This window comes from Zingiber officinale, chromosome 2A, assembly GCF_018446385.1.
Source record: "Zingiber officinale cultivar Zhangliang chromosome 2A, Zo_v1.1, whole genome shotgun sequence".
Classification (NCBI taxonomy): Eukaryota; Viridiplantae; Streptophyta; class Magnoliopsida; order Zingiberales; family Zingiberaceae; genus Zingiber; species Zingiber officinale.
The window spans coordinates 41,463,866-41,535,954 of NC_055988.1; the positions used below are offsets into that span (position 1 = coordinate 41,463,866).

The window sequence follows — 72,089 nt, forward strand, 5'->3', positions numbered from 1 at the left end:
AGCCAACTCAAGCTTAGTCAACCAGGTTAACCTTGACTTAGGGATATTCCACCAACAATCTCTCCCTTTTTGATATTTGACAATACCTTTAAGTTAGGATAATCCCATAGTCTCAACTTTTTCTTCATATCAATGCATGAATGAGGGTTTCCTTCATTCTCTCACTTTCCTAGAGAGCATTCTCCTCTAAACTTTCCTAGAGGGGCAATGAAGGCCTAACTTAAACCCTATATTTTCCCCCTATTGGCACACATAAAAAATTCTCCCCCTGAAGAGTTACTCAATGTTGTTCACAACCTACCATGTTGGTCACAACACCACAATGAAAGTTTCATACCCTTCATTGTATCCAATGCTCACCCTTGAGCATTAAACCTCTTCACAATGCTCATCCTAGAGCATTTATCATTTCAACAATCAAGGTCTCATACCCTTCATTATAGCCAATGCTCACCTTTGAATATTAATCTACTTCATAATGCTCATCCTTGAGCATTCACAACTTAACAACAAAGATATCCACTCTCCATTGTTTTCTCATGCTCAACCTTGAGCATTTTTCAAAACGAAGGTTTTACCACCTTCTATGATTTCGGAAAAAATGCTTTTCATGTCCTTAAAGAGTAACTCCCCCTAAAGACATGCTCCAAACTTCTGTCATTGCACCAACAATGACTTGGAATCCCTAAATCTTTAGGAAATCTAAAAACTAAAGTTTTGAGGTACAAGTATCAAAATTTGAATGCAAACCTCAATTTAAACTCCAATTTAGTGATCCTTAACCATTTCTCCTTGTTTTCATCATGAAAACTATCCTTAAATATATATAAATATATTCCAAGGGTTTAAGAGTGGTTAATGAGGTTAAAAGTGGCTTAAAGCACTGAAATCAGACTTTCCTAGCCAAAATTAGTCTTTTCAATCGATTGGGTTGGGACTTAACTGCTTGAACTTGTTTCAATCGATCACCGATCGATTCCACGAGCTTCTGTTCATGGAAAAACTACGTGAATCAATCCATTGATCAATCCAGGCTTGAGTGAATCGATCGGCTGATCGATTCAGTGAGCTTCTGCTCGTGTGAATACTCTTCTTAATCGATTAACTGATCGATTGAGCCTAACCAATCGATTACCCGATCGATTGGGTTTCTGAATTTCTGAAATCAAATTTCATCCAAAATTCAGAAATGCCCTAAAAATTCTAAAAATATGAAACTTCTTATAGATATTATTTAGGATATATACTATCATGGAAAAATAGTTTTATAAGAAAATACACCTTATTTTTAAAGACTGGCACAAACTTGAAAACTTATAAAAACTTCAATGTTTCTTCCAAGTTTGTGTCTTTTCAATAATGATTACTATAAAAAAAATAGCCTTCACCAAGGTTTTCCAAAGTATATTTGAAATGATTTTCAAAACCAATTTCCAGCTATGTTCTTTGGGCTCAATGCACATGACTTGTACATTAGCTTTCCCAATAATTGAAGTGCACATAACTATGTGTTTAGATGAAATCAAAACTCAAATAGATGCACTAAATCAACATCTTGAGTCTTGTTCATCATCCTAGTATCTCACTTGTATCTAATGTGTGCTAAAACACATACAAGTCACCTTATAGTCTTTGTGAGATGTAGACTTTGGTTTTGCCTTAAACTAGGGATCATGCATATCTATCTAGACATTTTAGGAATTATGAACATCCATCTAGGATGTCACTTGTTAGTAAATGCCATTGTTCTTAATTACAAGGATACTAAAATGATGCATGATGACTTATGACATACATCAAAAAGAAATAATTTTCAAAAGAAAATATACTAATGCTACATGATGTATGTATGACATGACATGATATTTTTATTTATTTTTCATAATAACCATGAATGCAACATATGATGTCATAGCATATGATAGGCAAACAAAGCATGACAATTAACATAAATAAAATATACCTAGATAATCTATCTAAGTATCCTTAATTCCTTAGCTAAATTAAAATCGGTCCTAGATTTTCCCTCATTTTCTCAAGAAAATGTCAAAACCCAACTTGACATTTCTTTTGATTTTCCTCATTTATGCCACTTAAAATTAAGTCCAATTCCTCAAATTTTGACACGTTTTACTCTTCCAAAGAGTAACCATTTATCCTCTTCATTTTTAAAGGTTAACAAAAACCTTGAAAATGCCTCCAAGTGTCAACTTCATCAAGGTTGGGTTAACTACCCTAACTAATTTAGAGTTGACACTCTCTAAATCCATCTAGGGCATAGAGAATATACTCCTCAGAACCTAAAACCTATTGGTGCTTCTTAGATATTCTAGATATTCACTAGGGATAAGATTTCTAGATACCTTCCTAATGACCTTTCTAGGTTTCTTAGAAGCTTTGGTCACTTCCTCTAGGTCAACACTAGAGATTGCTTCCCTTGTGACCTTCTTAGTGACTTTCTTGGACTTCTTAGAAGTTTTAGTCACATTAGTCTTGGCAAAAATACTTTTAGGGATAACTTTCCTTGTATCTTTGATTTGACCCCTAGACTTAGGGTTGGTTTCGTAACTATATAGTACCTTGTGGTATGAAGCCACATCCTTCTTAGCCTTAGGTTTGTATCCCAAACCTCTATGACCATAGGATGACTCTTGTTTATCTAAACCTATGTTTTGATTCTTGGACTCTTGTGTTTCATTTGTGATTTTTCTAAGGGTCCTTTCCAATTTATCAAGTCTTGACCTCAAGACTTGATTTTCTTTTTATAACTTCTCAACCTTAAATTTTTCACCAAAGCCTTGATTTTTCTTTTTCTTAGGCATATATTTTAAACCCTTAGAATTGTTGCCTAATTTGTTATCTACCTCTCTAACTTTAGGTTGAGTGATTTTAGCATGATAAGCTACATAATTTTCCTTAATTCTATCATGCTTCCCATTTCCATGATAAATAGCATTAAAATGATATAAATTAGAACTAGCATATTTTTTATCATGATTTAAAGGAATGGGCTCAATAAATGATACCTTGGGTTTGCTTTTGAGAGCTCTCCCTTGATTTGAGCTTCCTCCTTTTACTTTGGCCAGTTTCTTCCCCTTAGGACATTGACTCCAGTAATATCCTCTTTGATCGCACAAGAAGCACACTATGTGCTCTTTGCTATTCTTTGTCACGGGGGTGGTCTCTTTGGGCTTCTCCTTGCCCTTAGGTGCCACTTGGCCCTTCTTATTGGTCAATTTTGGACACTTACTCTTATAGTGTCCTCTTTCCCTATACTCAAAACAAATAATATGATTTTTATTATTAATTGAACTACTTATATCTTCACGTGTAGGGATGCCACTTGATCCTCCATTTGATGTCTTTTGATTTTTGGAGGATGTCTCATCTTCTTCTTCTTCTTCTTCACTTGACCTGGAAGTAGAAACTTCTCCTTCTTCTTAGTCCAGAGTCATCGAATGTCGCTCCCCCTCAATTCTAGAGGTGGAGACTTCTTCATCTTGTACATGGAACAAAGAGTATGCTCCTCCCTCTTTACCCTTTTTATTGCATTCCGTTGAGGATGAAGCTTCTTGTTCTTCTTCTTCCGATGTTGAGTATTTCTCAACCTCGGGCTCCTCTCCTTCTTGATCTAATGAGTTGCCCTCTTTGGATTTTTCTTGAATTGGTACAGTGGAGGATTCCTCATGAACTTTAGCCAATTTTCTCCATAGCTCTTTGGCGTCTTCAAATTCTCCAATTTGCTTTAAAATATTGTTCGGCAATAAATTAACCAATAGCTTGGTCACTTTATCGTTGGCCTCACATCTTTGGATTTGCTCTTGGCTCTACTTGCTCTTCTTGAGAATTTTACCTTTGTTATTTGTTGAAGCTTGGAAATCTTCCATTAGAGCAAACCATTGCTGTATGTCCATCATAAGAAAATTTTCGATCATTGATTTCCAAGAAACGAAGCTCATTGATATGAATGGTGGAGACACCCTTGTGTCGAATCTGAGCCCATCTCGGAATTCCATCTTGAAGTTGAGCCTTTGATGAAGTCTTTGAATTGTGAACTTGCTTCAACTTCTTCTCTCTCTAGCTTATTGCCCTTTCCGACAATGATTTCGGTGAAGAGCGACTTCGCTCTGATACCATTTGTTAGGGTCAATTTGTAGCTAGAGGGGGAGGGGTGTGTTGGAGCAATCTAGGCGCTCTAGGTTTTGATGTTTGAGCAAAGGTTTAAGTTAAGTTTATTGTTATATTTGATATGCATTGTGAGTGTGCATGATACAAGTACAACAAGGAAAGTCCAAGTGCGATCTTGGCAAATGAGGAAAGTCCAAGAATGAGTCTTGGCGGTGTAAGTCTAAGCATGTAGTCTTGGCAACGTAAGCTCAAGTGTGACTTGGCAATTGGATGAAGTCCCGGAGGTGAGGAGCCTCTTGGCAAAGGAAGACCCGACAATATGGACAAGGTCGAAGGAAGCTCCAGAAGGAAAGACGTGAAGGATGGGGAGACATCCGAGGGATGCGAGGCTGATGGAGGAGGCTAGAAGGCTAGGTCTAGGTTGGTCGGGCGAGGACGAGTGCTGAGTGATTGTACTCGGGGCAAAATTCTATGTGCTTTTAGGATTACTGCAGCAATACTATTGTGACACTGTAGCAGTACTGTAGCAGTCGACTGGTACATTGTAGTAGTCGATTGGTACACTGTAGCAGTCAACTGGTAGCCGAACGTTGGGTAACGGTCGGCTTCATTTAAAGGACCAGTCGACTGGTGCATACACCAGTCGACTGGTAGCGGGAAAATAGCTTAGTGTTTTCCTCTCGAGCTCTATTTAATAAAGCTCGAGGTGCTTGGGCATGGCTGACGAAATAGACTTGGTTAAAGCCTATTAGAGTCTCCCAAGCCTTCGTGTGATCGGTGTGCTTGTATTCAAGTGTTTGTGGCGAGGTTTCTCCACCGACAAGGAGCTTGAGATAGTCGAAGGTTTTCTGGGGAGTCATCCACCGACAGATCAGGATCGTCCACCTTACGGACAGCCGTGGAGTAGGAGCTTTATCTCCGAACCACGTTAAATCAACGTGTTAGGTTTGCTTTCTCTTGTTAGTATTTTTTTTTGTATTTCCGCTATGAACTAACATTATAGGAAGTGATCGATTTGGGTGAGACGCTATTCACCCCCCCTCTAGCGGACGTCAAGGTCCCAACAAGTGGTATCAGAGCGAGGTCGCTCTTCTACAGACTAACCGCCAAGAGAGCAAGAAGCTAGAGGAAGAAGAAGATGGAGTCCGAAGGACCGCTCGGATGGGATATCCGAATTCCACCTCCGTATGACAAAGAAGACTTCAATTATTGGAGGAAGCGGTTGGAGACATGGTTCCAAATGGATTGGAACCAATGGGTTGTCTTGAGTGACCCATTTGAAGCTCCTACGGACAAGAAGGGTAAACGCCTCCGACCTCGGCATTGGACCGAAGAGAAACGAGAGCAATCGGAGGCGGACAAGGAGGTAACGAGAATTTTGCATAATTTACTACCTTCTAATATTTTGTTAAGTGTAGGTGAAACCACAAATGCAAGTGATCTTTGGAAAAAGATCATTGCCTATCATGAAAACCCTATAAAAATCTAAGGAGTGGAAGAGCCCAAGGAGAATGACTCATTGGTCCAAGAAGAGAAGGATCAATCCGATGTTGACAAGAGGTCAACATTCGAGGAGGAAAAGGAAGAGGAGGAAGAGAAAGAGAAGGAAGAGGAGAGATCTTCCACATCCTCAAGAGATGAAGAAGTGGAAGAGTCCACATCTTCAAGTGAAGAGGAAGAAGAGAAATCCGAGGAAGAGGAGATCTTGGAAGCTCAACCCTCTACCTCAACTACCAAGAAGAGCACAAAGGACCACATCAAATGTTTTGAGTGTGGTAAGATGGGGCACTACAAGAGTAGGTGTCCTTCGCTCAAGAAGGTAAAGAAGGTAAACCCTAAACTCACTAAAGTTAATTTAGAAACTAATGTGAGTTGTAGGAAGAAGAAGAATGAGAAGAAGCACATTAGGTGCTTTACATGTGGTGAGTGGGGTCACTACCACACACAGTGCCCAAGGAGAGGAGAGTTCAAGAAATTGGCGCACTTGAAGAAGTGGGAGAAGAAGGGAGCTTCCAAGGTAAAAACCAAGGTATCATTTAATGAATCCATTCCGTTGACACATGATAAAAAGCATGCTAGAAATAACTCTTATCATCTTAATGTTATTTATCATGAGAATAGGAGGCATGATAACCTTAAGGATAAATATATTCCTTCTCATGCTAGATTTACCATACCTAAGGTTAGGAAGGTAAATAACAACTTAGGCAATAACATCAAGGATTTTAGATATAAGCCTAAAAATAAAAATGCTCAAAGATTAAATGAAAAACCAAAATCTAGGGATTTATGGAGTGAAAATCAAGTCTTGAGGACAAGACTTGATAATTTAGGAAGGACCTTAGCAAGAATGGAAAATATGCTTAGGGGTCAAAATGAGCATAACCTAGGAAAAGCTAGACAAGAGCCATCCAATGGCGATAGGGGTTTGGGATACAAACCTAAAGCCAAGGAGGATGTGACTTCTTTTCATAGGGTTCCATATAACTATGGGGCCAACCCTAGGTGTAGAGATCAAGTCAAAGATACTAGGGAAGGAATCCCTAAGAATACTTTTGACAAGACAAATGTGACTAAGACTTCTAAGAAGTCTAACAAAGTCACAAAGAAGGTCGCAAGGGAGGCCATCCCTAAAGTTGATCTAGTAAAGGTGACTAAGGCTCCAAAAAGGCCTAATAAAGTCACAAAGAATGTTACAAGGGAAGTTATTCCTAAAAGTGACCTAGTAGAGGTGACCAAGGCTTCTAAAAAGCCTAGAAAGGTCCTTAGGAAGGTATCTAGGGAAGTCATCCCTAGTGAGTACCTAGAGCATCCAAGGAGCACCAATAGGTTGTGGGTTCCTAGGAGCATATTCTCTACACCCTAGATAGGTTTAGAGAGTGTCAACTCCAATTGGAAGGGTATTTAACCCAAACTTGTTAAAGTTGATACTTGAGAGCATTTTCAAGGTTATTGTTAACCTTTAAAAATGAAAAGGATTGTAGGGTTACTCTTTGAAAGAGTAATATATGTGTCAAAATTTGAAGAGTTAAATATAATTTAAATTGACACACTAGAGAGAAGCAAAAGTAATGCCAAATTTAGAATTCGGCATTTTCTTATGGAATTAAGGAAAATGTAAACCTTAATCCAAATTGTCACTCTTGGAAAGAGTAACATGTGCCAAATCTTAAGGAATTATGTTTGAATTAAATTGACACAATGTGGAAAAACATAAGAAATACCAAATTGGGGTTTTGGTATCTTCTTAGGGTAATTAAAGGAAAATCTAGGTCCAAATGTAAGATGTTTACTCTTTGGAAGAGTAAAATGTGTCAAACTTTGAGGTTTTGAACTTAATTTAAATTGACACATTTAGAAAAGGATAAGAAATGCCAAGTTGGAGTTTTGACATTTTCTTAGAAGGTTAAAGGCAAATCTAAGTCTTAATTTGATTTCATTTACTCTTGGAAAGAGTAAAATGTGGCATATTTTGAGGAATTTGTTTAATTTAAAATGACACAAATTTAGAAAGAAATTAAAGAAATGTCAAGTTGGGGTTTGGCATTTTCTTGATGAAATTAGGCAATCTAGGGTTAAATTTTGAGTTAGCTAGGGTTAAGAATGTTGGGTTTTTCGGGCCGCGAAAACCACGTTTTCACGTTGCGAAAACCCTGAAAGCCCCAGCCATCGGATCCGTGAAAAGAAAATAAAATAAAATACGAGTACGAGTTTACAAACTCTAGATCTACACTAGATAAGAGTATTACCCTCGATGCGATGCCCTTCGCTATCCCGCTAGTCCAACGGCTTGCCGGATCTCAAGATTGTCAACGTAGACAATCATCTACACGTATTCACACGAACACACTAGATGGAGAAGGACCAAACAAAGGTGTGCTAGCACCTAAGGTGTTTGGCCAAGATAGGAGAGGGAGAGCAAGAAGAGAGAGTTCAAGGAGGAAGAAGAGTTGATTAGTCTTGAATAAGAAAAATGAATTCCCATTCACTATGTGTGGTCGGCCACAATTGTAACTCCTTTACAATTAATGTGGCCGACCACATTAAATGGAAAGGAGGCTTGTAACCTCCATGATGTGGCACACACATGTGCTAGACATGATGATGTGGCATATCATCATTGGCCACTCAATGCCAAGTCACAAATGATGTGGCATAAAGTCAAGTCAAACTTGACTCTTCATCTTCCTCTCAAGTCAAGTCAAACTTGACTTAATCTCTCTCATGGTTGATCTAATTCAACCATTTAATTCAAGACAATTTAATATAATGAATCTAATTCATTTAATTAAATTAATTCAATGAGTCATAATCTAAATTATACTCATTGAACACATGAATCAACTTGAGTCCAACTCAATTAGCCCAATTAGAATTACTTTTAATCCAATTTGATTCATCAAATGAATCTAATCATCTTGGTTCATCATATGAACCTAATCTCCATCTAATTATCCTTAGTGTGTGACCCTATAGGTTCTTATAGCATTGGCAATGCCCCTAAACCTATTTAGGAGCATAAGTAATGAGTGGTATCTAGCAACACATAATTACTACCCAAGTTACAAGAATGTCGAGATCCAACATCACCTTGTGACTACTAATTATGACTCCTCACAATATATGACAAGTGTCCTTCTATCCTAGACATCTAGATTGATCAATGTGAGGCATAGACCGTGTCATCCTCTGATCAAACTAAATCTTGAACTCCAAGTAGACTCACTAAATCAAATGAGCTCAATATCTCATATTGACTCTTTTGGGCATGGCCATGCACTTCGTGGTCTCACTCTATCAAGAATATCGATGTCTCTCCCGTCATATAAGAGGGATAGATCTCATCTACATCACTCACATCCCTCTGCATAATTCGTTACATATCCAGTAATCGCCTTTATAGTCCACCCAGATATGGGTGACGTTTGACGAAACCAAAGTATATAACTCCTTATGTAGGGAACCATGGTGACTTCAGGTCTAAGGACTAGTAATCATACTAATAGCCATATGAGAAAGTATATGACACTCATATAACGATCCATGATACTTTCTCATGGCGGGTCATTCAGTATGCATTCTCCAATGCATACCCATGTGTCAACTTGATATCTCTATATCCATGACTTGTGAGATCAAGTCATCGAGTTGACCTACATTCTAGTCTTATTGCATTAACATTGTCCCTGAATGTTAATACTCGACTAGGAATGATTAAGAGTAGTGTTCCCTATATCATCTCACTATCGGTTCAACTAACCGATTGATATAGGTGAGAACCTTCTACTCAAGGACGCTATTATACTTAGTTTATTTGGCACCAATACAAGTAAGTATAATAACCAAAACAATAAATGCCTTTATTTATATATAAGAATATGATACAACAAGTCCATAATATAATCATTAAATGATTGGCTCTAGGGCTCTAACTAACAATCTCCCACTAGCACTAGTGCCAATCAGTGTAGGCTCTAAGCCCCAATGACCTAGTGTGACCATCATGCTTCCTCTGTGCCAAAGCCTTGGTCAAGGGATCTGTGATGTTAGCCTCTATAGGTACTCTGTATATCTTCACATCTCTTCTCTCGATAATCTCTTGAATGAGATGGAAGCGTCGTAGTATGTGTTTGGTCCGCTGGTGTGAGTGAGGTTCCTTCGCTTGTGCTATAGCTCCATTATTGTCATAATAGAGCTCAATAGGGTCAGCGATACTGGGAACCACCCCAAGTTCAGTGATGAACTTGCGGATCAAAACTACCTCATTTGCTGCCTCTGATGCAGCAATGTACTCGGCTTCTGTCGTAGAATTAGCGACTGTGTCCTGCTTCGAACTCTTCCAGCTCACAGCACCACCATTAATGCGAAATACGAACCCTGACTGCAATCGATAATCATCCTGGTCGATCTGGAAGCTAGCATCACTGTAACCCTTTACAGCTAGCTCGTCATTGCCTCCATGTATCAAGAAATATTCTTTAGTCCTTCTTAAGTACTTAAGAATATTCTTGACTGCTATCTAGTGACTGTCACCTGGATTTGACTGGTATTTGCTCGTCATGCTCAAAGCATACGAAACATCAGGTCGAGTACATAGCATGGCGTACATGATTGATCCTATAGCTGAGCCATAAGGGATCTGATCCATGCGGTCTCTCTCCTCTTTAGAAGAGGCACCTTGAGTCTTTGAAAGACTCACGCCATGTGACATCGGCAGAAATCCCTTCTTGGAGTTCTGCATGGCAAACCGAAGGAGTACCTAGTCAATATATGTACTCTGACTTAGGCCAATCAATCTCTTAAATCTATCTCTTTAGATCTGTATCCCTAGAATGCGGGATGCCTCACCTAAGTCCTTCATTGAGAAGCAACTCCCTAGCCAGGTCTTGACAGACTGAAGCATAGGGATGTCCTTCCCAATGAGTAGTATGTCATCCACATACAATATGAGGAAGATAACTATATCCCCTACAACCTTTTTGTAGACACAAGGCTCATCTTCATTCTTGATGAAACCAAACTATTTAATTGCATCATCGAATCGAAGATTCCAACTCCGAGAAGCTTACTTTAGTCCATAAATGGACCTATGCAGCTTGCATACTCTGCTAGTATGCTGTGGATCTACAAAACCCTCAGGTTGTGTCATGTACACATCCTCGAGCAAGTTTCCATTCAGAAACGCGATTTTTAAATCCATCTGCCATATCTCATAGTCATGGTATGCTGCAATAGCAAGCATGATCCGAATGGACTTAAACATCGCTACTGGAGAAAAGGTTTCATCATAGTCAATACCATGAATCTGCTTGAAACCTTTAGCTACCAAGCGACCTATAGATAAGTCCTTCCATGTCAGTCTTTCTCTTAAAGACCCACTTACACCCAATGGGTTTTACCCCTTCAGGTGGATCAACCAAAGTCCATACATGGTTGGTGTACATGGATTCCATTTCGGATCTCATGGCCTCTAGCCATTTCTCAGAATCTGGTCTCATCATAGCTTCCTGATAGGTGGTAGGCTCATCCTCTATGAGCACAACGTCATCATGGTTAGACAAGAGAAATGAGTATCTCTCAGGCTGACGGCGTACCCTATCAGACCTGCGAAGAGGTATGTCTACTTGAACTGGTTGTTGTTCCTCAACTCCTTGTGGAACAACATCATCCACAACACTTTGTGGTTCTAGTTCAACTTCCATCGAGGCTTCAGTGCTATTGTTCGCATCTTGAACTTCTTCAAGATCGAACGTGCTCCCACTAGTCTTTCTAGAAACAAAGTCTCTTTCTAGAAAGACCCCAGTCTTTGCCACAACTACCTTGGCTGACTGGGAATGTAGAAGTAATATCCCTTAGTTTCCTTGGGATATCCAATAAAATAGCACTTGTCGAATTTGGGTCCTAACTTGTTTGAGACTTGACGTCGAACGTAAGCCTCACAACCCCAAATCCTCATGAAAGACACCTGGGCATCTCTCCCAGTCCATATCCTATATAGTGTCTTTATCACTTGAGTATAAAAGCTGTCGTGTCTAGGTCATAGCCCCAAAGGTATGTCGGAAGATCTGTGTGACTCATTATAGATCGTATCATATCTAATAGGGTATGATTCCTCCTTTCAGATACACCATTCCACTGTGGTGTTCCAGGAGGAGTGAGTTGGGATAGAATCCCACACTCAGCTTGGTAGTCACAAAACTCATGGCTAAGGTATTCTCCAGCTCGATCTGATCAAAGTATCTTAATACTCTTGCCAAGCTAGTTCTGTACTTCATTCTTGAATTCTTTGAACTTTTCAAAGGATTCTGACTTATGTGTCATCAAGTACACATAACCATATCTACTGAAGTCATCAGTAAATGTGATGAAGTACCTATAACTGCCTCTAGCAGCGACATTAAAAGGGTCACATACATCACTATGTATGAGTCCTAACAAATCAATCGCTCTTTCGCTGTGCCCACTAAAGGAAGTCTTGGTCATCTTGCCTAGTAGGCATGACTCGCACGTCTCATAAGATTCAAAATCAAATGAGTCCAGCAAACCATCCTTATGGAACTGGGATAAGCGTTTGTCATTTATATGACCTAAGCGACATTGCTAGAGATAGGTTTGGTTCAGGTCATTTGACTTGAACCTCTTGGTATTTATGTTATAGATAGGGCTTTCAAGATCTAGAATGTAGAGTCCGTTCTGTTGGTACAGGAAGCATCCGACGATCGAACCCAAGTTTTGATAATGGCAAAGGATTCAAAGTTAAGGTATGTTGTGATCTAACATGCTGAATGAGTATTTCAGGAAAAGTCCTAACTGCGGTTAGGCAGGTGAAAAACCCTAGGGGGTGGTAACCCTAGGTCCTAGGGGGTGGTAACCCTAGGTGGAGAAAAGTCCTAGCTGCGGTTAGGCAAAGGGAAAAACCCTAGGGGGTGGTAACCCTAGGTCATAGGGGGTGGTAACCCTATGCGGAAAGTCTTGGCAGGTTGATGACTTCAGGCAAAAGTCCTAGGGGGTGGTAACCCTAGGTGGAAAGTCCTGGTGTCCCGAACCAGGTGAAAAGACTGGACTAGCCGGGAAGCGGATGTCCAGCAGAAAGTCCGGAAGTATCGAGTGCTGAGCAAAAGTCCAGTCGATCTGGAGGATCGCACTGGCAGCAGGTAAATCTCCTGAGTGGAGTAGGTGAGGACGTGTTCTCCGTAGAGGGAACAGTAGGCGTCGGGTCGACCTAGGGTTTCCGGTCGGAAATTCGAAGTCAGACCCGGACAGTCTGGAGACTGTCATAATTTCATATTCACACTATTATTTTGTGTTAACTTTGTGTTGTAGGTATTTTTGGATTAACATAGTTGCAGGTACCAAAAACACAAAGAAGAACTCGGATGAACAGTGTCCGAGGCGCCTCCATGAGGCTTGGAGGCGCCTCGGGTTCAAAATCCTGAGCTAGCGCGAGGAGGAGGCTTAAGGCGCCTTGGAGGGGTTTAAGGCGCCTTAGACAGCCTGGAGGTGCCTTGAATGGGTTTAAGGTGCCTTCAGGTCGCGGCAGTCAAAGAATTATCCCAGCAAGCAGAACGGGATAAGATTCAGGCTTAAGGCGCCTTGAAAGGGTTTAAGGCGCCTTGAACACTGTTTATAAAGGGGGTTCGACCAGCAGCTCATAACAACAAGTTCCAAGCCTTCTTTACTCAACGTGCTGCTCCGAAAGACTCCCGGAAGTGCTGCTACACGTCTACGACGACCCAGAGCTCCAAGATTCCTCTTTTTCGTCGTCGGTATAGATTTCTTTTATCGCATCTCTTGTAATACTTAGTCTGTAATAATCGAGCTTATAGTTGTTGCCCACCGGAAGCGATCAAGGATCGCGGGCCTTCGAGTAGGAGTCGCCTTAGGCTCCGAACGAAGTAAATTCCTCTGTGTTTGTGTGTTTGCCTTTTTATTCCGCTGCGTCTTAATTACTCGAGTATTTTACAAATCGAACGATTTAGCCACGAGTGCTATTCACTCCCCCCCTCCCCCCCTCTAGCACGTCTCGATCCAACAATTGGTATCAGAGCGGGGTCGTCTTGAATCAGTGCAACCACTATTCAAGACAATTTTCTTTTCGTGGTTTTGTTCGGAGTCAATTAGAATTTAGCCTCATAGCTATATTCTAATTTCTTTTTACGAATCGATTTTTTGCCCGAAGTTGGTGCAACACCACTCGAGCTCGTAAGTATTACTATTCTCTTCCCACACTACTAATCCAAGACTCAGTCTTGGAATAGATCTTGTTGTTTTTTTTTCTGTTAGATCTAAATGGCCCAACAAGAAGGATATAGCACCGTTCGCCCCCCACTATTTTCCGGAGAAGACTTCGGATATTGGAAAGGGCGAATGGAAATATATCTGAAGATCCAGTTCGACACCTGGATGATCGTCAGAACAAGACTACAACTACCAACTGGTACCGATGGTAAGCCTACATCCTGTGAAAACTGGGAGCCCGCATTTATCAAGAAGGTGGAAGCCGACGCCAAAGCCACCTGCACCATCCAATGCAGTCTGACCAAAGAAGAACTCAACAGAGTCGGTCCATTCTCCTCCGCAAAGGAACTATGGGAGAAACTGATCGAACTACACGAGGGCACCTCGGAAACCAAGGTAAGTAAGCGTGATTTTTTATTAAATAAACTATACAATTTGAAAATGCAGGAAGGCGAGACGGCAAGCTCTTTGCACGCCCGAATTCAAGATATCCTGAATTCTCTACATGGAATCGAAGGTAGAAAACAGAGATATAATAAGGTATGCCCTTAACTCATTCCCTAGGAGTACACTATGGGCATCAATGGTAGATGCCTATAAAGTCTCTAAGGATTTGTCTTCCTTAAAATTAGATGAATTGTTTAGTGAATTCGAACTCCATGAACAGACTAATGCACTGCCATCCGAGAAAGGGATTGCTTTGGTTGCAGGAACGAGTCGAACACGGGAATCAAGAGGACGGCGAAAAGTTGAATCGGAATCAGAAGACGAATCCGGTTCAGAAGATTCAGAAGATGAACTGGCCGGCGAATTTGTAAATCTTGTAAAGAAACTCTACAAGAAGAAGAAGGGATTCAACAAGAAAGATCTGAAGAAGGCAGTTCAATCCAAGGAGGCCCAATCAAAGATAAAATTTGAAGTCACATGTTACGGGTGCAACCAAAAGGACCACATCAAGGCAAACTGCCCCAATTAAAAGGAAGCCAAGAAGCAAAGAAGAAAGAAGGCTCTAAAGGCAACCTGGGACGAATCTTCTTCGGAGGACGAAGACGACGAACTCAACCAAACAAGTTTACTCGCATTGATGGCCCGGGACCAGATCAGCGAATCCGAGAGCGAGTCAGAAGCCGACTCTGAGCAAAGCCACGGATCCGCATCCGTTTCCGAAGGACCAGACTCCGCTGTAAGTATTCCTAGACTCAATAATTTAGTCAATTATTTACTTCACAAATTAGCTAAGTCAAATTTGAAAATTAAGTCACTTTTAAGAGAAATAACCACTCTTAAAGGAGTAACTAACTCAAAATCTTTAACTGAAGATTCAACTCAAGTACAACGACTTGAGAAAGAAAATTCAAATCTGAAAAATCAGTTAAACAAGTTAGAAATTACTCTAGAAAAGTTCTCTCTGGGTTCCAAGAATTTGGATCTAATTCTTGGGACACAAAGAGCTGTCTACAACAGAACTGGGCTAGGATACAAAAGTAAAAAGAAATATAAATCCTATTTATCCTTAATAAACAAACAAAGTAGTAAATCAGTCCAAGCATGGGTCCCCAAGTCCAAATTGATCAATCAAGTTGGATCTGGTCAATACTGGGTCCCGAAGGATCAAATATACTACCTCGATAGACCATATCGAGGCCATGATCCAGGGGGAGCAAAAAGAAAAACGATATTAATCAAACCAAATTAAAATTCAAATTATAAATTCAAAATTCGAAATTAAAATAAAATTCAAAAATCAAATTACAAATTCTAAATTCGAAATTAAATTAAACTTCAAAATTCAAAATTCAAATCACAAATTCGAAATTAAAATAAAACTCAAAAATCAAATTACAAATTCTAAATTCGAAATTAAATTAAACTTCAAAATTCAAAATTCAAATTACAAATTCGAAATTAAATTAAACTTCAAAATTCAAAATTCAAATCACAAATTCGAAATTAAAATAAAACTCAAAAATCAAATTACAAATTCTAAATTCGAAATTAAATTAAACTTCAAAAATTCAAAATTCAAAATTCAAATTACAAATTCAAAATTTAAAATTAAATTAAAATTCAAAAATTCAAAAGTCAATAGAAGAAGGATCCAGAATAGCTGGCACCCCCAACTAAACTACCCGGAATGGGTAAACAATAATAGACTACCCGGCAGGGTAATTAAGGTTAGATAAAAGGGCGAGGTTTAACTTGACCCACGGTACTGGTGAAGTTTTTGGATGATAGTACGTTAGGGAAGCTTGGGCATCGCATGTCTAGGAAGATATGGCTTCGACCTGGTGCATTTAGCCAAGTGGAACTGACCGAATCTACCCTTAAATGGATCCTAACTAGTTAGACCAAGGTTCAGTATTAAGTTCAGTGGGTAGGACTATTTGGAAAACCTCGAAGGCATGATTACTTTAATGAGTTCCTTGTGACTCACCATAGCCCAGAAGTTTATCCAAAGAATGCTTACTTGTTGAACCCAAAGCTAAACCTGAATCTAACACAAAGTCAAACCTTACCCTAAAATTCAACCATAATTCATCTCACAACAATTATAGGGTTCCCTGATTGAAAATTTAGATCGGGTGAGATGACTAAGAATTAAAAGTAAAATTGAATTGAATTTAAATTAATCAACTTAATTATCTTAAATTATCATCAAAGTAATTAACTCAAAATTTATTTCAAAAGTATTTAAAAAATCTTATAAAAAAAAAATTTATTTCAAAATCATTTTAAACTTAATTTCAAAATCTTTGAAAAATCATTTCAAAATCATTTTTCATTTTAAAAATTATTTCAAAATCATTTTAAAACTTAATTTCAAAATCCTTGAAAAATATTTCAAAATCATTTTAAAAATCTTTTAAAAATTCTATTATTTGAAAAATCTTTCAAAATCATTTCAAAACGTATTTTAAAAAATTTATTTTAAAACTTAATTTCAAAATCATTTTAAAAATTATTTCAAAATCATTTCAAAATCTTATAAAAAAATTTTCTTAATTTCAAAATCTTTGAAAAATCATTGCAAAATCATTGTTCATTTTAAAAATTATTTCAAAATCATTTTAAAACTTAATTTCAAAATCTTTAAAAAATCATTTCAAAATCATTTTAAAATTCTTTTAAAAATTATTTAAAAATCTTTTCAAAATTAATTTCAAAATTATTTTAAAAAAAAAAAAAAGGCGCCTTTTGGAGGCGCCTCCCACACTGAAAGGCGCCTCATAAAGCGGCGGGAAAATTCCCACCGCATTACCTTAAGGCGCCTCGGATTTATCCGAGGCGCCTCCTAAACCAACTCAAGGCGCCTTAAACAATTTTAAGGCGCCTTCAACACCGAGCTTTAGAAAACGAACAGATTCTTTCTGTTCGTTTTTCTGCCGACGCCGAAAACCTCTTCCGCGTCCAATTTCAAGCATCCAAGGCGCCTTTAACCTGTTTAATCTTCCCTCATCACGTGGCAATGCCTCCTAGGTATAATCCCAATCCTTTCCGATCAAGTTTTACTTAGAAGTTTTGCTTATTTCTGTCAATTTTTGCTAAAATCGTCAAAAATAGGAAGCGCCGACACATTGATCCTAATCCAGCTAGAATTCCATCAACAGATATCAGATTCCCAACTATACATCTTAGGGATACCTTTGCTAGTTACATCTTTGAACCTATCAAACCTAGATATGTAAATAAGACGTTTTATACCCAGTATTGTCAACCAACTATTCAAATGATAGAGCATTATCAACTAGACCAATTAGTTTACTGCACTGATACAGTAAACCAGGAATTATGTGCACAGTTTTATCACAACCTTAAGAGGGTTGATGATAATAGGTACAGCACCAGAGTTGCTGGCGTTGACATTGAGCTTACTCCCACTTTACTACGCATGACCCTAGGACTTAGGGATTCAGAGTCTGCCTTTTTATGCTACCCCAGTAGGGATCTGCCATTTGGCGATCCTTACTCCCACATTACGTTAGATACTATCTATACGTATTTCTTTGGGGGAGTGAGACCTGCTGGCTTGACTGAGTTCAGGTCAGTTACTCTTCGGGTTCAGGACTACGTGATGTATAGGGTTCTGACAGCATGTATTCTGCCGATCTCATCTCGGGATGTTCCGAAGATGAGATCTTCCCACTCATTTTTCTTGTACGCCCTGTGTCATCGATTAGATATCGATATAGCCCTGCATATGTTCTAGAACATTATCTGTGCATCTGGGACAGTCACCTCCAAGATAGTCCACATGCCCTATTGTCATATTCTGACACGCTTCTTTTCGACCATAGAGGGTATAGATGTGACCAGAGGAACAGTCATTCCTCTTACTATATATGATGAGCTAGGATCCTGCAGTTGTAGACTAGCCAGTGCCGATATCACAGTTGATGGAGTTCTAGCATGGATAGGACGACCACAGCAGGCAGCTGCCCCTATCGCTCCAACAGCCGAGGATATACCAGGCGAGGGAGAGGAGTGGGCTGATTTCTTAGCTGAGGATCTTTTCGCGGATCCCTCCCCGTCTGCCCGACCATCCACCTCAGCTGGACCTTCGACCTCTTCCTCACTCTCCGTCGAGGACAGACTTGCTCGACTCGAGGTTGAGTCCATCCAGACACGACGGATAGTTCTCTCTATTCAATCCGAGATGGCTGCCGGATTTACATCTCTTCGTGACGAGATACGACGTCTAGGTCAGCCAGCACCTGAGCAGCCCCATGATCCTCCAGCTGATTCTCCTCGAGCAGATGATCCTGCTATTTGATATGATTCTGTTATGCATTGTACTATGGATTGTTATTTCACCTCACCACCTATTTTTGTTTAGACTTCCTTGAAGTACTATAGACTTCTGTGCATGTTTAGTCAGTTTACTTATCACTTATTCAAATTCTAGGAAAACATTTTATCAAAATTCCTACTTTTTTTGACTTTCAAAAATTGGACTTAGCCTAGGATTTTCCCCTAGAAATCATGTTCCCTTAGGACTCAGCCAGAGCATCTCACAAACACCTAGGTTTACCTTGATTGTGTTTGTAAAATATAGAACGTCGTGAGATGCATAGGGTACAGCCTGGACTCAAGAATGCTTATATCTGTGCATCGATATGAGTCTGGGCGTTAAATATGCAATAAACATTAATCAAGTTAAGTTCTCCAGCTCTAGTCAAGTCTATCTGGACCAAATAACTTAACTTGACTAACCAAGTGAAAGCTATTGTCCTGTGGACATTAAGCAAGTAACTCAAGGTTAGACAGTTGGCAAAGGATACTCAATCTGTTAGGTAAAAATGCCTATACTTTAGGGCTCTGATACCTGATCAACAACAATTACATTGCTATTCAACTTGACTCATGCTTAGACTTAAGGACCAACTAAATAGATAACCTAAATCAAATTTTTAGCTACTCTCTCTCTTCAACTTAAAAATTAACAAGTTTTTTAAGCTAAGACACTTTTCACTTAAGCTAAATTTTTAAAGTTCAATGTTTACAAAAGGCTTAGCTAAGTGGTTCATAAAGCAACTTTCAAATTTTTTCAAACTTATCCAACCTTGAAACCTAACGTTATATATTATTGCTAAGATATTTTCTAGGTTACCTTTCAGATAGTTTTACAAAATTTTAACTCAGTACTTTCAAAATTTTAGGTGAAAGTGGCTTTTCAACTTAGCCTGTTTTTTAAGTCTAATTTATTTTTCAAAAAAGAAAAATTGAAACTGGATTATTTTTTGATAAAGGCAAAGGGGGAGAATAAGAAAATTCAAAAGTAAACTTTAACTAAGTTAAAAGTAAAAATTTAAAAGAGGAAACCCTGTATTAAGGGGGAGCTTCACAAGAGTTTAAGTGTTAGCTTAAGTTAGGCGTTGATTTGATTTTATATACTTAAGCTTGCTCACTTAAAACCTTTTTATGCAGTTATTTTTACTTAACTTTGAATTTGGGTTGCCATAATAAAAAGGGGGAGATTGTTGGTGCGGGAAGCATCCGACGATCGAACCCAAGTTTTGATAATGGCAAAGGATTCAAAGTTAAGGTATGTTGTGATCTAACATGCTGAATGAGTATTTCAGGAAAAGTCCTAACTGCGGTTAGGCAGGTGAAAAACCCTAGGGGGTGGTAACCCTAGGTCTTAGGGGGTGGTAACCCTAGGTGGAGAAAAGTCCTAGCTGCGGTTAGGCAAAGGGAAAAACCCTAGGGGGTGGTAACCCTAGGTCATAGGGGGTGGTAACCCTATGCGGAAAGTCTTGGCAGGTTGATGACTTCAGGCAAAAGTCCTAGGGGGTGGTAACCCTAGGTGGAAAGTCCTGGTGTCGCGAACCAGGTGAAAAGACTGGACTAGCCGGGAAGCGGATGTCCAGCAGAAAGTCCGGAAGTATCGAGTGCTGAGCAAAAGTCCAGTCGATCTGGAGGATCGCACTGGCAGCAGGTAAATCTCCTGAGTGGAGTAGGTGAGGACGTGTTCTCTGTAGAGGGAACAGTAGGCGTCGGGTCGACCTAGGGTTTCCGGTCGAAAATTCGAAGTCAGACCCGGACAGTCCGGAGACTGTCATAATTTCATATTCACACTATTATTTTGTGTTAACTTTGTGTTGTAGGTATTTTTGGATTAACATAGTTGCAGGTACCAAAAACACAAAGAAGAACTCGGATGAACAGTGTCCGAGGCGCCTCCATGAGGCTTGGAGGCGCCTCCATGAGGCTTGGAGGCGCCTCCATGAGGCTTGGAGGCGCCTCGGGAAAATCCTGAGCTGGCGCGAGGAGGAGGCTTAAGGTGCCTTGGAGGGGTTTAAGGCGCCTTAGACAGCCTGGAGGCGCCTTGAATGGGTTTAAGGCGCCTTCAGGTCGCGGCAGTCAAAGAATTATCCCAGCGAGCAGAACGGGATAAGATTCAGGCTTAAGGCGCCTTGAAAGGGTTTAAGGCGCCTTGAACACTGTTTATAAAGGGGGTTCGACCAGCAGCTCATAACAACAAGTTCCAAGCCTTCTTTACTCAACGTGCTGCTCCGAAAGACTCCTGGAAGTGCTGCTACACGTCTACGACGACCCAGAGCTTCAAGATTCCTCTTTTTCGTCGTCGGTATAGATTTCTTTTATCGCATCTCTTGTAATACTTAGTTTGTAATAATCGAGCTTATAGTTGTTGCCCACCGGAAGCGATCAAGGACCGCGGGCCTTCGAGTAGGAGTCGCCTTAGGCTCCGAACGAAGTAAATTCCTCTGTGTTTGTGTGTTTGCCTTTTTATTCCGCTGCGTCTTAATTACTCGAGTATTTTACAAATCGAACGATTTAGCCACGAGTGCTATTCACCCCCCCCTCTAGCACGTCTCGATCCAACACGTTCATCAGAGGTGCACTACAATAGAACATATCTTTTAAATAAACAGAACAACATTTGTCCTTTATAATAAAAGAGAAACCTTTCTTGTCCAAACAAGAAACTGAAATTATGTTCTTAGTTAATGCAGGCACATAACAACAATTATCCAACTCTAATATAAGCCCAGAGGGCAGAGATAGAAAATAAGTCCCTACAGCAACAGCAGCAACCCGTGCTCCATTGCCTACACGTAGGTCCACCTCGCCCTTCGCCAATGCCTTGCTATTTCTCAGCGCCTGCACATTAGTACAAATGTGAGATGCACATCCAGTATCTAATACCCATGATGAAGAAATAGATAGATTGACTTCTATAACATATATACCTGAAGTGGAAGTCTCACTTTGCTTCTTCTTAAGATCTTCCAGGTACACCTTGCAGTTCCTCTTCCAGTGTCCGATCTGACTACAGTGGAAGCAGGTAGCATCCTTGGCAACCCCTCCTTTAGGCTTCAATGCCTTGCCTTTGCCCTTCGCTTGGGACTTTCCTTTGCCTTTGGGCTTGCCCTTGCCCTTGTGTTTATGAACTATCAGAACAGAGTGGAGCTTTGCCTTCTTAAGGTTCAGCTCAGCAGTTCTTAACATGCTAAGCAACTCGGGCAGTGACTTGTCAATTTCGTTCATATTGTAGTTTAGAATGAACTGACTATAGCTATTTGGCAAGGATTGCAAGATCAGGTCAGTGGCCAGCTCTTGGCCAAGCGGGAATCCCAACCTCTGTAGGTTTTCTATGTACCCAATCATTTTGAGTACATATGGGCCTACGGGAGCCCCATCTGACATCTTGCACTGAAACAGTGCCCTTGAGATCTCAAATCTCTCATGCCTCGCTTGTCCTTGATACAGTTGACGAAGATGTTCAACCATATCGTAAGCGCCCATTAACTCGTGTTGCTTCTGAAGCTCAGAGTTTATGGTCGCGAGCATTAGACAGGACACATCTAATGCATCATCTTGATGCTTCTTGTAAGCATCTTTGTCAGCTCGCGGGGCATTGACAAGAGGAGCCTCCGGAATGGGCTGCTCCAAAATGTACAGTTTACGTTCCTGGGTGAGAACTATTCTCAAAGTTCCTATACCAGTCCAGGAAATTTGCTCCGTTGAGCTTGTCCTTCTCAAGGACAGAACGCAAAGAGAAGGTGTTCGTATTCGACGTCATGGTTTATCTACAACAGAAAAATGCAGAAAATAAATATCATATTCTTTAAATCACTTAATTAGGCCTTTAACTAAATGATGCTCCCACTGAATTCTATAATTCATGTGGGACAAGATCCACATCATACTAACCCTTGAGTTAGCTTTGCCTAATACGCCCAAGACTTAGTATGATCGGTAGGTAACGATTTACCAATTACATCTCTATACAACTCTTGTTTATAGGATCATTATCCGCAGTTATATTAAAACTTGAGTTAGCTTTGGCTAATACGCCCAAGAATTAATATAAATGTGATTTATGTCCTATATTTCCAACCATTGGAAGAATACCTATAGTTGTACTCGATCCAACCGAGTTAACTAGGAATACTCAATCTAATTGAGTTTATATTCGCCCATGCGTTGATAAGCGGGACCAAGATTGTCCCTCCGTACCCTACCAAGATAATATGTGTTGCTTTGCTTTGGCAGATTCAATAACACATGTGATCGAGGTAGTGATAGGTATCACGGCACGGTAGGCATTAGAGTTGACGTGATTTAGATCTAATCTAAACGATGATGCGTATCATATACTCGATAGATCTAATCTAATCGAAGGGTGCATCATGTGCACGACTTAGATCTAATCTAATCCTTAGGCACTAATTAATTACTTAATCATGCATCATATATACACAAGCAATTAATTAAATTAATTCGTGATTAGTCATGGCCCTACTACGATCTTCTCAAGCCAATGAGAAGATCGGATGGTCAACCTAGGGTCAATAGCTTCTCAAGCTCCTCCCTTTGACCACCTTGTGTTGCTCGCGCCCTCCTTGTAACTCCGTCTCGAGTGGACCTTCCATCGCTCCAATTTTGTACATTACAATTTTGAAACTCGAGTTACATTCGAGTCTAAACTAATTTACAACAAGAATATAAAATAGAGAAAGGCACGACGCGCAGGTCGCGAATAAAAATACAACACGCACATCACATCACGGCACGCAGGCCGTATTATGAATTACAACACATTTACTCCAATCCAATTGGGTCTTTTGGGCCATGACTATCACAAATTATACATAATTCTAAATTATGTAATTTCCATAATTTTCTGTAATTTTAATACTAATTTGTACAATTTTTACGAGTAAAATTTCCCGGCGGTCCCGTTTAACGATTTTCGGGCGCAATCGCGGAACGAATCCCCTTGCGGGGCCAGGGGCAGCATCCCTACCTGCGATCTAACCATCGTGAGGGTTCCTTAGCGATCCTACAGTGCCTTAGCCCGCTGTCCCAAAAGTATTTGAGGCGAAACCAAGTCGTTTTGGAAAAATCTTCCCGGTAACCGAAGCCTACAAGTGCCGAAACACTTGTGCTTCACTTCTACGAGAAAATTACCCATAAAACCATAAAAAACCAAAATTTACAGAAAATCACAGAAGCTATATTTTTCATAAAAAATCAAAAATAAACTCGTACAAGTCTTTGCACGTGGCTTTGATACCACTGTTGGGTTTTTCGGGCCGCGAAAACCGCGTTTTCACGTCGCGGAAACCCCGAAAGCCCCAGCTACCGGATCCGTGCAAAGAAAATAAAATAAAATACGAGTACGAGTTTACAAACTCTAGATCTACACTAGATAAGAGTATTACCCTCGATGCGATGCCCTTCGCTATCTCGCTAGTCCAACGGCTTGCCGGATCTCAAGATTGTCAACGTAGACAATCCTCTACACGTATCCACACGAACACACTAGATGGAGAAGGACCAAACAAAGGTGTGCTAGCACCTAGGGTGTTCGGCCAAGATAGGAGAGGGAGAGCAAGAAGAGAGAGCTCAAGGAGGAAGAAGAGTTGATTAGTCTTGAATAAGAAAAATGAATTCCCATTCACTATGTGTGGCCGGCCACAATTGTAACTCCTTTACAATTAATGTGGCCGGCCACATTAAATGGAAAGGAGGCTTGTAGCCTCCATGATGTGGCACACACATGTGCTAGACATGATAATGTGGCATATCATCATTGGCCACTCAATGCCAAGTCACAAATGATGTGGCATAAAGTCAAGTCAAACTTGACTCTTCATCTTCCTCTCAAGTCAAGTCAAACTTGACTTAATCTCTCTCATGTTTGATCTAATTCAACCATTTAATTCAAGCCAATTTAATATAATGAATCTAATTCATTTAATTAAATTGATTTAATGAGTCATAATCTAAATTAGACTCATTGAACACATGAATCAACTTGAGTCCAACTCAATTAGCCCAATTAGGATTACTCTTAATCCAATTTGATTCATCAAATGAATCTAATCCTCTTGGTTCATCATATGAACCTAATCTCCATCTAATTATCCTTAGTGTGTGACCCTATAGGTTCTTATAACGTTGGCAATGCCCCTAAACCCATTTAGGAGCATAAGTAATGAGTGGTATCTAGCAACACATAATTACTACCCAAGTTACAAGAATGTCGAGATCCAACATCACCTTGTGACTACTAATTGTGACTCCTCACAATATATGACAAGTGTCCTTTTATCCTAGACATCTAGATTGATCAATGTGAGGCATAGACCGTGTCATCCTCTGATCAAACTAAATCTTGAACTTCAAGTAGACTCACTAAATCAAATGAGCTCAATATCTCATATTGACTCTTTTGGGCATGACCATGCACTTCGTGGTCTCACTCTATCAAGAATATCGATGTCTCTCCCGTCATATAAGAGGGATAGATCTCATCTACATCACTCACATCCCTCTGCATAATTCGTTACATATCCAGTAATCGCCTTTATAGTCCACCCAGATATGGGTGACGTTTGACGAAACCAAAGTACATAACTCCTTATGTAGGGAACCATGGTGACTTCAGGTCTAAGGACTAGTAATCATACTAATAGCCATATGAGAAAGTATATGACACTCATATAACGATCCATGATACTTTCTCATGGCGGGTCATTCAGTATATATTCTCCAATGCATACCCATGTGTCAACTTGATATCTCTATATCCATGACTTGTGAGATCAAGTCATCAAGTTGACCTACATGCTAGTCTTATTGCATTAACATTGTCCCTGAATGTTAATACTCGACTAGGAATGATTAAGAGTAGTGTTCCCTATATCATCTCACTATCGGTTCAACTAACCGATTGATATAGGTGAGAACCTTCTACTCAAGGACGCTATTATACTTAGTTTATTTGGCACCAATACAAGTAAGTATAATAATCAAAACAATAAATGCCTTTATTTATATATAAGAATATGATACAATAAGTCCATAATACAATCATCAAATGATTGACTCTAGGGCTCTAACTAACAAAGAATACTTAGATAGGTAATCTAGGTAAATTTTATTTATGCTAACTTGCCATGATTGTTTTCCCATCATATGCCATGACATCATATTTAGCATTCTCATTTTATTATGAAAAATACAAAAATACCATGTCATGTCATACATACATCATATAGCTATAACATGCTTTGCTTTTGAAAATTACTTATTTTGATGTATGTCATTAATCATCATGTAGTATGTCAATTTCCTTGTAATTAAGGACAAAGATATTTATTATGTATGGAAGTGTTCCAACAAGAGGGATCATATCAAGTGACATCCTAGATGGATGATCATGATTTTTACAATGCTTAGATAGAGATGCATGATCCCTTAGTTTAGGGCAAGGCCAAATATACATCTCACAAAGAACTATAAGGTGACTTGTATATGTTTTAATACACGTCAGATACAAGTGAGATGTTAAGATGGTGAACAAAACTCAAGATGTTGATCTAGTGCATCTTGTTGAGTTTTAGGTTCATCAAAACACATAGTTATGTGTCTTCTAATCATTGGAAAAACTAATGTACAAGTCATGTGCATTGAGCTCAAAGAACGTGGTTGGATATTGGTTTTGAAAATGATTTCAAAATGCTTTTGAAAAAACCTTGGTGAAGACTATCTTTTGATAGTAATCATCATTGAAAAGTTAGACACAAATTAGGAGAAAACATTGAAGTTTTCAAGAGTTTTCAAATTTGTGCCAATCTTTGAAAATAGGAAGTATTTTCATAGAAAACTATTTTTCTCTGATAAAGTATACCCTAAATAATGTCTACATGAGTTTTCATGATGAAAACAAGTATGGATTGGTTAAGAAAAACCAAAGTGAAGTTTCGGTTGAGGTTTAGTTTCATTATTGAATTTTGAGCCTCAAAACTTTTGAGTTTTGGTTTTCCTAATTATTTAGGAACCCCAAGTCATTGTTGGTGCAATGATAGAAGTTTGACCATATTTTTAGGGGGAGTTACTCTTTGAAAACATAAAAATATTTTCCAAGACCAAAAGGAGGTCAAGTGTTAAGGTAGCACATGACATTGGTATGAGAGGTGTTACCAAGGACAAGGGAGAGTCATCCAAGGCCAATAAGAAGGAATATGCTAGGGTAGCATATAATTATATCAAGGATGAGGTGTCCAAGATTAAGGACAAGAAGAAATTAATCAAAGATAATGTGTCTAAGGTTAAGAAGATGAGTTTAGTAGGCCAAGTGTCACCCGAGGTGTATCGAAGTGGCCTAGCCATAGTGGATGAGTCACCAAGGGAGGTGACTAAGGTTAAGATTCCTAAGGATAGGAAGAGCTTTTGGGACCCATGATAGATGGGTTATCAAATGTGCCAAGTGGTTAGGAGACAGACTTAAGTCTCTAATCTAGTGGGTTGGCACAATTGGGATGTGTTTCGTGCATGAAAATATGACATTGGGGGGGTCATATTGCATAAAAATTAGTTTTTGATGTATAGATGTCATATAAACCCATGCTAGGGAAGTATTGTGATTTAGTATGGGCAGATACATCAAGAGGAAGCCAAAACTAGGACTTTAGGTCAATGTTCAATTGAACTATTTAGCTAGTTTTGAATTTTGTGTCAATCTTGGGATCTGTGATAAATATATTTATATATATATATTTCCCAAGTAGATATGGATAAAATAGACCTCTCCACAAAATTTTGGATTTTTTGGAGGTTTGTGGAATTTTTGGCGTATTTTTGAAAGTAAGTGAAAAAGGTTGATTTTTGCCCAAAAAGAGTACCAGTCGACTGGTACAGTTACCAGTCGACTGGTACAGTTACTAGTCGACTGGTAACAATGTTTTTGAGAACAGAATGTCTCTGTAAGCTCATTTTGATGAGGCCAGTCGACTGGTTCCGATACCAGTCGACTGGTAACAGTGTATTTCGAACACAGAAGGTTCTGTGAGTGGAAATCGAAGGGGGGCAGTCGACTGGTACCTAGTTCAGTTGACTGATACCAGCCTAAAAGTGTTTTTCAATGTTGTTCTTGACCGTGTCAACTTGTTTAAATGTATGAAATCCATGGGGGTAAATACATGAGTTTAGGGTCAATTTGGATGACATGTTTTCAATAATTGGGATATTGTTGGAGCTCTTTTTGATGTATGGCAAAGGGGGAGAAGTTTAGGTTTAAGTTGGAAACCTATACACCTTTGCAAGAAATCCTCGCTCGAGGGGGAGCTTAGGTGAAGGGGGAGCGATTGTTTAGGCAAAGGGGGAGAAGTTTACTTTTGCGGGAAATCCTAGCTTAAGGGAGAGCTTAGGTGAAGGTGGAGCCTAGGGATTTAGGTTCCATTATTTATGCATGAGTTGATTTGCATATGTATTGCATTTATGTTTCCCTAACTTAAACAGGTTGCCAAACATCAAAAAGGGGGATATTGTTGGAGCAATCTAGACGCCCTAGGTTTTGATGTTTGGGCAAAGGTTTAAGTTAGATTTATTGTTGTATTTGATATGCATTGTGAGTGTGCAGGATATAGGTACAACAAGGAAAGTCCAAGTGCGATCTTGGCAAATGAGGAAAGTCCAAGAATGAGTCTTGGCGGTGTAAGTCCAAGCATGTGGTCTTGGCAACGTAAGTCCAAGTGTGACTTGACAATGAATGAAGTCCCGGAGGTGAGGAGCCTCTTGGCAAAGGAAGACCCGACAATATGGACAAGGTCGAAGGAAGCTCCAGAAGGCAAGATGTGAAGGATGGGGAGACATCCGAGGGACACGAGGCTGATGGAGGAGGCTAGAAGGCTAGGTCTAGGTTGGTCGGGTGAGGACGAGTGCTGAGTGATTGTACTCGGGGCAAAATTCTATGTGCTTTTAGGATTACTGTAGCAGTACTGTAGAGACACTTTAGCAGTACTATAGCAGTTTGACTGGTACACTGTAGTAGTCGACTGGTGCGCTGTAGTAGTCGACTGGTACACTGTAGCAGTCGACTGGTACACTGTAGCAGTCGACTGGTAGTCGAACGTTGGGTAACGGTTGGCCTCACTTAAAGGACCAGTCGATTGGTGCATACACCAGTCGACTGGTAGTGGGAAAACAACTTAGTGTTTTCCTCTCGAGCTCTATTAAATAGAGCTCGAGGTGCTTGAGCATGGCTGACGAAATAGACTTGGTTAAAGCCTATTAGAGTCTCCTAAGCCTTCGTGTGATCGGTGTGCTTGTATTCAAGTGTTTGTGGCGAGGTTTCTCCACCGATAAGGAGATTGAGCTAGTCGGAGGTTTTCCAGGGAGTCATCCACCAACGGATCGGGATCATCGACCTTACGGACAGCCGTGGAGTAGGAGCTTTATCTCCGAACCACATTAAATCAACGTGTTAGGTTTGCTTTCTCTTGTTAGTATTTGTTTTTGTATTTCCGCTGTGAACTAACATTATAGGAATCGATCGATTTGGGTGAGACGCTATTCACCCCCCCTCTAGCGGACGTTAAGGTCCCAACAGGGTGAATAGCTCGTCACGCTTCATTTTCTTGCTTCGTTGTTGTTGATATGCAGTGGAAAGACTTGAAACAAGACTCACAATGTTAACAAGAGAATTTACTTGGTATCCACCTTAAGAAGAGGTGACTAATCCAAGGATCCGCCCCTCACGCACTCATCCACTATGAAAACATTCCTTCTCAGTAACTACCAAAGGCGGAGAAGCCTTGTACAACGCTCACAATACAACAAGAAGAAAAAGGGAAGCAAATATAAGTAAAATCTTACAAGATTTACAGCATGAAGTTGAAACCCTAGCTTCTTCTTCTTGCTTGAATACACCTCTTGACTTGCTTGGAAGTGCACCAACACTCCTCTCTGAGCCTCTAAGATCTGGTGTGTGTGTGTGTGTGTGTGTGTGTGTGAGCTCGATGGAGAAAGTTGCATGAGGTTCGGGATGAAGCTCACAAAGAACAACTGACTAAATCACTCGCCAACGACTTTAACCTGCACAACAGTCACATCTCAATCGATCGGCTGATCGATTCAGCCTTCTTCTGTGCTCTCACATCTGTGCAAGAAAATTAGTCCCAATCGATTGACCAATCGATTGGGGAACCCAATTGATCGGCTGATCGATTGAGGAAGCTACTGTGAGCTTGATATAAGCTCCTAATCGATTGGCTGATCGATTGGGCTCCATTTGTCGCAGCACTATGCCCAATCGATTAGCTGATGGATTGTGCTTGGTCGAATTTGATCACTTGATTAAATTGACCAACCCTAGCTTGCTCGAGTCAAGTCTAGGGCTCCCAAACCTAATATCCAGTCAACCGTAACCTATTGGGACTCCTCGTGCCTAGCATTTGGTCAACCTTGACCTGTTGGGACTTCTTTACCAAGTGCCCGATCAATACTTTGACTCACTTGAACTTTTCTCCTCGTGCCAAGTGTCCGATCAACCTTGACCCACTTGAACTTACTATCTCGTGCCAAGTGTCCGGTCCTCCATGACCACTTGGACTTCCACCAGGTGTCCAATCACCCTTGACCTATTTGGATTTCCTCGTGCTAAGTATCCATCAATCCAATCCTTTGACCTACTTGGGCTTCCCAACACCAGGTGTCTGGTCATCCTTGACCCACCTGGATCTCCACGTGCCTGACTTCACTCACCAGGTCATTCCATCTGCCTAGCTTTAGTCACTAGGACTTTTCATCTACTTGGCTTCACTCACCAAGACTTTCCATCTGCCTGGCTTCACTCACCAGGGCTTTTGCATAGCTTCACTTACTACGATTTTTCCACTGCTCGACTTCACTCATTGGGACTTTCACTTGCCTAGTTTCACTCATTAGGTCTTTCACCTCGCTTCACTCACCAGGATTTTCTAATTGCCTAGTTTCACTCACTAGGTCTTTCACCTGGCTTCACTCACTAGGATTTTCCCTTGCCTAACCTCCAGTTAGGACTTTTCAGTCAAGTATCTGGTCAACTTTGACCTACTTGATCCTTCTTCACATCTAACTGGTCAGTCTTTGACCAGAGGAGAAATGTATCGACAATCTCCCCAATCAGACAATTACATCTACAATCTCCATGTATTGTCAAACATCGAAACCCAAACATCAAGACTCAAACTTGAGCCAACTCAAGCTTGAGCCAACTCAAGCTTAGTCAACCAGGTCAACCTTGACCTAGGGATATTGCACCAACATGGGTTTCTTGCATGACTTCCACGATTTACTGAGACTTCCTTGATTGAGTAAAACATCCTGCATACTTAGTTAACTTGTTAGATTACAACATGACTTAACTTGAATCTTAGACAACATCAAAACTCAAGTTCGATTATGGTACACCCTACACCAACAATCTCTCTATTTTTGATGTTTGGCAATCAAGATTCATAGTTAAGTTAATAACATAAGAAAAGATAAGTAAACAAGTAATTTTTTCCTTAACTCTCCCCATTACTTTAATAACTCCCCTTGAATTCATTATCTCTCTCTCTTTGACATACATCAAAAATAGGGGAAATAAAAATAATAAGTTTGAAGTTAGAAAAATAGGGGGTTGTTTTAAAAAAGTTTAAGTAAGAATCCAAAATAGTTAGACTTTAAAAGAAATTGACTTTAGGAAATGTTTCTAAATATTTTAAACATTGTAAGGATACATTTTGATACGTTGTAATGATAATATCCAAAATTCATAAGGTCTTTTGAAAGTTCAATAACTAAAGTACGAATTTAGTTTTTGAAGATTTGTTAAAAATAAATTTTGAAAGTTTGAAAATTAATTTGAAAGCTTGGTAAAGAAAAATTTTGAAAGTAATTTTGAAAATTTTAAAGTTTGAAAACTCTGAAACTTTTGAAAATTATTTTAATAGCACTTAAAATAATTTTTAAAAAAATCCTAAGTTAAAAAGACCAAAAAAATTGAGTAATTATTTAAAGTATTATTTAATTATAATTAAATGCTTTATCAGTTAATCAATTAAATATTTTATATCATTAATCGGCTTCCAGGTTGTGGCGAGGCACTAAACCTTCTTGTTTATTGGAGCAACAACAACTTTTTAGACAAACTCTCTTAAGGAAATTCAAACATTTAATTTTTCTGCTGAAAGTGCTAAGTCTAATTAAAATTCAAGTTAAACAAGAATTTAGAACCCAATATAGGTTTCAGCCAACTGGATTAATTAAGAATTTTTTAGGAACACATTTCTTTGAAAAAATTCTAATTTATCCCTTATGAAATCTTATCCTAAGATGCCAACTTAGTCTATTATAATTTTGAGTTCTAACATTCAAGCATGTATGATTTTTCAAGTTCTTTATTTCATTTTGTAAATTATCATTTTACAATTTTATTTTATCAAATTCTTCTAATGGACAAGATTTTGTCAGAATTTTTTAATTTCTTTTTCTACCTTGTAACAATTCTTTGATAAATATTTTATAAACTTAAAAGACGTATCATGAGGAAGAGATCGTACCTGTCTTACCTTGTCAATCTCGTTATCCGTAGCTCCCCCTGAAGTGTTACTTTCTTCTGATGTCGCTCCCTCTTCATCGATGCTCTTTTAGATGAGCTTGCTTCGTTTTCGTCATCTTGATAGCTTGCCATTAACGTGAGTATGGAGAAAGCCTCAATCTCTGATTCAGACGATGTTTCGTCCCACGGCGCCTTCAGGTTTTTGTGTTTGTTCGTTTGGACGGGCTTCTTGTTCTTGCCTTTGTCCTTGTTCTTCAATTTAGGGTAGTTACCTTTAACATGTTCTTCTTTATTGTAGTGGTAGCATCTGATTTTTCTTCTCTTTCTATCCTGCAGATGGTTAGATTTTCTAGATTTAAATAACTTTTTAAATTGATTTACCATCATCGTCGTTTCCTCGTTGTCGAAAGAAGATTCTAACTCTTGTTCATCCATCTTCGCCTTGAGAGCAATATTATATTTCAGCTCCTTCTTTAAATCTTCACATCTCGATTCATGGACTTCAAAAGTTGAAAATAACTCTTCTAAGATAACAAATTTTAAGTCCTTAGAGATATAGTAGGCATCTACTAATGATATCAATTTCATATTTCTGGGGAAAGCATTTAGAGCGTACCTTAGTGAATCTCGGTTGCTTACCTTTTCTCTGAGATTCGAAAGTTCAGTGATGAACTCCTTAATCCTCGAGTGAAGGTATGCAATGGATTCATCTTCTTCAAATCAAAGGTTGGTGAGCTGGTTGCAAAGTAAGTCCCGTCTCGCGAGCTTGGCTTCGGATGCCCCTTCGTGTAGCTCAAGGAACTTCTCCCAAAGCTCTTTTGCTGAGTTGTAGGTATTGCCACTGGGAGTTCCATTCTGTTTAACTTTCCCGTACAAAAAAATTATACAACTACAGAACGATTCCTAGCAACCCGCACGTTCGATCAGACATGTGTTTGATCAATCAAGCAAGTTCTTGATTGATCAAAGCACACCTTGATCGAAGCATAAGATCGCTAGCTTCTTGTGTTGGTATTCAAAATCAATATCCAAAATCGACACGAAGAAAAACAAAACCAATTACGCAGCGGAATTAAAGAATTAGTTGTACATTTCTTCGTAGCTAAAGACCTCTTGATCTTCTGCTGTATTCCTCTCCTCTTCTTGGACGTCGTGTGAGCGACGATCTACCAAGACAAAACACTCGAACCTTTTCTTCCTTTCCAAGCCGCCTACCACCAAAGAATGCAAAGCAAAAAAGGGTGCCTCCTGTTAGGATCTCTTCGTACGGCTAGAGAGGGGGGGGGTGTGAATAGCCGACCCCAATTGCTCGCGTTTCTTTCTACAAACTAGGGTTAGCGCAGCGGAAACTAAATGCAGAAAGAAAATAGGAGAAGAAATCAAACCTCAACGCAAGGATGTAACGAGGTTCGGAGATGATACTCCTACTCCTCGACGTGTCCGTAAGGTGGACGAGCCCTATCAATCCGTCGGTGGATGAGTCCCCGGAGAACCGGCTAATATCAACTCCTTGTGGGTTGAGAAACCTCGCCACAATCACTTGCAACAGCAAGCTAAGAGTACAAGAGAATAGCAAGAACAAAATACCACAGGAATGTAAACACAGTAGCTTTCCTTCTCGTCGACTGGGGTCCCGGATGAAGTAGCAACTTCACGGACAGATGCAACAGCAAGCCAGTCGAAAAAACTGTCGGGGAAGCTCACGCGAAGCTTCACCAGCGGTTAAGCTCAGCAAAGCTCGGAGCACCGGAAGCGAAGCTTCAGTGTGAGAGAACTTCGAAGGAAGAAGAAGTAGCGATGAGAGTATTCACCAAGTCCCGTAGCCCTCTTTATACCGCGAAGAAGAAGAGAGAACTAGCGCGTCGCAACGCCAGATTCTGATGGTCCATGGATCGATCAAGGAACCTCCTGATCGGTCCACGACCTCTGGTCCCTCGTCTGATCGGCGTCTCTTGATCGGTCTGTGGATCGATCAGGAACCTCCCGATCGGTCCATAGACCGATTTCCTTAGCCATCGATCTATGCCCGATCGGCCCGCACCGATCAAAGAGGTGGATCGGCCGCAGACCGATCCACGGCTTTTCTCGTGAGGTTACGTTGCCTCGATCGGTCACCGCATCGATCGATTACAATGAGCCATCGATTCGATTCGACGGTCACTGACCGATCGTGGCAAACGCAGATCACCGGATTGGTCACCGACCGATCCAAACTTCTCACCCTAAACCTAAGGCTTCCACACCAACATTCGGTCAACCTTGACTTGTGGTATATCATCCCTAGCATCTGGTCACTCCCTTGACCGCTAGCACTCCCACTAAGTGTCCGGTCAACCTTTGACCCACTTAGACTTTTCCACACCGGATGTCCGATCATCCTGATCCTCCTCTGGTCCTCCCCTCAAGCATCCGATCACCCTTGATCTACTTGGACTTTCCAACACCGATGTCCGATCACCCTTGATCCATCTGGATTTTCCCTTGCCTGGCTTCACTCACCGGGACTTTCACCTAGCTTCACTCACTAGGGTTTTCACCTGGCTTCACTCACCAGGACTTTCCAACTGCCTAACATCCCTGTTAGGACTTTGCCACTGCCTGGCTTCACTCACCAGGACTTTCCAACTGCCTAACATCCCAGTTAGGACTTTCCCATTGCCTGACTTCACTCACCAGGACTTTCCAACTGCCTAACATCCCAGTTAGGACTTTCTCACTGCCTGGCTTCACTCACCAGGACTTTCCCTTGTGCCAAGCTCCCTGCTTGAACTTCTCCGTGCCAAGTCTCCATACTTGGACTTTTCCAGTGCCAAGTCTCCATACTTGGACTTTTCCAGTGCCAAGTCTCCATACTTGGACTTTTCCGGTGCCAAGCTCCCTGCTTGGACTTTTCCGTTGCCAAGTCTCCATACTTGGACTTTTCCGGTGCCAAGCTCCCTGCTTGGACTTTTCCGTTGCCAAGTCTCCATACTTGGACTTTTTCCCGAATCAGGTCAACCAGGTCAACCTTGACCTACGGTTGTACCAACAATCTCCCAAACATCTATTCTTGTCAAACATCAAGAATAGAACTCTCTTTTCGTCAAATATCAACATACAACTCAACTAGGTCAATCTTGACCTAAGGTTGCATCAACAATCTTCCCAAGTCAAACATCAAAATACAACTCGAGTCAAGTCAACTCGAGTCGGGTCAACCAGGTCAACCTTGACCTAAGGTTGCACCAACAATCTCCCCCTTTTTGATGTTTGACAAAACCATAATCAAGTTAGGTTAAACCGATAACCTAACTCAGGTTTTTCAATGTTCTTCCTTGAACATTCTTTCCAAACTCCAATATTCTCCCTTGAACGTTTCTCCTCCAAACTTAGGTTAACCCGATAACCTAACTTGGGTTCCCCAATAATTCTCTCCCTTTTTGACACACATCAAAAAGAGTGAATCAAGGTCAAGAGTTCCCTCCTAATGAAAGTCCCATACATTTCATTGAAACTCTTAATTTTCCCCCTTGATACTAACTTCAACAATCAACTTAGTGATAATCCCATATCACTAATCCTCAAAAGTCTTAAGGAGTAAAAACTCCCCCTAAAAGTCAACTCCTCTTGACAATTAGGTAAAACTCCCCCTAAAGGTCCACTTCCCCTTGACCATTGCACCAACAATGTCTTTGAGAGTTCCAAACCTTTAGAAATCCAAAAACACCACTTCCAGAACTGAAATTTCAGACAACAGTTGAAAAATCAGAAATTGGCACGCACTGATCGGTCCCTGGACCGATCAGAAACCCCCTGGATCGGTCCCCAGACCGATCCACGCTTTCTGGATCGTCACTGATCGGTCACTAGACCGATCAGGCCTTCACCAGATCGCACCAAGCTCTCTAGATCTCACTGGATCGGTTTGCAGACCGATCCACACTTCACTGGATCGGTCCGTAGACCGATCAGCTTACCACAGGATCGTCACTGATCGGTCACCAGACCGATCAGGACTTCCCTGGATCGGTCCGGTGACCGATCCACACTCTGAAATCAGAGATTTCTGATTTCCCTTCTCCGGAAATTCAGAAACTCCTAATAAATTCCAGAAAATTCCAAAAATCGTAAAATTTTGAGGATACACTCCTCATACCATATACTATCACGGAAAAATAATTTTCTATGAAAATAGTTTCCATTTTCAAATCTTGATACAAAATTCGAAAACTTTGAAATAGTTCAAAGTTAAGTCAATTTTGTATCACAATGTTCAATGATGAATGCTATCACTAGAAAAGCTTCATCAAGGTTTTTCAAATCAATTTTAAAATGATTTTAAACCTTTTAATTTATGACCATAATCTTAGGGCTAAATGTACATGACTTGTACACAAGCTTTCGCTATGATCCCTAATTTCTTGAATTAGGCTCATCTAGATACAAGAACTATGCACCTTGATCCTAACTCATGATCCTAATATCTCACACACATCTAAAGTGTATCAAATACATCCAAGTCAATTTTGATGTGAGATATAGGTTTAGGTCATCTTAGGCTAAGTTCTCATGCATTTTCTAAACTACACTTTGATCTCAATATCAAAATGTGTTTTTATCCTTAAATCAATTTCATTGATTATTAATGCAAGAGATGATGACATGACATAAATTTTGAAACTAAACTAACACATGACATATAGATAACCTAAGCATTATCATGACATTTCAAATGATAATAAAATAAATATGATGTCATGGCATGACATATGGCAACCAATCATGGCAAGTTAGCACAAATAAAATACCTAAATTCCCTATCTAAGTATCCTTAGCCTTAGCTAACTTAAAATCTAACCCTAGATTGCCCATATATCCCTAAGAGAAAACCAAAATCCCAATTATGGTATTTCTCTAGGTTTTCTTAAATTGTGCCAAATAAGATTAAAATCGATATTTTTCAAATATGGCACAATTTACTCTTCAAGGAGTAAATAATAATTCTTTTTCATTTTCAAAGGTTATCAAAACCTTGAAAATGCTCCTTGAGTGTCAATTTCCTCAAAGTTGGGTTAACTACCCTTCTAATTGGAGTTGACACTCTCTAACCCATCTATGGGATAGAGAAGATGCTCCTAGGAACCCAATATATATGTGAGCTCATTGGGTTCACTAAATATTCACTAGGGATGACTTCCCTAACAACCCTCCTAATGACCCTCCTAGGCTTTGAAGCCTTGGTCATTTGAGACTCATCAAGATCAACTCTAGGGGTGACTCCCCTTGTGACCTTGGTGGTCTTCCTAGCCCTAGGTTTTGTTCCATAATCGAATGGAACATCATGATAGGTGGGCTTGACCACTTGGGACTTAGGTTTGTGACCCATACCTTTCTTGTCCTTGGACATTGGTTTTTGACCCTTAAACCCTAGGGATGACTTCTCCATGTTCTTAAGAGTCTTTTCCAAAGTATCAAGTCTTGACTTCAAGACTTGATTCTCCTTCTCTAATACCTCAATTTTTGATTTATCACTCTTCCTTGAGGTATTCCTAGGCATATGTCTAGTTGATTTAGGATTCCTACCTAGGTTATCCTTAGCCTTAGATGGGTTGATCCTAGGGTTAGCCTTTCTAGAATTATCCTTATCTAGACTCACATGTTTAGCTCCTAAGCACATGTATTGATTCCTAAGGTTATCATGCTTGTTATTATCGACAAGTGCAATAAAATTCCTAGCATGCATTTTATTAGAATTGCAAAAATGAACCTTAGAGGTTACCTTAGGGTTTGCCTTAGCTCCCCTTATCGATGTGCCCGGTCTCTTGCCCTTGTGAGGTTGCCTCCCCTGACAATGGCTCCTATAGTGTCCCCTTTGCTTGCATTGGAAGCACACGATGTGCTCCTTGCCCTTGCGTTTTGGGACTCCGGCTTCCTTGACCTTTGGCGCCGGTGGAGTCTTTCTTACCCTCTTTGGACACTTACTCTTGTAATGTCCATGTTCCCTACACTCAAAGCACATAATGTGTAATTTAATTGAACTTAAATTGCTTGAGTTACCTAGGATTGAGGGTGGATGCGAGCTCTCTTCTTCATCCCTTTCGGAGGTAGAAGCTTATTCTTCTTGCTCCGAACTTGAAGAAGAACTCTCCTCCTCTTCGTCCTTAGATGTTAAGTAACCCTCAACTTCTAATTCCTCTCCTCCATGATGTGAGCTACTTGATGACTCACTTGTCTCCTCTTCATGATTTGAAGTGGAGCTCTCCTCATGGTACTTGGCCAAGTTATCCCATAATTCCTTGGCATTGTTGTAACCTATCTTACACAAGATGTTAGTAGGCAATGAAAATTCAATTATTCTCGTTACCTCTTCGTTGATTTCGGATTTGTGAATTTGTTCTCTGGTCCACTCCTTCTTCTTAAGAGGTTTTCCTTCCCTATCCACTGGAGGAGAAAAACCTTCTTGTACACAAAACCAATTCATTATGTTAGTCATAAGAAAGTACTTCATCCTTACCTTCCAATACGCGAAGTCACCGCATTCGTAGAAGGGTGGGATGGTGACATCTTCTCCGAGTAGATCCATCCTCTAGCTCGTGCTCCCCGGGTGTTAATCCGATGAAGAGCAAACCTTCGCTCTGATACCACTTGTTAGGATCTCTTCGTACGGCTAGAGAGGGGGGTGTGAATAGCCGACCCCAATTGCTCGCGTTTCTTTCTACAAACTAGGGTTAGCGCAGCGGAAACTAAATGCAGAAAGAAAACAGGAGAAGAAATCAAACCTCAACGCAAGGATGTAACGAGGTTCGGAGATGATACTCCTACTCCTCGGCATGTCCGTAAGGTGGACGAGCCCTATCAATCCGTCGGTGGATGAGTCCCCGGAGAACCGGCTAATATCAACTCCTTGTGGGTTGAGAAACCTCGCCACAATCACTTGCAACAGCAAGCTAAGAGTACAAGAGAATAGCAAGAACAAAATACCACAGGAATGTAAACACAGTAGCTTTCCTTCTCGTCGACTGGGGTCCCGGATGAAGTAGCAACTTCACGGACAGATGCAACAGCAAGCCAGTCGAAAAAACTGTCGGGGAAGCTCACGCGAAGCTTCACCAGCGGTTGAGCTCAGCAAAGCTCGGAGCACCAGAAGAAGCAGAAGCTTCAGGCAGGAGAGAACTTCCAGAAGGAAGAAGAAGTAGCAGAAGGAGAGTATTCACCGAAGTCCTGTAGCCCTCTTTTATACCTGCGAAGAAGAAGAGCAGAGAACTAGCCGTTGCGTCGCAACGGCTAGATTCCTGATCGGTCCATGGACCGATCAGGGAACCTCCTGATCGGTCCACAGACCGATCAGGCTTCGGTCCCTCGTCTGATCGGCGTCTCCTGATCGGTCCATAGACCGATCAGGCTTCGGTTCCTCAGCCACTGATCTATGCCTGATCGGTCTGCCGACCGATCAGGCCATGGGTGGATCGGTCAGCAGACCGATCCACGACTTTCTTCTCGCGAGGTTGCGTTGCCTCCTGATCGGTCTCCACACCGATCAGATTACAATCAGTGAGCCACTGATCTGATTCTGATTGGTCACCAGACCGATCAGGGCAAACGCAGTATCACTGGATTGGTCACCAGACCGATCCAAACTTCTTAGCCCTAAACCTAAGGCTTCCACACCAACATCCGGTCAACCTTGACCTGTTGGTACATCATCCCTAGCATCTGGTCACTCCCTTGACCTGCTAGCACTCCCCGCTAAGCGTCCGGTCAATCCCTTTGACCCACTTAGACTTTTCCACACCAGATGTCCGATCATCTCTGATTCATCTGGATTTTCCTCTTCGTGCCAAGTATCCGATCACTCCCTTGATCTACTTGGACTTTCCAACACCAGATGTCCGATCACCCTTGATCCATCTGGATTTTCCCTTGCCTGGCTTCACTCACCAGGACTTTCACCTAGCTTCACTCACTAGGGTTTTCACCTGGCTTTACTCACCAGGATTTCCACACTGCCTAACATCCCTGTTAGGACTTTGCCACTGCCTGGCTTCACTCACCAGGACTTTCCAACTGCCTAACATCCCAGTTAGGACTTTCCCATTGCCTGGCTTCACTCACCAGGACTTTCCAACTGCCTAACATCCCAGTTAGGACTTTCTCACTACCTGGCTTCACTCACCAGGACTTTCCCTTGTGCCAAGCTCCCTGCTTGGACTTCTCCGTGCCAAGTCACCATACTTGGACTTTTCCAGTGCCAAGTCTCCATACTTGGACTTTTCCAGTGCCAAGTCTCCATACTTGGACTTTTCCGGAGCCAAGCTCCCTGCTTGGACTTTTCCGTTGCCAAGTCTCCATACTTGGACTTTTCCGGTGCCAAGCTCCCTGCTTGAACTTTTCCGTTGCCAAGTCTCCATACTTGGACTTTTTCCCGAATCAGGTCAACCAGGTTAACATTGACCTACGGTTGCACCAACAATCTCCCAAACATCTATTCTTGTCAAACATCAAGAATAGAACTATCTTTTCGTCAAATATCAACATACAACTCAACTAGGTCAATCTTGACCTAAGGTTGCATCAACAATCTTCCCAAGTCAAACATCAAAATACAACTCGAGTCAAGTCAACTCGAGTCGGGTCAACCAGGTCAACCTTGACCTAAGGTTGCACCAACACCTCCTTCTTCTTAAAGCCGCTGACCACCAAGGTGGAAGCAAGGATTGCCGCCGACCCTATGGGTTGAAGGTGGATGCTGCCTCTTCTCCTTTCTCTCTTCTCTTCCTCTTGTCTTCTTGTCGTTGACCACAAAAGATGTGGAGGCTAGAATTGCCGCCGGCCCTAGCAAAAACAACTAGGTGTCGCCGACCCTAGAGGGATTGAGGAGAATTGTGAAGAGGAGAGATTAGAGATTAGGTTATTCTTTAGGGAGCACCTCCTACTGTTCTTTTATAATCTTTGCTGGCGGCTAAAAAGGAAAGATTCTAATAGAATTCTATTTTTAAATAAAATTTCTCCTTTTTTTGGTTCCTATTATGGATGGTTACAAAAAGGAAATATTTTAACAAAATTAAAATCTCTTTTTTAAACCATTGTAAATAGTTATAAAAGGAAATAGTTTTTAACAAAATTTTGTTTTAAATAAAAATTTTCTTTTATTACTATTATGGTCGGCCCCTTGCTTGGGCACCAAGCAAGGCTTGGCCGACCCTCATCTTGGGCACCAAGCAAGGCTTGGCCGACCCCTTGCTTGGGCTCCAAGCAAGGATGTGACCGACCCCTTTCTTGGGTAGGAAGTAAAAACAAAACGGGTGAATACGAAGCTTTATAGAGGCTACAACAGGGACTGAGAGGAGGAATTGGTTTTGGCCTCTTGATGAGCTTGAGCTTCCTGTGTTCGACCCGAACACCCAACTCAAGTTCATCAATAATAACTCATACCACTAAAGAGTTATTATTGAAATACCGCAGCAATCCCATATTACAATATGGGCTCCTACATATCATGAGTGCATTAATCTCCTTATGTTTAAGATATCGTATATCCGTTAATTAAATGAGTTACTAACAACTCACTTAATTAACATCTGACTCCAAGAGTAGTACCACTCAACTTTATTATCATGTCGGACTAAGTCCACCTGCAGGGTTTACATGATAATCCTTATGAGCTCCTCAAGGGGACATCATCAACCTAAATAAATAGGACACAATTTCCTTTTATAATCAACAACACACCATATAAATGGTACTATCTCCCAACTTATCAGGCCTATTGATTTAACGAATAAATCTCACTCATTAATAAGTTAAAGAAATTAATACTAAGTATATGTGCTTGTTATTATATCGGGATTAAGAGTACGCACATCCATAATAATAGAGGTTTTGTTCTTTTATGCAGTCAGTATAAATCGAACAACCTCAAATGGTCCTACTCAATACACACATAGTGTACTAGTGTAATTATATAGTCAAGACAAACTAATACCAAATTACACTACAACCGTTCCAATGGTTTGTCCCTATCTATCTTGGTTGTGAGCTACTATTATAATTTATAAGAATCTGATAACATGATCTTCTGTGTGGCACCACACACCATGTTATCTACAATATAAATTAAATGGACAACTGCATCGACATATATATAAATATAAAATGCAGACATTTGACCAAAGTGATTCTCATTTCAAAATATCTAAAAAAAATAGATGTTCATACAAAAGCTAGGCTTATAGTATACATCCCAACAGTAGGTGTCGATCCGGTTGACATCTTGTGGCGGTAGGACGCTCAGTAGATGGAACTTTACTTTGTCATTTATCACGTAGTCGACCTGCTCTTTCTTCGTTCACTGGTATTCTTTCTTACATTCGGGTGCTACAAAACCGAACTTTATTATTAAAAGCAATTCAAAATCAATTTTAAAGAATATCTGCATTCTCTTTTCCAACTCGCGAACTCCCCCTCAAACTTTGGTGGGTATATACTCGGTCCAGCCATCAATTCAGTGCTTCAATCGGCGGTTAATCCTCCTAAAGCGCCCTGACTCTGATACCACTTGTTAGGACCCTTAGTGGCCGGCTAGAGAGAGATGAATAGCCCCTGCACAAATAAAAATAAAAATACCTTTCTCGGATAACTAACTTAATTAAAGAACACTTGCATACGAAATGATAAAGAAATAAAAAAGACAAAGGCACAGAAGTTTTTACTTGGTTACAACCGGGGAGGTTGTTAATCTAAGGAAGTAGAGCGTGCTAATATCTCCTTCAGGTGGAGAAGCCTCTTTACAGCAATGATCGCACAAAAGATGAAGCTAAATGAAAATTAGAAGCGTACAAGTGTTGTTTCTCAAGATGCTTGTTGTTGATAACTTTTGGGACCAAGGTTGTATTTGTAGCCTTGGTTGGGGCGCCTGGAAGGGTTTTAGGTACCTAGAGTGGGATAAAAACTTATCCCTAATGCAATGGTCAAAGACCACGCTGAAATGACTAAAACTTGAGTTCCGGGCGCCCCGAAGGGGGAAAGTCAACATTTTTTTGATTTTCTCTCCGGGCCTCCAGCTTCGGCTCCGCTTGCCTGGGTGATTTCGGCCATCCAGAATAGGGCTCACCCGAACCCAACTTTCGACATTCTCGAGCAACCTTCCGCTCCGACTTCTCATCCCTCGGAAACGCCGCGCGCTTCCTTCTCGTCCACCCGCATACTTTTCTGTAACATCTTGTCCCTCAGACACACCGAGTCTGTCGGCTCTCTCCCGTGCCGTCATTCTCGCTAGTTGCATCTTTTGCTATACTCCTTGTGCTCCTAAGTTCCTGCATACTTAGACGTAAGGTTAAACACAACAAGACCTAACTTAACTTATGTGATCACATCAAAACTATCTTGGGGTACCAACAATATCAACTGTTGTTATAGAATATATGTTTAATTTCAGAGTTAATATATTAGATGAATGAGGATCTACTTTATCTTTCAATTCTTTGAAAGCACAAACATTAGTTGACGATTGAACTAGAGTTACAAAAAGATTACAATGAATGTAATTTTCAGATGATGGAATAAAAAAACTTTGATACAGATTAAAACTATAAGAATAGGGAAATGCAAGTGAGTAATAACATGACTTTCTCAAGTAAGAAGGATAAAAAGGTAAGGAAACTATATAGTTTTGATTTTTCTATACCCTAAAGAGATAGTTAAGCAATTTAAATACGTGTTGATTCTTTTTTATATATTTTTTATTTTTATAATTTATAATTTTTCAAATAGAAAAATAATAATTTTGATGGTAAATTAAATCATAATGAATGATTTTGTGAATAACGGTTAAGTTTTAAGATTGATTAACTATCGCGCACACACGTTGCATATGTAATATAATATATGAATACACATAAATTAATACCCTAGATACATAAATTAGATTTAATAGGAGTGCGTCAAACTTATGCAATAGTGTAATGTAAAGGTGACATTTGAGAACCCTAATAACAAGCTAGTATAATAGACTTTTCCTTATAAAAAATTAATTTAATTTGTATATAAAATACTAAACTGATAATTACATATACTCACTTGATCTTAGTTAAATAGCCGAGAAAAATATACTTTCTAATATTACTGACCCAAGTTATTTATAGAAACTTCTCCGTTTGTGGTATTACAAATAATAAGATGTGAGAATAAATAAAATCATGAGTATATATTTTTTATATAAAAAATAATTAAAGAAAAATATTAATAAATCTTACCATTATTTTTATTGTTAAAAGAGAAAAATATTAAAATGACTTTATCAAAATTAATTAATAAAAGGTTAAGATTTTAATAAAATAGTAAGGTATTTTTAAGACGGTTGAACCAGTAATTGTTAATCAATTGATTCCCGACCGTTAAAGCATGACCGGATCTGGTCCAGATGAAAGTGCAGGTTTAACAGAAGGGCGGAGAGAGGATTGGCACCGTTAGATGCCAGCACAAATCCTGAAGCGATTGCAGGGTGGGATTTCGGAGTTTGATAACTCACATCGTACGGTGAGGAATGCACCAGCGTGTCTCGCACCAGTCTCGTCTCCACGAAGCCCTTACGACCTCCAGGGCTCTCTTTCAATTCCTTTACGGCGAACCTTCTTCAAGAGACGGCGACCGGGTATGCCGTCCAAAGAACGGATTTCCTACTTCTACGATGGTAATTTCCCTCCCATTCTTTGTCTCTCACCTCCACGAACAATCGCTTGATTGCCGGATAGAAAAATGGAACCCTAATTGGTTTCTATTGCAATGGTTTCTCCACGGATTGATCCGACCTAATCTGATGCATTTTCCTTCCTAAACGAATTGTTCTGAATATTTTTACTAATGAATTAGGTTTCGGATTTTGCTATTGCCGCCAGTGTTTTCTTCACTCGTTGCTGGATGGATATCCTTGCAAATAGGAGGAATTGATAAAGTATTATGATATAGCATTATTAAGATTTTTCATTAAAAAACCAGTATTAATAGTCACTTCACTATTTGGTTGAGCCCACCTTGAGCCTCCTTTGCTTTTCTGAATCATCTTCTTTTGATACAATCCCCAACCTTCGTGATATTATCCTTTACAAAATGGCATTAGATTTATTATTGAGTTTCTCTTTTAAAATATTATTTTATTATTATTTTCCTTTTCAAAATATTTAAAATAGGTTATTAGATCTATTATACATTCTTATATGTCTATATATAATCATTATGTAATGATAAGCAATGGAGTAATACAATTAATTAATCAAATTCCTTTGATTATTGGAGGTTGATCTCCTCAAAGTGATTATCACTAAAAGACGATCCCCTTGAAGTGATTTCTCTCTCATCCTTTGTTTGTTTCCTACGAGATAGGAGGCGGGTTCCTATCAATTTGGTATTAGAGAGAGGCTCCTTACGACTACCAATTCATAATATTCCTCAGAGATCTTAAATCTCTCGGTTATACCTTTTTTTTTGAAAAGAATTGTTTTTCTTTTTTTTTATTTGTTTATTTCTATCATATATTTTTTGTTTATTTTTGTATTAAAAACTTCGTCCATGACCATGGTCAGTCCCAAGCCCGAATAAAGGAGAGTTGCGTTAGGTTGCTAGCTAGCGTTAAAACTATTACAAATGTTCAATGAATGAATCCATTAAACTATTGTGCTAATGCTAGACTGTAACGTCTTGGTGAGGACTGCTATATCTCTAGAACTATGGTATAGTGCTAAATATGCAAGAGTTTGCATTGCAAGGTCCGACTGTAACTTATCGGCAAGGACCGCTACAACTTCCTAAGAACTTGGGTATAATGTTAAATAAGCAAGAGTTCTCATACCATAAGTTAGATAAGAACAAATATGATAGAAAAACTAATAGTTTAAGATTTGGAACATGGAACATAAGAACCTAGTAGATACGATGATTAGGAGAAGAATTAATATTTTGTGTACAAAAGATAAAATGGGTAGGCGGAAAGGTAAATATGATAGAGAACTCGAGTTTTAAGTTATAGTACACAGGAAAGAGTAAAGTAAGAAATGGAGTGGGTATTGTTGTAGATAGTTCGTTAAAAGATGAAGTTGTAGGCGTAGTTAAAAAAAAGAATAGAATTATAGTCCTTAATATAATAATGACGACAGAAACAATGAACATAATTAGCATATATGCATCGCAAGGAGGATTAGATGAAGCTACCAAATTAAGATTTTGGGACGACTTAAGAAGTATTACAAAATATTTCGCCAAATGAAATGATTTTAATAGGAGGGAATTTAAATGAGCATATCAGAGTGAAAAATGAGGAATATGAGAGGGTACAGTGGTTATGGGTTGGGAATGAGAAATGAAAAAGGGAAAATTATATTAGATTTTATAATAGTATATGACTTTATATTATCTAATACATTTTTTAAGAAAAGAGAACACTTAGTCACATTCAAAAGTGGGAATAATAAATCGCAAATTGACTTTCTTTTGATTAGGAAGAAAGATAGAAAGATTTGTAAAGATTGTAAGGTCATGAAAAAATTTAACTATCCAACATAACTTAGTAGTGTTGGATATACGCCTCAAATATAGTATCGATAGAAAGAAAATATATATAACTCCTAGAATTAAGTGGTGGAAGTTAAAGGATGGGAAACAAAATATTGTAAAGAGAAGGTAGGAGTACAAGTATTAGATGAAATATATGATGACTCTAATACGACTTGGGATAAGATGATATCAAAGTTGAAAATAGTTGCTAAGAGTGTACTCAATGAGTCAAAGGGACATGCACCACTAAGTAAGAAATCTTAGTGGTGGAATGAGAAAGTATAAGAGAAAGTTAAGGAAAAACGAATAACTTATAAGAAATTATATATTTGTAAGAACAAGGAAAACTTAAAAAAATATACAATAGTGAAAAAAGAGGCTAAGAAAGTAGTTAATGAAGTAAAAAAATAAAACTTTTGAATGATTATATCAAAAATTGGATATAAACGAAGGGGAAAGAGACATTTATAGAATAACAAGGGAAAGAAAGGAAAACAAGAGATCTTATCCAAATAAAATGTATTAAAGATGCATGTAATAGGGTACTAATAAACGATGGAGAAATAAAAGAGTGGTAGAAGAGATATTTTCATCAATTTTTTAATGAAAATTTAGGTGACCAACTTAACTTAGATAATTTAAGTAGATTAAATGAGTATAATTTTTATCGTAGAATTCAAACTTCAGAAGTAGAACAAACTTTAAATAGGATGCACAATGAAAAAACTGTTGGACTAGATGATATTCCGATAAAGATATGGAAGTGCCTAGGGAAATAATGTATTGAATGATTTGCAAAATTATTTAACATGATATTGAAAACGAATAAAATGCCTGATCAATGAGGGTAAGTACTCTAGTTCCCTTATATAAGAATAAGGGAGACGTATAAAATTGTGTAAACTATAGGAGTATTAAATTAATGAGTCATACCATGAAATTTTGAAAAAAAGTAATAGAAAAAAGATTAAGGAAGGAGACTATAGTAACCGAAATCAATTTTGGTTCATGCCTAGAAGGTCGACAATAAAAGCTATACATCTTCTTAGACAATTAATTGAAAAATATCAGGAGTAAAAACAAGATCTACACATGATATTCATTGATTTAGAAAAAGCTTAGGATAAAGTCCCAAGAAAATTATATGAAGAATTCTAGAAAATAGATGTGTTAATGTAATATATATTAAACTAATTAAGGATATGTACGAGGATGTAATGACTAGAGTAAAGACTTCAGACAGAGTAACTGAAGCATTTCGAATAAAGATAGAGTTACATCAAGGATCAACTCTAAGTCCTTATCTTTTTATATTAATTATGGACGAACTCACTGCACATATTCAAGATATAGTATCGTGGTCCAGGTTGTTTTCAGATGATATTATTTTGGTAGATGAAACATGTGAAGGAGTAAATGTTAAACTAGAATCTTGGCGGGAAACACTAGAAAGGAAAGATTTTAGGTTTAGTAGAATAAAAACAGAATATATGGAATTTAAGTTTACAATATTAGACGTAATGAGACAATTGATAAGATAGGAGATGACGAGTTGTCCGAAATTGATAGTTTTAAATATTTAGGATCATTTTTGCAAAATGATGGAGGGATTGAGAAAGATGTCTTATATATAATATAAGTAGGATGGTTGAAATAGAGGAGAGCGTCGAGTGTTTTATGTGACCGTAAAGTACTTACAAAACTTAAAAGAAAGTTCTACAAAATCGTAGTTAGATCTGCTATGTTATATAGAGCTGAATGCTGGGTATGATTCAAGCACATGAGCAAAAGATGAGAGTTGCAAAGACGAGGATGTTAAGGTGAATGTGTGAATATACTAGAATGGACAGAATAAGAAATGAAAGCATTAGAGAGAAAGTCGAAATTGCATCTATTGATGGAAAACTCTGAGAGACATGTTTAAGATGTTATAAGCGTGTACTTAGACGACCAATAAATACTCTAGTTAGATGATATGAAACTATGTCAAACACACATATCAAACGAGAAAGCGGAAGACTAAAAAAGACTTGGTTAACAACAATAAAACAAGATAAAATTTATTTAAGTATAGTTGATATAGTAAGAAATAAAGCTCAATGACGTAACATGATCCATATAGTCGACCCCACCTAGTGGGATAAGGCTTGGTTAATTCTAATACAATGGTTGGAAGATTTCATGTAACAACAAACTAAACATGATCCTATGAAGATGAATTGTCTTATTGGATAAGTAGAGACCCTGCTAAATTGTTTTCGAGAAAACCTACATGGCATGCCAAATCGAGGTGTTGATAACTTTTCTGCATCTGAAAGGTGATGCTCTATCAATTATTCAAGTCATGCTATAGATCTGCATCATGGGAGGTGCATCATGGGAGAAGTTTGTAGACGGATTTCATCCCTTAAGAGTATGACAATGCATATGGAGATGTAGATAGGGAGTTCCAAGATTTAGAACATCACGACAATAGTAGAATATCATAATTTCTTTCTCTAACTCTTGAACTAAACTCATGGTTGGTCAAAGTGAAAATTGTTAAATACTTTTATTGAAGGATTTCACCCTAACATTCAAAAAGAAGTTAAGATGTACTATCCTCAAAGAAATAAAAACTAGCACTGAAGTCCTCACTGTGTGCAAGGGAATATTGATGGTTGAATCATTAGAGAATTCAAAGGAAGAAGATGATCTCAATGAAGTTGAAATATGAGAACATGTGAATGATGTACAAGATAACACTATGACAATATCAATTCATGCCTTAGAAGGGTTACAAACTCTATAAACAATGAAGGTAAAAGGATTCACTGAACAATAACAAGATAGCTATAAAAGTGATTCATATGAAGATCTAAACCTTTTGACCGTGATAAGAAGAATTCATCTATCACAATCATTGCGACATTGATAATTGAAGTCACTGCATCTACAACAATCTCTACTTCCATCATCCAAGAGAACAAAGTAATAATACCTTGTCGATAACATCATACATGGCAAGGAGTATTCTTTCATCATAACTTGATGAGGACTCGGCGCAAGGCTAAGCGAACCAAAAGAAAGTATTGGCATGCTCATAAACTTTCAAAAGCCCAACATAATGCACCTTGTGATCAAAGAAAATTTTTGAACTTAAGAAAGACTCATAAAAGGTTATTTGTCTTTCATCAAAAGGGCGTCTCAATTAGTCCGCTATAAGAAGGCATTTTATGCAAATCATCAAAAGAAATTGAGGACAAGGTTAGTTTGAAGGACTGTGGAATGCTATGACCCTCAAATAGATATATTAAAATAACCCTTCAAGATATTATCTTTTAGAACAGGTCTTTAGGTGTATTATTAATTTCCTCTTCCAAAATATTATTATTTAGAATAAGTCATTAGATTTATTATTTTTTCCCTTTTAAAATATTAAAATAGGTCAATTTTTTATATTGACAAGGCATTCTTATATGTCTATATATAGAGACTTTATGTATCCTTTAGAGGCAAGCAATAAAGCAATGCAATTAATTAATCAAATTCTTTTGCTTATTGGAGGTTGATCCCCTTGAAGTGATCATCACTGGAGGTCCATCTCTTTGAAGCAGTCATCTATACCGCCTTTCAACCTTTGTTATGTTTTCCTACATGATAGGATGCGAGTTCTTATCATCTTTGGATATTTAATTTGTACTAGTCTCAACTCTCAACATTTATCAACTCATAAGATTTTCATGGTCTCTACTTGTCCATCAAGATTTATAAATGTATCCTGTGACTAGATAGAGCACCAATTGCTTGACATCATGCAATTTAATCTGCCAAGAAACTTGTCCAGTCATTCACGTGTTAAGTGTTGGACTTCTGTACTCTTTAGCCATCTAAAAATTATTCCTGGTGATTTTTTAAGCTACTTATTGGTTTATATGCATTGAATTTGCAGGGGATGTTGGGAATGTTTATTTTGGGCCTAATCACCCAATGAAACCACACCGCCTATGTATGACCCACCATCTTGTGCTCTCATATGGTCTTTACAAGAAGATGGAGATATATGTTAGTCATATTATTCCTTTTCTAGATTTATGGATTCTTCCAGACACATTTTTTAGTTAAAGATTCCTTTCATCTTTGCAGCGACCACACAAGGCATACCCAGTGGAGCTGGCACAATTTCATTCAACAGATTACGTGGAATTTTTGCACCGAATAAGTCCTAACACACAAAATTTGTTTGCTGACGAGTTAGCTAGATGTATGGACAGGAAGAGGTTCATTTGTTTGTTTGCTTATTCTACACAATGGATGTACCTTATGCTTCTCATTTCTTGCAAGAGTCTTGGTTTTTTCATGCCTTCTACTTCTTGTAACATGAATTGTAGTTTTTTGGTTTGTTGATTATTAAGGATAAAAATATATAAATTGGTTCTTCTCCTAACAACTAAGAGCTTATATCGACATGATATTCGAGCAACAGATCGAGTTCAATCATTGATCTCTTTCTTAATGGCTAGAGTTTTGGAGATAGCGGTTAGCAAGTCAATGTTAACCATCCACAATTTGCAACATTGTGGCACTTCCTTGTTCTTTACTTTATTGTCATCGCTAAATTATGTTTGTTCAAACTATTGTGGTCAGCTATGCATTTTTACAATATTGTAATTGAAAATTGATATTGTTGACCTATTAGCTCAAAAAACTTTGGATCTTCCAACATAATGTCATATATCCTTATTCCTTAGCAGCCTCCATTCTCGAAAAACTTGTTGAAGTTCTTCTATTGTAGATTTTGAGCTCTATATTGTTCTACCTTTTGTGAATTTAAAGCAACCTTTCTTTGAGAAATTTGATGGACTATCTATTTAGGTTTAAGTTTGGTGGATATTTCCATGGGATATTGTATGCAAATCTGTCTCTTTGCTTAGCACTCTCAAATGCTTAAATGCTACCTTTTCCTTCTCTTGTTAATAATAATACACGAGTATTTTTCAAGCAAATTCAACTTTGCAAGGGTGACTATGAATCATTCTGAAAATGGATACTGAATTATTATCTAATCATCAAGCGTTTTTATTTAAATTAGTGAATTAAAATTGATGCATTAATTAGACAATGCGAAACTATGATAAATATGCACATTAAACGAGAAAGAGGAAGTTAGTCATAATAAAATAAGATAAAATTTTTTAGTATAGATGATGATATACTAGGGAATAGAACCAATTGACGTAAAAGGATCCATATAGCCGATCCCATATAGTGGGATAAGGCTTGTTAGCTTCATTTCTTAACATCTATTTACTATAGTACACTGAACTAGCATACGTTTTATCTTCTTTGTACAGTAGACTTGGTAGAGTCTTGCACTGCACTTGATGATTACGATATTTATGAAAATTGAAGTTATGGCATCTAACTTTTCAAGTATTGTGCAAGTGTTAGCTAAAAGGAAACTTTCGAATACACTGGTATTAGCCAATTTATACATACAAAAAGTTAGTATAACAAAGATAGGAGTGCTAAGTTGGATGCCCAATTAAGAAAAAAATATATACTAATATGGAGTAGCAATTAAGTGTAGTTTATATGGATAATAAATTGAAAATAGATTAATATTGGTTAGTCATCATCATTGATGATCATTAAAATTTATAATTAGACAAGTTGGACTAATTAAAATTGTAAGTGTGCCCGTAGAGGGAGATCAAAGTGAACTCTTTTTTAACACAATTAAGACTTAAAGACTTGGATATTAATAGTGGTATAATTTTACAAAGTTCAATTGGAACTTGCAGTTGGTTAGCTTTTTGTTGTATGGTTATCAGTTTATTTTTTTTATTTTTTGGTTTGTTAGTACATGATACTCACAACTAAAAATAATGTCAACCAAAAATTGTTTGTTTTCTTCTAATTTTTCTCCTTTCTATGCTGACCAATCAATTGAATAAACTAAACCCCTACTGTCTAATCATAGGTCTGTATAGATCTCTTCTCATGAAATCACTAATTACTATTTTATTTATTTATATCAATTGATCCTTGTTTGTTTAATGTTTCAAATTAATGTTGAAAATCTGCTACTTATATATTTTCCCTTTCAGATAATCTTGGAGAAGATTGCCCTGTCTTTGAAAATCTTTTCGAATTCTGTCAAATATATGCTGGTGGCACGATTGGTAATATTAATTTTCTTTATCTTATTTGTATACTTAATTTCAGTTTACTAGCTTAATCTGTATTGTAGATGCTGCAAGAAGGCTAAACCATCAGCTATGTGATATTGCTATAAATTGGGCTGGTGGTTTACATCATGCAAAAAAGTCTTCTGCATCAGGCTTCTGCTATATTAATGACTTGGTTTTGGGGATCCTGGAACTTCTTAAATATCATGCTCGAGTTCTTTATATTGATATAGATGTTCATCATGGCGACGGCGTCGAAGAAGCTTTCTATTTCACAGACAGGCAACATGTTTATTTGACTTGTCAATTCAATAGCTAGAGGATAACTTCATTGCCATTAAGAATCTATTTCCTTCAATTATATTCTAATAAAATGTTTTTTTGTTACATAAAGTAATTTATATAGCTTGTGTAGAGTGGACAACAAAAAGATATTAACAATTTACATTGAAAATAGGGTAATGACCGTCAGTTTCCATAAATATGGTGACATCTTCTTTCCAGGAACCGGTGATGTTAAAGTAATTATTCTTACTTCTCTTGTTGATTTCATTGTACAGTAGGTGTAATCTTGTCAGCTAATTTTGTGTTTGTTTGTCATTGCATGATGTCATGCATTATTGTCATTCATTATCTTGTTGTAATTGTTTTCTTGTTTGGTGTTATTATTTGTTACACCTTGAGATATGAGTTTTACATCTCTCAGCCTGGAATAATATTTTACATTATAACTTTCTCTAAAATTGGTATATGTACTTGAGTTTAATCTGGTTTACTCTATTATAGTTAGAGGCACTTAAAAGGAAAATAAATGTTGTAGAAGAGAAAAGGTGGGTTCAATTGGAGCAAACAAATGTCTTCATTCAGATGTTAGGTGGAAGGACATTAGCTTTTTTTTCGGTTATGCTGTACCTTTGTATAATGATTATGCCATTAAGAATAATTAGTTGCTTTAAACTTTCCATAACTGTTCAATCCCAAACGTTCTCTATAGTGATAATATATTTAGTAAGGATCATCTTGCATTCATGGATGTTTCAGGATTTAAAAATTGATTTATCAGAGTTGTGAATGCTGAGAGTTGACAAAATTGTGATGCTTATTTGAAATGTTTAAATAATGTGCACTTAGGTGGGGTAAAAAAGTGTAGCCTAGATAATAAAATGAATGAAAATAGGTTGAGATGTTAAGTTTAGACCATCATATTTTCCATATTTAGACAAGTTTATCCATCAGAATTGGAGTATGGGGAAAGGAAGAAAAATCATCTTAAAATGGCATAAGCTTTATGCTATTATAATTGCCAGTCTTATGTCATGCTCATTAACAGTCAAGATACAATCGTTTGTTCCGAATATTGTTGTACTACTATTCTGATTCTACATGGAGTTTTTTCCTCCACTGTGCTTTAATTAAGCATACGTTTGTGTGTTTGATTTTTTTTTCTTGATCATTTTATGCTGATTTATGATTTATAGGATATTGAGATTATATGGATATATTGAATGAAGGATATAGGTGAAAAGGAAGGAAAATATTATGCCATTAATGTCCCACTCAAGGATGGAATAGATGATGCTAGTTTTACTCGGCTTTTTAAAACGGTAAGAAATGATCTAGCAAGTAAAGTACAGAAGGCTATATCTACAGATTTTTATCTTCCTTTTTAATAGACTATCTTCTTGGACGGTTATATTTTGTAGATTATTTCCAAGGTTGTTGAAACATATCTGCCAGGTGTTATTGTTCTCCAATGTGGAGCTGATTCACTTGCTGGTGATCGCTTGGGCTGTTTTAACCTCTCCATTGAAGGTGTTTATCTCCTGTCTTTTAGTGTTTTAGTCGTGTTATCTTATAATGCATCTATGACATGTGAGCTAAAATATGATCATAGTTTCCAGGGTCTCAATATTGGGTCATCTTTTGCATTGTTTGAAGAATTTTTCATAATAAATTTCCATATTTCAGGTTTTGTTTCAGGAGGAAAGTACAAACAATTAGTTTTAAATATTATCCTAACAAATAGTTTGTCATATTGTTTTCTATAAGTTTCTTTGATATTTTGACTATTCATTTAGTGTTTGTTAACAGGACATTCAGAATGTGTAAGATTTGTGAAGAAATTCAATCTGCCACTGTTGGTAAGGATCTGTGCTACTTGTTTATTTCTGACTTGTTTAAGGTATCATATGCATGTCTCTTCTGAAGGTTACTGGTGGTGGAGGATACACTAAAGAAAATGTTGCTCGCTGCTGGACTGTCGAAACTGGTGTTTTGCTAGATACAGAGCTCCCAAATGGTATAATACAAAATAACTGGAAATTAATGTCATAGTTTGTCTCCACCTGTGGGTTATCAAGTCATGAATTTTTGAAGTAAATTGTACTTCAGGTGAAGATGTTGATCTTATATGTGAACTGGGTAGTAAAGAAATCTATGTAACATCGTCCATGTTGTTTGCCCTTCTTTACTCAGTACTGCACATGCACTTTTAACTTTGTCATCTACTTGTTGCTAGTTTCTGTTTACTTGATACTAACTTTCCAAAATAAGAAACTGTCTGCTAATAATTTTTTTTGGCTTGCAGAAATCCCAGATAATGATTATATCAAGTATTTTGCTCCAGACTTCACTTTGAAAATTCCCAATGGCAACATGGTAGGTGCTGTTAGTATAATCTTGCTGTGAATTCTAATCAATTCGCATAGGTTGTTTTCTACCAGTAGTATACAATTAAATTTTTATTTCATTTAGTTGGACCTCAAATATTTTGTTAAAACCATTGACCAAATACAACAGATCAGAACTGTTTATATACACATTAATTTTTAACATTTATAGGTGCTGTAATTTGTACTAAAAGAAGTCCCAGGAAAATTTTCACTTATCTCTTTATTTAATGTTTTGTGACAGGAGAACTTGAATAGTAAGTCATATCTTGGCACAATCAGGTTTCAGGTTCTAGAATGTTTGCGGTCTATACAACATGCTCCTGGTGTCCAAATGCAAGAGGTTAGTTCAACTTGTGTAATTTTTGCGGTTTTGGAATAACCATTATCTAACTTCTATTTAATTTAAATGATCATATTGTTTTCCGTGTGTTAGAAATTTTATATTGTAATTAAGAATTCCACTTGTCTTAGTTTATTTTGTTTTTATGATGTATCACACTTTAAGATGTTAAACACCCATTTTCTGTACGTGTATATGGTGTAAAACCATTTGGCATATTGACTGGAGGATCTCTTATTAGTAGCAATTTCTGGGCAACATGGATCAGTTCATTTAATCACTTATTTGAGGTTTTTAGATGTGGAATAATGACCTTTCTTCTCTACTTCTAAATGATTAGAACATTTTCCATCTCAGATTCTGTCTTTTGGTTTAGGTTATTATTTTGAATTTATTTACCCCTATTGTCATTTTCTGTTTCTTTTCAGTTAATTCATCAGGAAGATAATAGATTTCTGTATAAGCACAGTAGACCTTAAATGAGAGATTGTTAGTCTCTGAGTTAATGATGCCATAACCATCAGTTTGTAAATATATGGACCATTAATTATGCAAAACTTTTCACAGGTTTAATGCTAAGTGTTCATGTGGCTCCTGTTGCAGGTGGTCTGTTCACCAAGGAGAAAGTCTTATAGTCTAAGTGGACTGGACCCTTGTTAGCACCCAGCGAAAATTGTTTGGCCAAGTGGCCTAATGACTTACAACAATTTACAACAAGTAAACAAAGTGTTACAATCGAATGTGAGGTGCTACAATCGGATGTTAGAAATTGCGCCACATCTGGCACTTTGCTTGTTTGTTGTAAAATATTGTAAGCCACCACTTAGGCCCTGTGTCAATGAGGGTTCAGTCTAAGCCACCACTTAGGCTGCAGAGTCGTTTTTTAAAGAAGCTAAGTCCCTAACAAGCAAAGATGAATGGACCCACTACAGGAGCTGCATGGGCACTAAGTGTTAGGCCCATGACAAGTGATATCATGATATCAAAGCCAAGTCCAACTATATCTCATTTTTCTTTAGGAAGAACCTCAAACATTTGGAAAGTTATACTTACTGGAGGGTAGTCTATTCTTGTAAGAAGATATTCATTAATTTTCCTACAATATCATCAAATCTATCACACCCCCTATCAATGAATTCCTAAGGTCTGTGTCTTCACAAGTTCTCACACATTTCATTTTTGTCTTTTATCTGTCAGTGTGTCACCATAGTGAATAAGAATTCAAACAGTGACTAGTCATTAGCTTTTTCCTAAACAATTAATGAGTAATTATCCAAATAGGGCTCTTAACAGTGGGTTATGCCTAAATCAGGTCCCTATGTTCAAAGATATCCAAATCAGGCCTCTCTTATTTTCTGGACCACATTACCACTTGCTGTTTCATCAGACAGTTTAATTTCTTTGAATCAAGTATATTGGCTAAAAATCTTGAGTGGTTGAAAAATAAATTGGGAGAAATTTTTAAAAAGTAGGAATCAAATGTTCATTTAATTATATATTTTTTTAATAAAGAAGTTGAGTTAATTTCAACGGATAAATTTGTTTGCCAAATTTCAATTAACTAGGTGAATTTTTACTTGATCAATCTGGAGGCTTTATTCATATATTTAATCATTTGGAACCTGAATTGAGCAGAAATATTAATGAATACAATTCATCTTGCAGATTCCCCCAGATTTTTATATCCCTGATATCGATGAGGATGAGCAAAATCCTGATGAAAGAGTAAACCGTAAGTGCTGCTTGGATAGGATTAGCTATTGATTTGACGTTTGCAATGCCACATCAATGATGTTGGTGTTGTGTTCTCTTATCCATTCATTGATCTAGCTAAGCTACAAAATTTTTCTTATCCTGCTATTGTTATTATTTACATGCACTCTTTCCCCTCATTAGCCTAATTTTATATTAATCATCACTGGGTAATACTGAAATTGCTCTAATTTTAACTATTATTGTTATTCTACAAAGGAATGTCCGAGGCCTACTTCGCCAAAGTGATATTCTTTAGTCCAAATAGTTTTTGATGTGAAATGTCATCTTTTACGCTACATGAATACACTTTGCTTGTCAAAGTTCTCTGACAATTACTTGCTTATTAAACTGACATGACTTTGAAATTTAATGCAGAGCATGCACAGGATAAGCAAATTCAGCGAGATGATGAATATTACGATGGCGACAATGATAATGATCATAACATGGACGATGGCCCTTGAATGTTTTTGTGGTCCTTCCATCATGTTGTATAGCGTGTCCTTTTCAATTTAGAAACAGGTGTTTTATCTACATTTTATGTAGTGTCCTCAGTTTAATTCATATTTTTAATTACTCAGCGGTTGGCAATTTTCTGAAGTGTGCGCCGTGTCTTGTATTTACTTGTGAGGTTGACCTTCTGCCATAACAGACAGACTGACATTCTAAACTTGTGAATCAATTATTTCGATCACAGTATTGGCACAACTGTGGAGTCCCTACTCTGGTTTCACAATCGCTTTTGTTAGCGCTGATAGGTAGACATGGCAAAGAAAGCCTTTCTCCGTTCCACGTTTGATTATGAAATTCTGCTTCCTGGGAAGGAAGTCGGGATGCTGCAGGGCATGCTTTTAGTCGTCTTGTTTTGAAGCGTCAGTGTTATGTGTACTTGGAAGGCCGTGTTAACTTTTTGTTTTGAATGGGCATATTGTAACATTTCTATGTAGCTATGTTGCAAAACTCGGAAAGAGAATTTAGAAGATACTATTCCTTTGACAGTAAGGGGACGCTTGGTTTGCGGAAGGGAATGAGAATAGGAATGGGGAGTTTTGAATCCATGGGATCCACTATTTCCATTCCCTCCATTTTACTCGATAATGATCCAATCTTATATTTGGGAGTTTGAATCCATGGGACCTATCATTAATATCCCAAATCAAACACTAACTTTTAATTCCATTCTCATTCCTCACTTTCATTCTTTCCAATCAAGCACTCCCTAATTATTTTGACAGAAGTTTGACGAATAAAGTTATAATTGGTAGTAACACTAACCGTGTAATTGAGTCCTATAGATTGTCATAGTTAATTCATGTAAGGGTGTTGTTGTTAATAGATTTGAAGTCGATTCTTGAAAGGTGTGGAATGTGCCCTATTGATTGTTTGAATTCTCTTTGCATATGCCGTTATTGTTTAATGAAATTTTACGTGATTTATTTCCCTTTCAGACAGTGGGAGGTATTTTGGAGAGGCTTAATGAAGTCTTACGTGATTTATTTCCTTTTCAGACAGTGGAAGATATTTTGGAGACGCGGTTGAGGTGATAATTTCATCTTTTGAGACTAATATACTGCGGTAATTCTATTCTAATCTTAATGAACTATTTGGTAAGCCAACGTCTCTCCCAACTTGTATATCCTCGAGCTGCTTTAATTTCTTATGTGGAGCATTTCAAATGGTCACCCTTTCGTGATCCAGAACTAAGTTACACGTTAGATACAATTAAAAGAGGAAGGCGAGTTTTTTTTTTTCCGCAATAAAAAGATTTCACTGGCGTCAATGTTTTAAGTATTTGTACTTAAAAAAATTCATCTTTAAAGTTTCAGCATTTTATCAAATTGTGCACTTTAAGATGTTGAGTATTTTAATTGTCTACAATTTTGTATTTCTTAAAGAATGTGTTTTATCATCCAAAAGCTGCTCGAACACCTCTCACGGATCGCTTCCGTGTTGAACCCTACGTTGTTTGAAGTTAAATCTCTCTCTCTCAAACCTTGAACTGTTGAATCTCTCTCTCAAACCACGTGGAAGAAGTCGAGGTGTTGAAAGTTGAATTGTTGCACAAAACATCATACCACCCATTACTCTTCTCGTTTCACCCATAATCAAGATTTCTTTTCTATATTATTTCTTGTAGTGCCAACGACTTCTTGAGTTGTTAAATGTGTCTAATGGTTGGTAAAACCCGAAATTCTTCTTTGTAGTACTTAGGTTTTTCAACAAACAATCCATCTGACAGTGGTAAAACTCTTGGTTTCATATCTACAACATCCATAATTTCTTAAAGTAAATTCTCAATGTATCTAACTAATGAATGTGCGTCTACGTATCTTCTCTGCAACCTCAATCTCTAGATAATGTCTTGTCAGTATATATGGCTTTGATGTCTGAATTGATGGGAACGATAGGCTCCACGTGGCAGCAAAGCAGACATGGGGCGTGATCCCAACTTGCCCATATCGCTTCTCCATTTTTCATGATCTCCATAGGTGTCTGTCTCTGTCACACGAATAAAAGTTCAGGTTTCTCTTTTCATTCAACTATGAGTACTATAATGATTTAAGCATTGGAGGGGCCTCGTCAGTAACTCTTGACGAACCCTTTGATGCATATTATTCCTTACAAGCCAATCACATAGAAAGAAGGAAGTCTTTTCAATAATCTCAAAATGATAATTTATCAAATAATGCATTTAAATATTTAAATTTATTAAAAGATGTATGTTATTTTACTATTTATCAAAAGACCATCTTTTTAAGTATAATTTCCTTTTTACCTTCTTGATAATCTGATTTTTTCTATCGTTTTTCTTTTCTCTATCATTTTTCTCTCTATTCTCTTTTTTACAGACATGCATAACATATGAATAATATTACATCAGATTTAATCAATTTTTAATAACATTTTAATACATTTGAAAAAGTCAAAATAAACAATGAATAACATATTTGAACTACTTGTAATTTCAGAAATCCACTAGAACTGAAATGAGAGTAATCGGAGCTCTCTAGATCCATCAGTGAATTTCGGTTAAAATTCACTCATGAACCTAGAGAGTTTTGATTGCACTCATTTTAGTTCTTATGAATTTCTTAGGTTTCAAAGAGTTTAAATATGGTATCCATTAGTTATTTTAGCTTTTCAAAGTTGCAAGCATGTAACAAGAAAGAATCATCAAAAGGGCCCACGTTAGGGTGAGTTTCGGTCAAAATTCACTGATGGACCTAGAGAGCTCCAATTGTACCCATTTCAGTTCCTATGAATTTCTGAGGTTGCAAGGAGTCTAACGATGTTATCTATTACATATTTCGACGGCTCCAAATGTTGAAATATTATTAAAAAACTAGCTAAAATATAAACTAATTCATATCAAGCCCATATTGGGTCCGATATTAAATTATATCAGGCCCATATGACTCTAAACTATAATTACATAAGATAAGCTCCACTATATTTCTTTGGAGAAGGGATTTTTTTAGCCATTACTTTTGTTGATGTGATTCTTGCTTTTTGAACTTGGCATTTGGTTACTACAGAATTAGAGTATAGACATGCTTTTCTTAGTCAACTATAAATTCAAGTATTATCTATATGCAGTTTGAAAATATAATGTTTTGCAGGTTTTTTTTTTATTGAAAAAGAAACACTTCATTTGGTTGAATTCATTTCACAAGTTGTTTATCATATTTACAGGTTAAAATTGAAGGAACTGTTGAAAATGTTTCTAGAGAGGAGTCTGAGCAATATTTCCATAATCATCTTTAAGGAAGTCAACTTGGAGCAATTGTCGGCAAGCATATATATTCTATTTATCTTTATTTTTTTTTTCATGCATGGCAATAAAAAATTATATTGCTCAACATGGGCCTGATATGAAATGATATTAGTATAAGGGATCAGTGGCCGACTTGAAGGGAGGGTTGGATAGATGACACCCCCAAATTGATTATTTTTCTACAAGGTTAGTTTATGCAAGCGGAAATACAAAAACAAAAGCAATAAAGATAAGCAAGAATACAAATGCTAACACAATTCCTTTACGTGGTTCGGAGATTGCTTGCTCCTACTCCACGGCATGTTGTTCAGGTGGACGAACCCTTGATCCTTCGGTGGATCAATCCCCGACAATCTCCGGCTAGAGCTGACTCCTTATCAGTGGAGTACAACCTCTCACAAAGGCTCTCTTCCTCTTACAAGATGAACTTAGGTTTAGGAGGAAGAGAGTATGGCTTGGAAGCTTTGGGCAAAGACTAGGAGTTATTCAACAAGCATGAGTAACCTCCTTCAAGCCCCAAAGCTTCCTATAAATAAGAGAAGAGAGTTGATCATCATATCAACTCATCTCGGCACCAGTCGACTGGCAAAACCATTAGTCGACTGGTTCTACCGTTGGATGTAGCCAACGGCTACTTTGCAGCACCAACGGTTTGCCAATGGTCATTTACCAGTCGACTGCTTGAGCGAACAGAATGTTTCTGTTCGCAGCCAGTCGTCTGCGCAGTCGACTGCTAAGACTGCACATACACACATTTATTCTCTCCGGAGTCGCCCTTGAAGTCCTCTTCCTCGGCCTTCGTCCCTCAGATGCACCCGAGCCCGCGACTCCTCGCTGTGTCATCCTTCACGTTGCCTTGAAGTCTGCTTCCCTCGGCTCCACTCTGTTGCTCCTCGTCTGATGGTCCCTCGAATGTCTTCCACACCATCCTTCACCGACTCAAGGATCCGAGCCCTAGGATGAGCTTCCCAATCTTAGCTGCACCAAGCTTCTCATGTGTGTTTCACCAAGTCCTGCAAGACTCAAACATATATGAAAGTCTAACTTAAACTCTTTGACACACACATCAAAACCATGATCGTACTGATCAAGCATAGGTCGATTGCACCAACAATCTCCCTCTTTTTGATGTGTGGTAATATGTTGAAGTTAGGCATAAATAACAACATGAAAATTAAAAGTAATATGTAAACATGAAGCATAATACCCAAGCTCTCCCTTAACATATGCTCTCAACCTTAATTTTCAAGTTTGCACACAAGTAGGTTTCTAACTTAAACCTTCCAATTTCTCCCCCTTTGACACCATCAAAAATTGTACCAAACAAGTACACATACCATGGTATTAATGTGGACTTAAAAATATCGAAAACCAGCTTTTGAAGGTGTTGGAAAATAGGTAGCAGTCGACTACTAATTATTGCAGTCGACTGGCACAAACCCAATCCGAATTTTAGAATTCTCAATCCAACTTTAGAAATGCATAAAAAATTCTAGAAAAATCGAAAAATCATGAAATTTTGAACACGTATTTTTTATAATGTTCTTTAACAAGGAAAAATATGTTTCCATGAAAATTCATCATATTTTGGATGTTTTGATAAAAACTCAAACACTTTGAAAATCACTCAAGTTTGTATCAATTTGAACCTTACTTTTGCAATCATATGTTTCAACATAACTATACTACAGTAAATAAAACATAGAATTATTTTTAAAATATTTTAAAATATCCAACTATGATCTATAGGGAAGATGTCTATTAATTAAATATTTATTTTTCCCATAATTGACCTATGATCACTCAAATTGATACATTTCATAACTCATCAAAATGTCATAAGCATATGTGAATTATTTGTATCATCCTAATATCTCACATTTATGGTTAGAAAATAATGCAAATCATTATGAGATAAAGATAACCTCTACTTAGCCCTTTTTATCATGAATTTCTATTAAGGCTAAGTGCTCCCCCTTAAGGTCTTAAGTCAACCCAAAAAAATTGGAATTATGATTATCATGGTTGACTTGACCCAAAATCCTCTAACCCTTGAGGATTGATTTTGGTACCCAATAGAGGTTCTTCTAAATTGGGTTTACCAAATACTCCTTAGGAATCCATTTTCTATCTATGGTCTTTGTCTTAGGTTTCCCCCTAGCAATTAAACAATGATAGGATTTTTCATTGTTGGATTCCTTATACCCTAAACCCTTTTTGTTGAAACTTGCCCTTTGACTCCTAATAATCATGTTTAGGGTATTTGAGCCAATTTCAAATTTTCTAAGGACATTGGTAAGATATTCTACCTTTTCCCTTAATTTCCTATTTTCCTCTTCTAAATATGAATCATATTAACTTGTAGAAGAAGTATGCATATCATTGTCCTTAGAATACATGAATTCTAATTTTTCTTCAAGGCAAACAATATCATTTTTCAAAGACTTATTTTTCCTTTTTGCCTTAAGCAAATCCTCATTTGTACTTTTAATAATCTTAATTAAAATATGGGGAGGAAGATTATATACCTCACTTACTGAGAAGTCCGAATATGAAGTTTGACCTCCCCCTTCACTTGAGCTCAAGTGAGCTCCCTTCTTTATCTTCACTTGAGCTCTTTCCTTCTTCATTTTCGGATGAGGTGGAGGTTACATCATCAATTCCCATTAGAGCAAAATGGGACACATGGTGTTCTTCTTCCTCCGATGAAGATGGATTATCCCATGTTGCTTTTAGATTGTGAGCTTTCTTCCCCTTTTCTTTTGTCCTCTTCTCCTCTTCCTTCTTCTTTCCTTCCTTCTTCTTCAAGAGAGGACAATCATCTCTCATGTGTCCTTCTCCTTGACAATTGTAGCACTTGATCTTTCTTCTTCTACTCTTGCTCCTTGAACTTCTCCTAGCATGTGATTTGTTAGAATTAAACTTCTTAAATACTTTTCTCATCCTCCTTACCATATATGCCTCTTGATCGCTATCCATTGAGGCACTTGACTCATCGGAATCGGAAGATGGTGGAGATGAAGATTTCTTCTTCTTTCCCTTTCCCTTATTTTCCACAAGAGATACTCCTTTTGATCTATTGATTTCTCCTTCTAATCCTTCAATCCGAGTCTCATGGAGCTCCATTGTTAAGAAGAATTAATCTAGAGAAGATTTCTCTAGATCCTTTAAAATGTAGAAAGAGTCTACAATTGAGCTACATGTTGAGGTTCTTGGGAAAGCATTGATGGCTTTCATTATGATGTCTTGGTTTGTAAGTGTCTCTCCTACAGTTGTTAGTCCATTTAAAATTACCTTAATTCTAGAATGTAAAATTGATACCTTTTCTCCTTTTCAAGCTTAATATTGGTGAGTTGAGTTCGAAGGAGGTCTCTTCTTGCCAATTTCGCTTCCGATGTCCCTTCATGAAGCTCCACTAGATTTTCCCATAACTCCTTGGCGCTTGAGTAGGTTCCAACCCTTGTTACTTTTTGTTGGGGAAGGACATTTAGTAGATGATGTATGACTTTAGAATTCGCTAAATGTTCTTCCCTTTGCTTCTTGCTCCACCTTGTTTTCTCAAGTATCTTATTGTCTTGATCCCTAGGCACTTCGAAATCATTTTCCATGATTAGCATTATGTCAAAATCAGTTTCGAAAAATACCTCTATTCTCTTCTTCCACCAAGAGAAATCCCCTTCGAATTTGGGTGGATGAATGTTGGAGCTGACCATTTTGATGAAGTGCTCTTCTCGGCAATTAGTCCGTTGAAGAGCGTCCTTGCTCTGATACCACTTGTAAGGGATCGGTGGTCGACTTGAAGGGGAGTTGGATAGACGGCACCCCCAAATCGATTGCTTTTCTACAAGGTTAGTTTACGCAAGCAGAAATACAAAAACTAAAGCAATAAAGTTAAGCAAGAATACAAATGCTAACACAATTCCTTTATGTGGTTCGGAAATTGCTTGCTCCTACTCTACGACATGTCCTTGAGGTGGGCGAACCCTTGATCCTTCGGTGGATCAATCCTCGGCAATCTCCGGCTAGAGCTTACTCCTTCTCGGTGGAGTACAACCTCTCACAAAGGCTCTCTTCCTCTTACAAGATGAACTTAGGTTTAGGAGGAAGAGAGTATGGCTTGGAAGCTTTGGGCAAAGACTAGGAGTTATTCAACAAGCATGAGTAACCTCCTTCAAGCCCCAAAGCTTCCTATAAATAAAAGAAGAGAGTTGATCATCATATTAACTCATCTTGGCACCAGTCGACTGGCAAAACCATCAGTCAACTGGTGCTACCGTTGGACGTAGCCAACGGCTACTTTGCAGCACCAACGGTTTGCCAATGGTCATTTACCAGTCGACTGCTAAAACTAGCAGTCGATTGGAGTTGCTGGTTGAGCAAATAGAATGTTTCTATTCGCAGCCAGTCGTCTGCGTAGTCGACTGCTAAGACTGTACATACACACACTTATCCTCTCCGGAGTCACCCTTAAAGTCTTCTTCCTCGGCCTTCGTCCCTCAGATGCACTCGAGCCCGCGACTCCTCTCCGTGCCATCCTTCATGTTGCCTTAAAGTCCGCTTCCCTCGGCTCCACTCCGCTGCTCCTTGTCTGACGATCCCTCGGATGTCTTCCACACCATCCTTCACCGACTCAAGGATCCGAGCCCTAGGATGAGCTTCCCAAGCTTAGCTGCACCAAGCTTCTCATGTGTGTTTCACTAAGTCCTGCAAGACTCAAACACACATATCAAACATATATGAAAGTCTAACTTAAACTCTTTGACACACACATCAAAACCATGATCGTACCGATCAAGCATAGGTCGATTGCACCAACAATTAGGTCTAATAAGCCCAACATGAATATTTTTAATGATCTTATTTATTACATTTTAAAATATCTGAAAAGTTAAAATAAATAATGGATAGCATATTTGAACCTCTTGCAATCTCAGAAATCCATAGGAACTGAAATGAGTATAATCAGAGCTCTATAGGCCCATTAGTGGGTTTTAACCAAAACCCACTAATGGACCTAGAGAGTTCCGATTGCACCCATTTCAGTTCCTATGAATTTCTGATATTGCAAGGAGTTTAAATATGATATCCATTATTTATTTTGATTTTTCATAGATGTTAATATGTAAAATAGAAGAATCATAAAAAAAGGCCCACATGGGCCTGATATAGAATCATATCAGGCCCGACATGGGCCTGATATGAAATCATATCAGGCCTGACACTGGCTTGATATGGAATGATATCAGGCCCATCATATCAGGCCCAACGTGAGCCTTTTTGACGATTCTTCCTTGTTACATGTTAACAACTCTGAAAAGTCGAAATAAATAATGGATACCATATTTGAACTTCTTACAATCTCATAAATCCACAAGAACTGAAATGGGTGCAATTGGATCTCTCTAGGTCCATCAATAAGTTTTGACCGAAACCCACTGATAAACCTAGAGAACTCTGATTGTACCCATTTTAGTTCTTATAAATTTCTAAGGTTGCAAGGAGTTCAAATATGATATCCATTATTTATTTCGGGTTTTCATAGATGTTAACATGTAAAATAGAAGAATCATCAAAAAAGTCCATGTTGGACCTGATATGAAATCATATCAGGTCTAACGTGGGCTTGATATCATTCCATATCAATTAGGCCCACGTTGGGCTTGATATGATTTCATATCAGGCCTAACGTGAGTCTTTTTGATGATTATTTCTTGTTACATGTTAACAATTATGAAAAGCTGAAATAACTAATGGATACTATATTTGAACTCCTTGAAATCTCAAAAATCCATAGGAACTGAAATGGGTGCAATCGGAGTTCTGTAGGTCCATCAGTGAGTTTTGATCAAAATCCATTGATGGACCTAGAGAGCTCCAATTGCACTTATTTCAGTTTTAGTGGATTTCTGAGATTGCAAGGAGTTTAAATATGTCATCCATTGTTTATTTTGACTTCTTCAAATGTATTAAGATGTTATTAAAAAATTGACTAAATCTTATGTAATGTTATTCATATATTTTACGTGCTTGTAAAAAAGAGAAGAGAGATAAGAGAGAAAAATGGTAGAGAAAAGAAAAATGATAGAAAAATGATATTGTCATGAGAGTAAAATAAGAATTACACTCGAAAAGGTGCGCCCTTTGGTAAATAGTAAAGTAACATATGGCTTTTAGTAAATTTAAAAATTTAGATGTACTATTTGATAAATTGCCGATCTCAAAAGCTTCTTCAATTATCTTAAATGAGGCGGTAGATCTTTGTTACATTGTTTTGGTGTTGTGTGTGAGAACACAAGCAAAGACATTGATAAATTTGAAGATGTTGAAGAAATAACTTTGGATCTTCCATAAAAAATTCGATCCCGCATGTCTACGAGCTCAACAACCTATTTTTTTTCTCTCTATTTAATTTTTAAGATTTACATTGTATTGCGTGCTAATTGTGGTTGTTTGTATTGATTTCTTGGGAGTCTTTCTAAAGTTATAAAGGCAAGGGCTCGACGACAAGGAAATATCCTTCCAGTTTCTTCTTTGACAACCTGGCTCCAGAATCACGCTCAACGGCTAACCTCCTCCGTTGTTTCCCTCTCTCAGCTATCCATTGTAATCCATTCCCTTGACGAACGACCGTTAGCCTCACGTTATCGTGTCCCCTCTTGTGTGGGCGTTCACATCCTTTCATGACAAGCCTTTCTCACGCTAGTTGATTAACCTTGTCACTAGGCTTTTCGAGTGTGGATTTCCCCACTCCGTGTTTGGGGATTTAGTATCTCGCATCTCGAATTTCATCTCGTCGAGTGTCTCACTTGGAGTCGATGACAATTCTTGATGTTGCGTTGCTTAGGAGTGTTGCTTGATTCTCGCCAAGACCATAACCTAGTTGCCCATATGAGAGGTCATGCCATGGACTGACAAGAGATACCCTGGTTATAAGAAGAATCCAAGGAACAATTGGGTGCAATTTGGAAGCTAGTTACCCACTTTTCTTATGGGAGAAGGATCAGAGGTGATAACAAATTTGAAGCATCAATTCTCGATAAGTGGAAGTTCATCCACCTCTCAAGATGATACATACTTGTTGCCTTTTTGGTGTAATCGACCTCTAGAGTTTTTTTATGTTTATTTAATAATATATTTAATGAGGTCTAGTCAAGGTTATCCAAGTAATTTGATCAAGGTTGACCAAGTTAATAAGAAGTCTTAATAGGTCATGGTTGATCTAGACAAATAAGGAAGGAAAAGTTTAAGTAGATCAAGAGGGATCAGATGCTTAGCAAGGGGAAGTCTTAGTAGGTTGAGAAATGTTAGGTAAGAGAAAGTCTAAGTAGATCAAGGTTAACTAGATATTTGACAAAGGAAATGCCTACTAGGTTAAGAGAATCAAATGTTAGGTAATGAAAATGATGGGATATACTCGATGCGGTGTGTGCTAAAAATACGTTTCGTAAGCATGCATAACGAAAGACTTAACTATAAATAAACAAATTTATTATATCACACATACTACACGCATGTAAGAACTGACGACCTGGGGTTTACCCCGCCATGCGCTTATGGCCTGTGTACCTGCATGAACCTCCCTCCATATCCGTGGGGCCGACACTAGGGGGGTCGCTAAGGTAACAGATCCACCTTCTTTTTTTTTTTGTATGGATAAGATCATAAAATAAAACGGAATTGAATAACAATTATTCTAGGTATACCTTACGGATGACCTATAACGAGAAGGACATCGACCTTTTGTGACGTTATCGAACCTTGCCTCTATTCGTATCCACGCTGAGCTCTTCAAGACAATTCTAAGAGAACAAGCTTCACCTTCAGAAGGTACCAGCCACGAGTGAAGGAGAAAGATCAAGAAGAGGAAGAAGAAGCCAAAGGAAGATCTTCTTCCTTTGGGTGGCTCACGGCAACAAGAGGAGAACCTCTTGTTGTGGCCGACGGCAAGAGAGAGGGAGAGGAAGAGAGGTATTGGGTTTAGGTTTTCAAAACTTAATCAAGTCAATAATAAATTGTCTATTAATTCTCTCTTTAATGAGTTGGATTAGAAAGCCCAAATCCAATCCTATGGCATCCCTAGTTTTTTTTTTTAAAATTTATATATCTATATAACTATGGACGTCACTTGCACATACTTCCATAATGGGTTCTCAATTCAACTAAGATACATAGATAGCTCTTAAAACATAAATTATTAGCGACCTTTGGCACTAGTCATACAGTTCAAAATTTATTCTTCAAAAAAAAACACCTAACTAATGTGGAAACTAAAATAGAAGGTCTTTGGATTATACTGTCATTGTCTCAAGCTGGCTCACAGGTTAATGTCCCCAATCTCATTTGTCCCATTATATGAAAAAGTTAAAATTTGTGAGTCAAGAGACTTAGCATATTCAAAACTGTGTTATGCTATAGTTAGCGCTTATAATCTAGTGTACTAAGGGAAACACATGCTAGGTAACTTAAGACTTTCCTACTGACATACCATGAATGTAAGCATGTGCATCGATATAAGCATGAGAGCATAAACACAAGCATGTAGATAAGCTAAGCATAAGAATAGGCTTGATCATAAGCAGGTACATAATCATAGGCGTAAGCATACTTATATGACATAAACACAAACATAAGAATAGACTTGATCATGAACATATACATAGGCATAGGAATAAGCATACTTGAATGACATAAATACAAACATAAGAATAGACTTAATCATAAGCATCAACATGTAAATAAGCTAAGCATATAAATAAACATAATTATGATCATGAACATATATATTCATAAACATAACCACGTAGAGTTGGTGAGCTCTTGGGCTAAGGTCACCGGTCACACTCAACTACCCAAGATTTGGTGAGCTCTCAGGCTAAGGTCACTGGTCACACTCAACCACCAAGAATTTGGTAAGCACCTGGGCTAAAGACACTAGTCACACTCAACCACATAGATTTAGTGAGCTCCTGGGCTAAGGACACCGGTCATACTTAACCACATTGATTTGGTGAGCTCCCAGGCTAATGACACTGGTTGCACTCAACCACATAATTTTGGTGAGCTCCCGGGCTAAGGACAGTGGTCACACTCAACCACATAATTACATAGACATGGGCATAAGAATAAACATGCACTTAACATAAACTTAATCACTACTTAAACATGGATATAAATCATAAATCTTAACATAAGCATGCAAATTCATATCATAAACTTAAACATAGACTTGTGTATAAACATAACATGAGCATGCATAACAACTTAGACATGGCATAATTGTGAACCTAAATGTAAGCATGCAAATTCATATCATACACATAACCAACTTAACTATCATGATGTGAAGCATGAATAAACACAAGCACACTAAGTAAATTCTAAAACTTACAAGTTCTAGGAGCTAACATGGTATCATCTTCTAAATGAAAAACAGAGCATAGGAATCTATGAAATCTGAAACTTGGAAATGGTAGGAACTAACATAGTATCATCTTCTAAAACTAGGAGCTTAAGGACCTATAAAAATCTAAAACCTACTAAGTTATAGGAGCTAACATGCTGTCATCTTCTAAAACAAAAGAACTTGAGAATCTAGAGTCCAAAACTTACAATTTATAGGAACTAACCTGATATCATCTTCTTAAAACATAAAAGAGCATAAGGATCTATAACATTCGAAGCTTAGAATTTATACACTACAATTTGAGCATGCAAAGTTCTCTAACTTCAAAGGATAAACACATAGAAGAACATGAAGCTATAGTAGAGTCATCATCAAGATAAATAACCCCTAAATTAATGAATAAATCTCCTCTTAAAAATCTGAACCTTAGAACTCCTATACTAGAATTTGAGCACGCGAAGTTCTCTAACTTCAAAGGATAAACACATGGAAAAGCATGAAACTATTGTAGAGATTCGTTAAGATAATTGACCCATAAAATCGGTGAATAAAACTTCTCTAAAAAACAAAATCCAAAACCTAAGAATTCTATAACATAAATTGAGCACACCAAGTTCTCTAATCTCTAAGGTTAAACACATAGAAGGACATGAAACATTTATAGAGTTATCCTCAAGATAAAGAACCCCTAAAATTAGTGGTTAAACTAAGATATATGCCTTTCATAAGTGATTGTCTGAAAGCTGCGAGATGAAGAGCTGGGAAAGGTAGGCGATGACTCCGGGGAAGATGAATAACGATAGATCTGAGAAAACCAAAGCAGATCCCGAAGAAGCCCAGTAGAGAATACCTCCCAGCGAAGAAAACCACATATCAAGGCTAGATCTGAGAAAACCAAAGTAGATCTAGGAGAACTCCGGTGAAGAATGCCTCTGATGTCTCCGCTCCTGTGCACTATGAAACCAACCAACAAAGCGTTAATGACCTAAGACCGGGATAGGAATCCCTGACTAGGCCCTCCGATGCTCAAGTCAGTTTTTCTCATTTTTAGTAGGAAGAAGAAGAAGTATAGTAAACCCAAAATGGAACTACGGTTTCAGTGGTTATGTTGCACCTTACCTTACCAGCGGAGAGGATTCCCCTTTTTATACCACCTCATATAACCTCCACAGTCTGTTAGAGTGTATACTAAAAGCCTAGCTTTTGTAAATATTTATTTATGAAATAAAAGAATCACATTGGTCA

At 38.1% G+C, this 72,089-nt stretch overlaps 1 protein-coding gene and 1 pseudogene across 2 annotated transcripts; one reads left to right on the forward strand and one right to left on the reverse strand.

The window, feature by feature from the left end:
- Positions 1–44,114: 44,114 nt before the first annotated feature.
- Positions 44,115–44,291, reverse strand: LOC122044521 (annotated as a pseudogene).
- Positions 44,292–44,736: 445 nt separating this feature from the next.
- Positions 44,737–58,374, forward strand: LOC122041057 (histone deacetylase 9). Of its 2 annotated transcripts, XM_042600599.1 has the most exons (14): positions 44,737–44,873; positions 50,661–50,773; positions 50,855–50,972; positions 52,819–52,893; positions 52,962–53,181; positions 53,357–53,420; positions 54,411–54,503; positions 54,603–54,711; positions 54,991–55,040; positions 55,108–55,198; positions 55,487–55,557; positions 55,813–55,911; positions 57,577–57,643; positions 58,042–58,374. In XM_042600599.1, exons 1-14 carry the CDS (start codon positions 44,837–44,839, stop codon positions 58,128–58,130), a joined length of 1,296 nt encoding a protein of 431 aa, XP_042456533.1. In that variant the 5' UTR covers positions 44,737–44,836; the 3' UTR covers positions 58,131–58,374. The 2 variants fall into 2 exon arrangements, with proteins under 2 accessions (XP_042456533.1, XP_042456534.1); XM_042600600.1 differs by lacking the exons at positions 44,737–44,873; positions 50,661–50,773; positions 50,855–50,972; positions 52,819–52,893; positions 52,962–53,181 and having other exon boundaries at positions 54,378–54,503.
- Positions 58,375–72,089: the final 13,715 nt, after the last annotated feature.

Bases quoted from the DNA above. Each gene is read 5' to 3' on its own strand.
- LOC122041057 (XM_042600599.1), top strand. From the start codon at position 44,837: ATGCCGTCCAAAGAACGGATTTCCTACTTCTACGATG. The intron at 44,874-50,660 runs GTAATTTCCCTC...TTGAATTTGCAG, and splicing joins GATTTCCTACTTCTACGATG to GGGATGTTGGGAATGTTTAT. The intron at 53,421-54,410 runs GTAATTATTCTT...TATTGAATGAAG, and splicing joins CAGGAACCGGTGATGTTAAA to GATATAGGTGAAAAGGAAGG.